This window comes from Thunnus albacares, chromosome 22 (genome assembly GCF_914725855.1).
Source record: "Thunnus albacares chromosome 22, fThuAlb1.1, whole genome shotgun sequence".
Classification (NCBI taxonomy): domain Eukaryota; kingdom Metazoa; phylum Chordata; class Actinopteri; order Scombriformes; family Scombridae; genus Thunnus; species Thunnus albacares.
The window spans coordinates 25,648,796-25,703,120 of NC_058127.1; the positions used below are offsets into that span (position 1 = coordinate 25,648,796).

Here is a 54,325-nt window from a genome sequence, read left to right on the forward strand (position 1 = left end):
TGTGATTTAAGCATGCATTACAAACACTACATTCCTTTCAATGTTTTTACTTCCAACCGGCATGATCTCTGTGACTAGCAGCGTATCCAGGTATATGTGTCATTTTTATGGAGGGTTTTTGAGCTGCAGGCTGTCTGTGCAGCTCAGGTGGGGTCTGTGTCTTCCATCGCACAGCACACAGCCCTGTAACGTTATCCACTTTTATCTTCTTAAAGGCTCATATTTTCGGTTAAGCAGCTTGTAAAAATTTACTCCCTGGGTTCTTTACCCTGTTGGTAGTGCATTCCACCACACAGCAGCTTTTATTTCTCTGTTGTCTGCTAACAGACAGTAGTGACAGGGAGGTACCTAAACACAACACAAAGTCAATGGAGAGCGATGAATTGCTTTTTCCCTCTCGGATGGGCAGGACTCAACTGTGCTCTAAGCTACTGAGTCTTAAAATCTCATTAAGGGAGCAATAACTTGACCACTAGCACACTTATTAGAGGGCCTGAATTTGAAGATTGAGACCATAATGACTCATTGAAAAAACATTACTGACTTAGTATTTCCAGAGAAGTTGACGCTATTTGAATGGGAGGCCGTTGAAGCCAACATTAGCATTGCATCTTAAGGTACTTCTGCATTGGCCTCGGCCTCAAGTCATGGTAGTTGCCGCTTGAGGATATATTTTTCTTATTGTCAACAAATCTCAAGTGCAGAGTGAAACCAACAATAAATATCTCCTACTTATGAACTTACTAAGAATTGTTTGTGTATCTAAGTCTGATATATCTTATTCCTCTGTGCAGTAGAGCTTAAAAACACATCAATGAGTCAACTGGGTTACATGCTCCTTCAACACACACAACCACACACCGTCCTGCTGCCAGAAATACTCAGTAGAGCACCAAATGTGAATCTGCCACTGAAAATAGTCCCCCACAAATGCACTATTGCCTCCTGTTTGACTGACATTTGTTAAAAACTTCAGTAACCAGATGTTTTAGGAAATTAGAGCCTTTTCTTAACAATGAAACTATATATTTGTCAGCTGCTTTCAAATGTTAAGTCCTCAGAAGGAACCAATGTCCAAATACAATCTTCCTTCTTATCAGAAGAGTGCAATAAATACATTCACATCACAGTAAATCCAGATCTTTCTCAGCGATGTCTTCTCTCCATCTCACTTGATCCTCCTCCTCCTCCTCCTCCTCCACCGCTGGCTGCCTTTTTCACCTGAGGCGAATAACTCAGAGTGTCAACATAATCACAACTCAAACACCACGTGTCACTTTCTGCTGCACAGTGGAAATCATCACTGCTTCCCCCACAGTGAACACTGCTGCTGGCATTTTAACATTACAGTCACATTAGGCCGTGTACTATTGGTTTAGTACATCAAAGCTAATTCACTTTTACACAGTGGTTCTATAAGCAGATTTACTGTAACTTTACATGAGTATTGCATCAGCCTTCTTTGTTGGACTGCTTTAGATGCTGTTAACACATACTTCATACTTTCATGATATACCGCATATCATAATGTTTTATTGCGTTTTCAAGGGACACATACAAATTTACCCAAAACTACAAATCTAAATACAATTGTAATTTCTTAAAGAACATAACAAATTGGTTGTAATAGCTACTAGAGGAGGTAAAGAAAAAAGGATTGGACAGTAACAATTGAAATAAAATGTAAACTATAAGACTGGTGAGATGTGCTTGTTAATGTTTAGTTCGGTCAGAAACACATCAAGAATTCAACCATTTATAGCAAATAGTTACACAGTTATATTTGGCTGAAAAGGCTCTGCTGTTTGAGGGAGCTCTCAAAGAATCAGAGCACTGACAAGGATTCTGCTTGGAGCTAATCCCCCCCAAAATAAAATGATGTTTGCTCTCTGCTTTATAAGAATTAGCAGTAAAACCCCCAAAACAACAGTGATTCACCATCCTGAATCTATGCAACATGTCGCAATTTACTCTGAATGTTAGCAAAGCCCCTCTCATCTCTGATGTCACTCAATAACATTGATTACTCTCAGACAAACATTCTACAAGATACATCTAGTATCTTGATGCAAGGGAAATATTATACAACTAAATAGACTATGTAGAGAAACACATGTTTCTCTTGTGCGAGCAAGGCATCCTCTTTTCTCAAAGCTAGCCAAATTAGCAATGAGTTTAGCAATAGATTCCATTATGATACAAACAGTTATGAACCAAGTTGAGTAAAGTATTCTCTAGCGGTCAGCTCAGCACACATGAGCTAATAGAAACCCCTGAAACAATGTCAAACCACCAGGGGAAATAAGCCTGAAGCCCATACAGGGGGATACGAATTATCATTTGGCAGCAAGGCTAGCACACATGCCAGACAACATCACTTGAAATAAGCTCAACTGCTGCGTGAACTTTTGATTGAACTTCTGAATTTTTTTTATTCATATTGTAAATGAATACACAGAGATTCTGCAGTACTGAGCAGCCAGCAGCACAACCCTTGCAAGCATGTGGCAGCTATAAGTGCCAATAATTCATCTCCATCACTAATTGAATGTAGCAGCGTAGCTAAACTGAGCACATAACCAACAACAAAGCATCATAGCTAGTCACAGCCATGTCATAGCTATGATGACAGTGAGGAGTGCCAAATCAAACACTGTCGTTGAAGTCAGCAAGTTAACATACAGTTAAGAAAATAAACTAAGAACTAAACAACAGAAAATTTAAGGTTTGAGTTTGATTTCTGGTTGTTTTAGTTTGGAATTTCTGTCTCTGTGTGTGTGTTAGGCCTGGACACATGGTTATAGGTGCTATTTTTTATTTCTCTTTCTCACTTCAGCTTCAGTCATAGCAGTGCAACATTTAATGCTCCACCCACTGTTTATCTCTTTTATCCATGTCCTCCTGATTGATTGTTTCTCAGATGTTCATTTTTATAGATGACTGTTATCAAGCTCTGGATTACAGAGCTTTAGCTTTCGTTTTTGGTTTCTAAACCCAACTTGAAAAAGGCTGCATCTTTGCAATTTTAATAAAGATTAAAAGCAGGGAATTTAATTTTTATAAATTGTATAATATATGTTAATGTGTTATGTTGTTATGTATTATATTAATATATTACTATATGTTGCATTAGTTTTTTATTATGAATAGAACAACATGTACAATACCAGTCAAAAGTTTGGACACATCTTCCCATTCACTTGAATGAGAAAGTGAAGTGTGTCCAAACTTTTGACTGGTGCTGTACATGCAACATATTTCCAACTAAAACTGAGCGATATAATCAGAGAATAGAAAAAGATGGAAAAAATAAATAAATAAGATCAAACTAGGTTAAACTAAAATAATATCTAATGTGCATATACCATATTTAACAAAAACAATATAGATTTACATTACCTTCTTGTTTTTAACATACTGAGGTGCCATATTCAAGTAGTACTTTGCAAAATTCTATTTATTTTTCCATATGTTGAATTTCTTCATTAACAAAAAACAAATCAAAACCAAGAAAAGTGTATTTATACTTTAGTTGAATCACTGGGTCAGTTTTTCTCCTTATAAAAGGCTCCATCCAGACTGTTTTGTGTGAATACAAGGAAAGAACAGATGGTAAGCAGGTTTTTTTCTCTAATCCACAGAAACAACAAAGACATTCACTGTCCAGTCAAAATCACTCCAACACATGTTTCTCTGGATAAACACTATGCAGTTCAAAATTCCTAGACACATATTATTACTTACTTTATTGCCAAGATATGTTATTTATTACCTTATCTCATGTCATTTCAATTCTCCATAAAAGTATGCCCGAAACCATTTCCCTGGGGGAAGAGATATATATCATATTTCTGATACATGAATGATTTTTATTTTTGTGTCACACCACTTCAATGGTCCGTCCCACATGGGATTAGAAGGCACATAGTAATAGGCCTACCAGATGCAGACTTAAGACACCACACCTCAGACAGAGACCCTTACCTTTTGAGCAGACTGAACTTCCAATAATTTTGTGTACTAAATTCACTTTTGATTAATGAGTTTGACCATATATACGTATTTGTCTTTCAGTGTCTGGGTTTTAGAACATGGTTGTTATTGATTGTCATCAATTAACTTTCATAACTTGAATAAATTTTCCCCTTTGTTCTCTTAAATTGTCTTATAAATGTAAGTCTTAACCTTTTAAATGCTTATCTTGCTTTCTCCTCTTTGCCTACATGTTATCCGGTTGTGTCTGTAGTTTAGATAATTCCAAAAATATCTTTTTTGTCATCATTTCAAGTATTTTTTATTTATTTATTTTATTTATTTTTTGTTTTAGCTTTTTTTTATATGAAATTAATTAATTGAGATTTGTTTATAAAGTATTATTATGTGGTATCAGCATGATGTATTATCATCGCCATTCAATTTCATTCACTAATGATCGGTTCAAAGTTCACGATGAATGTGAAACTGCGCATGCGTATATTATCATGGTGGCACTGGCTGTACCAGCTGGGGAAGTTGTGAAATTTAACATAGTAAAGTTTTAATAATAGACATGGGTTGTTAACCCTGGAATTTGTATAGGTGTTAAACTCTCCACAGAGAAACAGGAGGGAGATCATGACCGCTAACGAGGATCAAGAGGTATGAATGAATAATGATGCAGTAGGAGGCTAGCTGCTGTTAGCTGCTAACTAGCGTGACTGCTGTAACTCTGCTGAGCTCAGCTGACGGCTTTCCTGTCCCTTACACAGCAAAACAAGTCAACATGGCAGCTTTTATTCAGTGTGCAAGAGGTCTGTCTAGCTAATAAAGCACTCAGACCAGAGTGTCAAACGTATTTCTAGCTGCTGTTAAACCCTAAAACATGCCGTTCATTACGGAGTAAACGTCACGCCAAACTCCGTTCAAAAGTCAACCAAATGAATGTGTTTTTTACTTATATAGAGGGATGGGGCCGCATAAACCGTAACTCAAGACATTATCGGAATACAAGACGTCCATTAATTAATTCGGTGTATAAGTGAACATCGATTGGCAACGATTCAGTCAATAATATCGTTATTTTTCCTCGTAGTCATCCACTAAGATTAGACTCACGTCAGTCAGTCGTATCAAGCGGCTTTAGCAAGTTGAGTTAAATTTAGTATAGGTCAAGGCTGCCCCGTGGATTATATGTATGCCGAATTTAAGAACTACTCAAAAGTCCTCACTTTCCAGAAATGGTTCTGACTCATGTCTCTTAATTACTTAACATTTCCAAGTTTAATGTGCCTTATTTGTGAATGACGTTTGGCGACCGGAAGGTGTCAGGACAAGATGCTGCTTGTATCTCACTAACCTCCAGTCACTGCTGATCCTCTGCTGTCATGTTTATCAGATGGAGTTGGAGGCTCTGCGTTCCATCTACGAGGGCGATGAGTGTTTCAAAGAACTCAGTCCAGTTTCATTTCAGTTTCGGGTTAGTACTGGAAAGGAAAGGGAGATGCTGTTTCACTTATACTTTAAGACCTTGATCAAACTGGTAGGTTTGGTGCAAGGAACTTGTCTTAACTTCTTCTTGAATATTAAACAACAGATAGGAGACCTGGAGGACTCCAAAGCGTTCATCCTGGACTTCTCGTGGCCAGAGACTTACCCCGAGACAGCCCCACAAGTCACCCTTGATGCCTTTTTTAACAACAGGATGTAAGTTGCAATCACAGTGCTATACTCCAGATAATAACCACCTTGTGTTAATTTACATTTGAAGCACTGATGGTAGATTAGAAGATGACTGCTCAAACTGAAACCACTTCTAAACTGTACTGTACAACTATAAAAAAGAGTTTACAGATATAGTTTTAAGCAGTGTCAATACTGTCATCTGCTGTCACCCCAATGCATTCAAATGTAGGAAATTTGGTTTAAAGCCACTATGTATGGATATTTATATGTGAGTATATCTTTTTTCTTTCAAAATATTTTGATAGGCTACGTTTTAGTTTGTTGAAAAAATTAGGCAATCAAGGTGAAAATGAATGATTTGAGAAATTCTGAGGTCATCAGTCCCCCAAAACAAGCTCCACCCCCTTAGAAAAGTTTGACCAGACACCAAAAAGAAGGTTTTTAGAATATGTTTGACTATTTAGATATTGTATTTAACTGTTTATTTAGATTTCTGTGAACTGTATTTCTCAACATGAAATTCTGGGGAAAAATTAACTGAATTCTGAACTTATCTATGGGTGAAAAAGCTATCAAATTGAAATATAAAGAGTCTTTAAATACTTGACGCAGCCTCTAAAATACCCAACACGTGTATGTTCTCAAATTGTAAAAAAAAATTGCTGTCTGCCTGTCTCTTTTTTGACCACTTGGAATTTTTTCTCAAATTATAGACTTTAGCCTGAATGTCTACAAATCTTTTCCTTGAGTGTGTGAGCACAGTATGATACAGTTGTTGTATTTATTTTTCTTTCTGTTAATTTAATGGCAGCTCTTCAGAGACCAAGCAGCTGATCCTGTCTAAGCTGGAGGAGCAGGTGGAGGCTAACCTAGGCACTGCGATGATGTACACCCTGTTTGAGTGGGCAAAAGAGAATCAGGAAACCCTGATGGAGAACCACAAGCCTGTAGTGACAGCCGTGGTCAGTACATTTCACCACTCTGACTGTATTTTTTTTTACCATTTTTGGTATGAAGCACTGACTGCTGTGGTGTTTCTTTACTATAACATCCTCTCCTGACCCTTGATGCTCTTTATAATCTTAATGATCAACTCAAAAGCTTGAGGCGAGGCTAAGGGCAGAACTTGTTATGTAGACCTTGTCATGGTTATTTCTTGCTGTTGCAGACTTTGACATCCAACAGTGAGGTCATGACCACTCCCTCTACAGCCAAGAAGAAGGAGAAGAAGGAGCAGCTAACTAAAGCTCAGAAGAGGAGGATCATCAACAGAACAGGTATGTCTGTCCATTCTAGTGAAAGTGCCGTGAGGAGTCATTAAACCCAGCAGGAATTACTCGCCAGCTTCTGATATAAATCCTCAAACTCCACAATTTATGTCATCATAAAAAAATTAAGAATTTCATAAATATCAGAAGCACACGATACTTCTGTGTACTTCTAAGTGGAATTTTGGCCAGGCATCACTAGGTAACACTAATACCACATTAGGAAGAGATAACATTGTGTGGGGTGGTGGCTCACCGTCAGCCTGGTGTGGGCAGATCACTGGGTTTTAGCGGTCCCTGGTCGGCCCTCTGCCAACATGCTGCTCAGAATGTGATAGAAACATGAGGATATAAAAGAGATTTATGAAAGTCAAATAGATTTCATGGAGCAGAAGCTTGTGGCTGTCACTTTTTTCCTGTTTTTTTCCAAAGTATCAGTTTGTTCTTGGAGCAGCTGATAACATAATCAAGATATGTTAATGACTGTGAAGTTCGGTTTTCATACTCATTATCTGAAAAACGCAGCAGTAAAGTAGACGGTATTTGTAGTTAAAAGGTTGAAATAAGCAAAGACAGTGTTTGAAAATTTTGGATCCAATCCAAAACTTGCATCGACCAGAAAGGGACCCATGAATGATTAGATCTGATTCATGATGAATCACCAATTAACAAGCAGCTGAGGTTTTGCTGCACTTCACAGTTCACACTGTCCTTTGAAGATGATGATGCACCATGTGATCAGAGTGAGGGCCAGATTTACTAAGAAAATAATGTTGCGCATATGTGCACAACGGTTTTCATTGAAGATGTGTCTGCAATCTGTGTGTTCAGCAGATTAATAAAGCTGAATTCAAGATGAATAAAAACACACTAAGACAGCAGCTCATTACACAGTCTGCCCTCCAGGGGTGGGGGGAAAAAAAAATTGATTCTTAGATGCATCGTGATGCAGACGTGGACAATTCTGCATCGATTCTAAATGGTAGTTTATAATGTGATGTTGATGGAACGAAAAAGTGGAACTCAACTGTGAAGGCATTGCACCACCCAGACAGTCTACAAGAGCGCACACACTAGAGTTCATCTTCACAAACAGCAGCAGTTGCAAGCATGTTTTGATATAATAACCAAATAATTATCTATAATGTGAAGTATGTAGTATTGCGAACTTTCTACGCCGTCACTCAGAGACTAAAGCAGCTCCAGCAGTAACAAACGAGACCAGCTGACCAACACAAACTGCAACATTAAACAACTCAAACCATCTCTGAGGTGAAGAAAATAACTCAGTGCTCAGTCTGTTTCATCTCAAAAACCCTGCAGCCACTCAGCATCTTGGACAACAATGTCTCTCCCCGGAGCTAATAGCACATCAGAGAGGCTGCTCTCCACTGCTGGAGACATGACGTTAATAACAACACAGCAGAGCACTCCACCTGCCCCTCACATACAGGCAGGAGACTGGAAGATACTTTCAAGTTAATACATTAATTAATTAATGCAGGTAACTTTTTATAATAAAAAGGCTGCGGACCATTTATCTTATCTGCCAGTTATGTTTCACATTGTATTTCAGTGGACTAAGGACATCACTCTGTCACCACCTCTGTCATATTTACACCAGTTTAAATTAGAGCTGTGACAATTTTTTGACTAATTGATAAACAGGTAATGAATCAGCAACTATTTTGATAATCAATTAATCAGTTTTCAAGCAAAAATGCCAAAAATTCACAGGTTCCAGCTTCTTAAACGTGAAGATCTGCTGATTTACTTTGACAAATATGACAATAAACTCCATGTCTTTGGGTTTTTGGATGGTTGATCGGACAAAACAAGACATTTGAATACATTTCATTGAACTGTGGGAGATTATAATTTAGCATTTTTCATTATTTTCTGACAATTCATAGAATAAATGATTAATCTAGAAAATAATACAGATTAATCAATTATAAAAAATAATCATTAAACACATTACATTAAATCCATCCATTTAAACTATAACAATGTTTCTGTCCCAATTTATAGGTTACAACCTAATATAATTTTTAGGTTTGTCTTAAAATGAAATTATATGTTGCATTAAAATTTACCATAAAGTCTGAAGTTAAGTTAAGTTATGATCACAGATTAGCTTCAACGTCAGTAGTGATTCTATGATGTGGACAGATGACAGTATGATTTCTGTTTACAGATCACAAAGGGGAACTGCCAAGAGGTTGGAACTGGGTTGACGTTATCAAAGTAGGTGCATTTTACCTTTCCTCCACAAGATGGTGCACCTAATCATCTTTTTAACGATGAGCCAGCAGTGATGTTCATCATTAACCTTTCAATGTTCTTTTCTTTTTTCTCCCTCGTCATCGCTGTGTGATGTGACCATCTAGCATGTAAGTGAAAACCACCTGAATCACACTTGATACAAAACCTTTAATATATAACCACCTGTAATTGTTTCCTGCTGTTTTTCTGTTACAGCTCAGTAAAACAGGAGGAAAAGATGACGACTAGGCCTGTGGGCAGCGACCTTGTGCTACTTTCTACAAGAACATGCAGTGACGCGTGAACTAACTGCAGCCTGTTGATGCTGCTGCTCCTGTCCTGATGCCTTCACATCCAACCTCACCAACATGTCACACTCAGTATGGCTGCTTCTACCTAGACAATCAAAGCAGGCCGCTGGGTAATAGTGGAGTTCAGGACACGCACACACTTCCAGCTAAACTGTGTTTTTGAGCTGGGAATCCACAAGAATTGAGTGTTTTTTCTGTATGTGTTTGTGATGTTTGTGGAAAGCAGCAAGGTGAACACAGCCTCCAGGTTCTGTTCATCGTACAAAGTCAGCACTCAGATATTCTGCTCCATCCTCCACCAGGGAGGACGTACCTGCTGTCACTGCCACGTTTTGAGTCTCTGAGATTAGGCCCAGCTGCCAGGCGCTGGAGACATAAATGTTGGATTGTGGTTATAAATGGATGTGTCAAATAAGCATCCTGCTGTTACTCGCAGGTATCATGTGACTTTGTGAAAATAGAGAAATTTTAATAACACAAAATGTTACTCCATTCACCAATTTCTTATTTTGACAAGTTTTTTTTCTTCCCTATGAACTGAGAAACGTAAAAATTTTATATTTAAATAAAACCATATTTGGTCTACTGCTGGTCTAAGAATGTGATTTACCATGCATTTGATCAACTGTGTGAGTTCAGTCTAACAGAGTGCTTGATGGCAGTTTACTGTGTGGACATAATCAGACATTGGACCAAAAAATGACTCACTATCCCCCTACTAACTTTTTCTACAGTTGTCAACCAAATCTTGCAGTCTTCTTCAGCTACCTCAATGGCAACAGAGAAAACCCCACTCACCGAGGAAGACTGCAAGATTTGATTGAAATCTGTGGAAAAGCTAGTAAGAGAACTTTGAGACTTTTTTGTGTCACTTGACTGTTTCATGCTCAAGCACTGAAGTGTGTAATCAGTTCCTTTATTTATATATAGTAGTTCTTCTAGGCCACATTAAGGTTCAGCCTACTGGTTCTGCTCCAACTTTCAAGTTACCAGAATGTACCTGAGTCAGGGAGGAAGTCAGGATACTTTGCCTTAAAAAATAAAACTCCCAACACTTGATACTTTGGCAAAGTGTGCAAACTCAAAACAATTAAACTTCATGTGGTTTATCTCTGAGGCTTCACAACAGATCCAACAACAACCTTTCAGATGAAATGGTGGCTTTCACAGTGGATGTTTACACCTTAAGATGGTACCAGAGATTGTTACAATATGACTGCAGTGTTAAAATTCGGGTAGCTCACATGAAGTCAGAATTACTCAAATGTTCTCATTGTGGAATATATAGCTTATTGAAAAAAACTACTGTTGCCTACAGTTAAAATGTAATGGCTTTACTAGTTGTGTTTCTGTACTGATCATGTGTAAATAATTTTATTTAAAGAGATATTCTGGTGATTTAGTATTGCACTTCCATAAATATCAAGGAACAATGGTCAAAAGTGAAGGAGCAGATGCTGAGATTTCTGTCCTTTAAGCCCTAACTGAGACATCCCTGATGACATCATCAGGGTAATTTTGTCAGACATGACGAACCTCCTCCGTAACCACAGAAGACATTATACAACTGTTTTCACAGGCTGAGTAGTACCAGATATAAAAAGTACACTGACTTTGATGTTTAAAGTGCCTTTTAAATTCTGCTCAATTCCAACTGGACAAGCTAAATACTGAATGTGAACAATAATACTAGATGATAGGGCATTCCTGGAATAGGCTACCTACTGTATATATTGATAACCTTCATATGATACTTCATCAGGTGTGAGAAGGTAAGGCTAATATGCTAACATATGCTATAAAATTGATGTAAAATGGAACTGAAAATTCAGTTCCATTTTAATTATTCCTTATAGATTTTTTCATCCTGTTATTGGTTTATTTTGAAAAGCGCGAACGGAAGTACAGTATTTCATCCCCTGTAGCTTGACAGGTGGATGTCGGTCGGTCGGAGGTGACAGAATGTGGACCTACTACAGAAACGGTCTTTTCCCCAAAAAGAAGAAGAAAGTAAGTGATGCAAAAGACATACTGTATAATTTTAATGGTCAGTGATGACTACCACTGACTTGTTATTCGTTTAAAAACATTTTTTAATCATGAGTCTGTTGTTAGACACTCCATTATTTTAGAATATTGATAATAATTCTAGTGATATCAGTCACTGTAGGCTGGTGGAGAAAATCTTTCAGCATAATACGCTCATATGTACTGTTGTAGCTTTTTATCAGTCCTCATACAAATATTTGGGTTTTATATTTGTATTTCTCTACACACACTAGTGCCACATTAGTCATGACCATGCAATGTTCAGTCAATGGCAGAGCCCAGTTTGTACTTAATAGATATTGTATAATATTTTAACTTCATGTCTTGCAGGAGGGCAAAGAGGTCTTAACACTTCCAGCCATAAACAACGGGGCAACTTCACTATGTCAGGTGATCTATGTACAAATATTACAGTTATTGTTTTTACTGTAGGAGCTTTGACTGTAGGAAACAAAGAGTTCTTGAGAGAGAGAGAGCAGAATGGCTCCATACCTCAACAATTTAGTTTTTAAATACTGCACAGCCTCTACAAACTCAACCTGCCAACGTCTAATATATTCTGTATTCTCCCTCAGGGTTAAATATTTAAGGAGTTACTGTACAGTCAATAATCCTGACATATTGTTTGAAGGATCTGGTCCCTGAATAGCACTGTCTGTCCATCTGTCCATTTCAAAACTTCTGGCCAGATTGCCATTAAATTAACTACATGGATCCAAAAGAATGCACCTTTATTATACAAGAAACATAAATATAAATGGGGATATCTCCATAGAATTTTTTTTTTTACCATATTCATACTCCCTTCAGGATGTACCATTTCCTTTTTGGACACAATGTAAGCTGTCTAGTTTCTTCTTTTTCTTTCTTGTGCAACCTTCAGGACAAAATGTCAGCACATAACATCAAAGACAAATGGGCAGATTTATACTAAATTTACTATGGATATTCATGGTCCTAAGTTGTTCTATTTTTTTAGCCATGCTAGCAGGCTGGCAATGTCAGCTGGTTGTTTGATTGGTGGATCACCAATTTGGTCCAGATTGAAATATCTGGACCTGGAAAATTCGTTGATCTCTTGGTTTTACGTTTTGCCCCCAAGAGATTGACATTTTTGGTACTGTGTCAAAATATCCCATAATATGCTTACTGCTGGGTAGCCATGATATTTAGTCCTGACATTCATGGTCAGGAATGTATAAACTGCAACATCTCTGGTTCAAATCTGTCCGGGTACTTTTGTTGTTATTCCCCATTTGTCTTCCCTGTCGTCTCTATACTGTTGCCTAACTTAAAAACACATAAAATGCCTTCCCCAAAAATCCCCAAAAATCTGAAAACTTGAAGTCATTGTGAGTATTCCATCTGAATTTATTTCACCGCTGTGACACATCCACTGATCATGGTGATTCTATTCCAATGAAATAAATTTCACTATCATAAATACTAGTGTCACTGGGCAAAATCTTTGTTGTTTGTTCTGACCAACAGTTTCTTATTGTAAGGCGATGTACATTGCATGTAAAGTTGAACAGTTTTAAATGCAGGTGTCACTGGGCCTTTAGTCTTGTTATTAATTATTAGGTGTTATTACTATGAATGTTACAGATTGAGGTGTGAAAATGCACATTAGCACCTGAAATAAATGAATAAATGTTTTTTTTTCCCTGATGATTTTATTCTGTAGACAAACAAGAAGGGTTATGACAGCAAAGTGAATGAGAAGGCAGAGTCCAATATTACAGATCCCCTCAGAGTAAGTGCTACAGACAACGCTGAGCACCAAATGTTTGCAAATTTACTTTACTATTCATTTATTACTGAAACAATCCCAAATTTGATTTTTACCACTGGATGATCCCATATGTCTTTCAGTATATGGTACAGCTGCATCAAACATGCAAAACCCCAGATAACCCATTCTTAGAGGACAGAACAACGAAGATACTGCGCTATGGCCATTGTTTCAAGGTATGTTGAAGTATAAAGATATAACTTTGTCATTTAAACGGCATAATGCTTTACTTAAATTACCTGCCAAATATTCATTTTGCTAACAGGTCAAGACTGTCAAGGTCTTACTAGATCTACATGAATATGGGAGAAAAACTGAGGACTCGCCAAAGTTACTAAGGAGCATGGAGGCACTTGTGGGAGGAGATGAGGAAGAAGAAAGCAAGGGAAAGGACAATGATTGTATTAATAAGGAGGACAGAGAGACAGATAGTGGGTTAGCTAACTCAAACAAGGATGATTTAGACAAAACAAGTGAGGACAACAGACTACCAATCCCATACATGTTGTGTGATCCAATGACCAGTGAGCTTCAAAGAAAGGAGGAGCCTCCATTTCCTCTCAAAGAGAAGAGATTCATGGTCTACATATGTGGTGGATACAAAGGTAAGAATTGAAAATCTGATCATTCATGTTTAGTCCATGGAAAATACTGTACTTATTTTTGATTGACTGGCCATTGTTCGAGTCACCTCAAATTTGGTTCCATTCAACATTTTAACCACAGTTTGCAAATTAGATTACACTGCAGGTAGTCATAGCAACAATACTAATGGAGGACCAATACCATAGAGGAAGAACTTTGATGAATTTGTTGTAGTGCCATTGAGAGGCAAACACTTGGAAAACATTGATGTCATTAGTATGTTGTTGGTTTGACACTTTCATACTGTTGTGTGCGCTTTGGTCCAGACTGAAATTTCTGGACAACTACTGGATGTGTTACCATGAAATTATTTACAGAAATTCATGGTTCCCAGAGGAAGAAGGCTTTTGGTGATCCCCTGCTTCTTCCTGTAGCACCTCCAGCAGGTTGAAATTTTTTGGATCACAATGAAATGCCTCAACAACCATTTGATGGAGTGCCATGAAATTCAGTACAGATATTCATGTTCCCCTCAGGATGAAATAACTTTGGGAATCCCCTGACTTTTCATTTGGCACCATCATCAAAACAAAATGTCAATTTGTTCAATACATTGGCTTATGACCAATCAACAATGACCAATGACATTCCCATCAGCCTCAGTTGTACTTTGTGTTCTATATTAATTAGCACATTCGCATGCTAACACTAAGATGGCTAAGGTGCAGCAATGGTAAACATTACTTGCCTAACATCAGCATGTTTTCACTATGAGCATGTTAGCATGCTGACATTAGTATATTGGTGAATGCACTGCTGTGTCTACACACAGCCTCATAGAGCTGCAAATGTTGCTGTTAACTCTTGAATTAGTCTATCAATTTTTTACAGAGCAAAATTATTCACTCTTGATATAGAAGGAAGCCGTAACATTTTTGTACGTTGTGTATGTGTGTGATTCAGACACAGTTGCAGAGAGAAGTGCACTCATGGATAATGTGTATCCCAAGCTGTATCTCTACTGTAAGCAGAGAGGCTATGACTTCAGGATGGTTGACCTCCGCAGGGGTGTTGAAAACCCTGTCGCTGAACACCACGACACTGTAGAGCTGCATGTGGAGAATCTGAAGCAATGTCAGGGAACCCAGGGTCCAAACTTTGTTGTAAGATGTCATCCTATTGTATTATTCAACAGTATAATGGTGCAGAGTCACAACAATCAGCATATTTGTATATGTAGGATGATGAATTCATGTGTGATTTGCTGTTTTGTTGGTCAGTTGTTTGTAGGACAGAAATACGAGGTCCGAAGCCTTCCCCCCACCATTACCAGGGAGGCCTTTGAAGCCTTAGTGAGAGTTGTGGAAGAAGACAGACAGCAGATGTCCAAGAACAAACCAGTGGAAGACTTTCTTGCCTCAGGCTCCCAGTCCAGCATCACTACAGACAGCAGCACTGGCAGTTTTATCCAGGAATCCATTTACAGGACTTATTTGAATTTTGGAGAACAGGCAACAAATTCAGGACTGCTGAGCCAGAGTTCCCACAACTCGTTTTCAGACTTAAAGGAGGCCAGACTCAGCCCTGTCGCAGCAAGGAGCCTGGGGGATTTGGACAAAGACCTGACATTACTCGAAATGTGGTACAAGCTTGATGAGAATTGTCTTCCTCCGGTCTACCGCTTACTTCCCATCAGGTAAAAACAAACTCTCTGGTCACACATGAAATTATGACATGAGATCATTTTAGCAATTAAAATTGTGGAAATAAAATAGATGTATTGGACAAATTGAAATTTTTATCTGATAATGATGCTAAATGAAAAGCCAAAAGATCGCCAAAGTTATTACTACTACTGTTTGGAACAAAGTGGTTGACCAACTGAATGACCAACCAGCCGACAGACAGAAATTGCCATTCCTAGAACAATGCTGTTAGCATGGCTAAAACTACGAACAAGATTGAAAGCAGCTACATGTAGCAACCCTTTGAAGCTGTGCTATTCCCTGCACACTAAAATATGAAAGTGTCAAACCAACAACATACTTGTGATTTTGGTGTCCCCCTTACCTCTAAATGGCTCTACAGAACAGGTCAAGGGATCACTAAATTCACCAAAGTTCTTCCTTTGGGAATTGTTAATGTGCACAACAAATGTCATGGCAGCCTTTTACATCATGTAATATCCTGTATGTTAGGGTTTGGTGCAAGGATAGAGGAAAGGTGATGGGATCACCAATATCAAAAAGGTTCATCCTCTGAGGATCATGAATAATCAGAGAAAATTTCAAAGCCATCCATCCATAAGCTTTATTTTATACAAAGCTCATACAGGTGGTGCTAGAGGAAAGCTCAAGTACTGTGTTGAATGAATGGACGCATGAACAGAGGTCAAGGGGTCACAACGATTTAATAGGGTTCAACCTCTGGAAAATGTGTCTAACAGCCCCATTCATTATCTTTGGTGACTTTTACAGCACTCACCATCCCAACATATTGAGCATGGACCGACAGCACAGGAGGCAGGCTATGAAGGACTGGAGCACTACCTGCCAGAGACTGTGGGGAGTTCTGCAATGCTGCGTGGTCAAGGCACTGGGGCAAGAAGAGGCCTCACTTTTACTCAGGACAGGTAAGGTTGGGAAACATTCTGTTTTTTATTCTTGTCCTCTGTTTTATGTATGTTGGCAAGGTGGTTCTATCTAGGGATCACAGGAAAATTCCCTGATTTAATTGGCTTTGCTCAAGCCTGCATTGTTTAGCTTATTTGAATGGGTTGGTTTTCCTCCTTCATAAGATTCATTTGGGCAGATTTGTACACAATCATACTCTAGAATGGACCAAAACAACCACACCAAAACCCAACAGTTAAAGGTCTCAGTATGCTTCAAACAGAGGTTGTACAAAATGGGCACAAAACAATAACTGCCAGTATTATCTTTTTTTCTTAGTTCTTGACTGGGAGGTAGAGACAGCTCTGCAGTATGTAAATGAGGCTCCACCAGAGGAACATTGCCACTGCTATAAGAGAGTCATCCCAGATCTTCACTACAACCTAAAGAACCAACATGCCACTCTGTACGCCGATCTCCTGAAGGGAGGAGCTCAACTCGATCCAGTACTCAGCACAGCCCACCAGTCTTTCATGGACCGCCTCCATGAAAAGGTATATTCAGTGTAAGGAAAACCAAAAACATACTCCCTAATGTGGAACTCTGGGTGTATTCAGTTTTAAAACGATATACACAAGACAACATACAAATATTTGCACACATTCAGGCTAAGTGCTAGTGATTTTAATGGAGAGCAAGTCTTAAAAACATAATTACATACAGTATAGTAATTGAAATGCTGTTGAAACAGATTATTTGTAACTGAGACATCAAACAAAGGGTTCGCTTTATTTATTACCTCAGTTAGTGCTTGCTGGGACTGGACGAATACAGGCTTTTTGTTGAAACTGGTTATTGGCCATACGAAGATATGCAACTTTGATGGAATGTTACTATTAAAGGGTGTCAGTCTGTAATAACTATGATGAAACTAAAGAGCTGCTATTTAATGTGTGTGCTTTTAAGTCAGACTGTAATCATAATTACTTTTCCCTTTTTGCAGTCAAGGATCATGTCAAAGTGATTTTTAAATGTTTATTTATTATTGAAAAGAAGGAAGTATCTTGTCTAATGTATCTTTGGAGACACGTCAGAAATGCTCTTATGTCCAAGGCTCTAAGGGTGTGTGCCAGAATAGGGGTTTGATTGACAGCTGAGTCAGCAGGGGCACAGACACACATTGTAAACAAACTTGTGCTGCTGACTGAAGCTTACATATCAAGGACAGACGGTGTTTTGTTAGCAGTGGTGTTGAAAGAGAAGAAAAAAAGGACCCCCTCAATTAAGCATCTAAATGGACCATTCATGACATTTGCAAAAACATTTTTATGCTCTTCAATGTGCTACAGCTGACTAGCTAATTAGGTCTCTAGCCTGCAAACTGAGCTTAGCAGTGCACTTTTCCCCTGGTGGATGTTTGTTTGGCAGCTTGTTAAGCAAACCAACAGAGCACCAGGTGTGCTTTTGTAGATTTACTCCTCTTGTCTCTTAGTTCCAAGCTTATGTACTGTACATTTTATTCATTTATGTATACATCATCAAGCTGCGCCACACCAACATCTATGAGCGTAATGTAGGCTGGGGACGGAAAGGTCTGAACCCCAAACACAACCGATCTCACCAGTTCTACACAGAGCGCATCTCCTCTCATGTTCAACGGACCGTCATCAACTCCCTCAAAAAGTACAACACACACACTTACAGAAACACTTTATAAAGGATTAAACATCTCTGCCCTGTATGAGTTGACTACAGCTGCTGTTCATGCCTTGTCTATTCCAGAGTCATGAAGGTCACCAAAGCCCCAGGCCCTTTTAACATGGTGAGGAAAGAAGCTGCCAGAGTGCAGATACAGGAGGAGATACAGCGTCATGTTAACTATGGACGCCACCTGTGAGTCCTTTCCCATTACCATCACGGTGACAACCTCATCTAGGTAGACAAGAATGCTGTCTTTTTACATCAAAATATTTCCTAGTGTAGCTTGAAGTAGTTACAAATAGCTCTTTTGAAGCCACAATGTGTAGAATTGTTATGTGACTTAATTTTTTGTTTGTGGAAAAATGACACAGTGCTGGCATAAGGAATGAAAACAGGAGGCATTTTTGTCACTAACAATGGAGGATGCCCAAGTCAGAAATTTTAAAATGAAGTAAATTTACTGAGCCTCTTTTAACAGAATATTATTAATGCCTGGTCACAGCAGAAAGTAGCACAACAAAGTTCATCCACAAAACAGTTGGTTTAAGAAGCTTTCTAACGTAGCGACTACTCATCGAAGTACTGTGACCCAAGAACATGCTAACTCTAGTCAGCCCCTGTCCTGGATAGTTGGCGTAATAACTGTCAGCTAGCAAGCTAGATAGCTTAGATGCTAACAAGACAATAAGTTGACACAGTTATGTATTTGTCATGTTTATGTAACTGTCAGGGAAAACCATGTCTGTTTGGTGCAGTAGTTTATACTCCAGCAGAGCATGGTTATATAAAAATGGAAGGTGCACCACACCTGAGGCTATGATAGCTTCCATGCTAGGTCAGTTGTGCAAATTTCAGGTCAAAGCAAAAACTTTGCACTGATTTACTTTGTCCATTCCATTAAAATGAAGTTGAATGAAAGTTTGCTGTATTATATGTTAGTGTGCCCAGGCTTTTAGTATTCTTGTCAAAAGAATGAGAGGACAGAGAGTAAACTTACAGAGTAAACTACAACTATTTGAATGTAGTTCTTACATGCCAAAGTTCCAGTGAGATTTCCCTCCATCCCTCAGAGGGAAGGGCTGTACTTTGAGGCAGTTTTTCCTAGCTGATGTGAAGAGGGCAGTGGAGCAGTCAGCAACCAGATGCATCCTCCTGCTGGGACCACCAGGCTGGGGAAAGAGTACCACCATGGCTGCAGTAGCACAGCTAGCACCCTCCTGGCTACCTGGGTGAGACGCTGGCAGAGGAAAGGATTAGGTGGTAGCATAAAAATATTATTATTTTGGTTTTTGGTGTTCAACATACACATTTTCAAACATGGATTGATAGAAATTAAATGTACAGATATAGATAACATATATTAAAGTGCAAACAAACTAAGATATATTCAACCTTGGTTGAACCTCAGTTTTTTTTTATGTCTCATTGGTTCAGATCAGTGAATGTGTTAGTGTATTTCATTGGCCTCACCGGAGAGAGCAGGAACATTCGTCTTGTCCTGCAGAGTCTCTGTGTTCAGCTGGCTGAAGCCTATTGTCCCCACACACAGCTGTCAGAGGTACTGGACCATCTCTAGTATCCACAGCTTCATCACACCTTACAGGTTGTGCTGTTTGTTAATGTTGCTGTCATCCATGTGCCCACATTACTGTACACCATTTAACATTCCATTTTTCATGTACACAGTTGAAATGACACTTGACATTGTAATGCATTTCCAGTGTGCATATACTGCACCTACATTATTCTAAACATGTGAAAACTAGCTGGAAGCGAGTTTTAAGCTTCACATCTGTTTTGCCTGTGATACTGTAATATACTACCAAGTAATATGCTAAGCTAATGAAATTAATCAAAAAATTAATTCATTCATTTGCTGTAGTGCCATAGTACCCATACTGCATTTTGATTTTATTCTTCAGGGTGTCCCTCAGATGATTAATGAGTTCCACTCTTTGTTGAGCCTGGTGGGAGCAGAGAGACCCCTGGTGGTCCTGCTGGACGGGTTAGATGAGCTGTCAGAGGAGTGTGGTCCAGACCTCTCCTGGATCTCAACCCCTCTACCTCCAAATGTCCACTTCATCCTTTCTGCAACCACTGACTCCCCCTGCTCTCACACTCTGCAGGTCAGTGGAGCTGAGTTAAACTTGATGACATTTTATGTTGAGAATTGAGAAGCTATGGTAACTCAGCCACTGTTATCATTGTAAACTGCACCTGCCGTGCTAGAATGTAAAGTTGTCGAGGGGAGCAAGACTAAGTGAAGACTCAATTAATTATGTGATCTACTTTTTTCTCTCACCCTCCCCAGCAGTCAACCCGTACCATCGTCCTGTCCCTTCCTCCACTCAGTCTTGATGATATCATGCCAGCATTAGAGGCCAAACTGCGGGCTGACCAGCGGCGTCTGCAGGAACAGCAGTGGCAGCTGCTGGTCCAGGCCTGTCTCTCCTGTCCCTGCCCTCTGTACCTGGAAGCAGCGTACTCTGAGAGCCTGCTCTGGACCTCCTTCTCCCCTCAGGTCAACCTCAGCCTTCCAGCCAGCCTGAAGGGCCTCTACCTTGGCCTCCTGGCTCGCCTGGAGAGAAACCTGGGGAGGCAACTGGTGAGACGGGCTGCATCTCTGATCTCCATTTCACGTTGGGGTGTCACTCAAGAGGTGGGGAAAACTACATTTAATTACAATCTGCACCTGATCTTTTTCCAAAGTTTACAATATTACAGTGCATCAGTGCTGGATTACACTCAACAGAGCAATATGTGCCTGATCATCAGTCCCATTAATATGCAGTGTGCCACAAGGCTCAATTCTTGGTCCAATCTTGTTTTCTATGTGCCCCTTGGCCACATTATATCTCTTATCTTCGTTATGCTGATGACACACAGCTCTATCTCTCCTCTAATTATAATAACTCTATTAAGCTAGACAGTTTAAAACTGCCTCAGTGCTATATAAGAACAGAAATTATTTTTATTGATCCAGATACTGTTCAGTTCCTCAGATTTAATTGAACCACTTACCCAGAATGTCAATCCTATATATGTTCTATATAAGTTCTATATATAAAGTTTGCTTGCTTGATAATACACTATATCTAACCTACTTTAATCTACTTTTTTGCATTACATTGACAGTTTTTTAAAAGTGATGTCTAATATTCATTCAACAGTATTTGAAAAAATAGAAGGATGGCATTTTAAAGTGTAATTCAGATTTTTTACAACTTGGATCTTAGTTTTTTTAGTTTTGTCACACGATCAGACAGTTTGTGAACAAAGGTTAGTCAAACTAGAAAATGAAGGTAAAATTATTACCCAAACTTTTCATGGTCATCATCCATCACAGTGTCCAGACTACTGGTAGTTATGCACACACTTTTCCTGTGCAATGAGGGATTAAGATACAATCAGACTAATCCCCAGAGAGGAAATTCGCATGTTACAGCAGTGCAAGAAACAGTCTAGTGAGGCAGGAAACAAATAATAACAAATAAATACAACAAAATAAGAAGTCAAGTAAATGATATTCAATCTACATACATTATAAACATTACAATACTTAGGCTATATACAAGACCTGACTTGTGCTTTGTAAAAAGATGGGCAAAATATGTGCAGAAGTATTACTTACATTTGACATTAACTGATTTCGATAGTCTGTTAATTATATGTAGAAAATATGTTTTCTTGTTCACACTGCTCGTGTTTCTTGCCCTGCTGGACTTTATTATGGCGATCTAACTCTCACCAAGTGTATTGTTCATATAACTGATGGAAATTGTTGACAAAATTATAAAAATATGAGCCACAGTTTAATAAACTTGAATCATCCTTCAAGCAACAATCCTGCTTTTTCAGTTACAATATTTGGTCACTATCAATTTAATGCAACTTGTCATTTTATCCAACCAATGTGCAACTAGCTTCTAACTTAGACTTCTATGTGAAAAGGATCAAATTGAGATTCTTATTCAATCCACGTTTATGTTCGTCATCAGGAATTACTCAACCTACTGGCCAAAGATGGGAAGGTGCTCCAGGAAGTGACCTCAACTCACCCCTCCTCCTCCTCCAGCCAACCCAGGGTTCCTTATGTCTTGTGGGCTCGACTGAAACGTGACCTTGGCCATCACCTAACTGAGGTCAGGACAGATGGGACGTGGGTGTACCGCTGGACGCATTCTGAGCTGAGCCGTGTGTGCATAGATCTTTATTTAAATACAAGTGACTCTCGCGTGGCAGTGCACGCCGACTATGCTGACTACTACCGGGAAAAGTCACAGTACGCACACATATTTCAGCCACTGGCATGGACACTGGATGATAAAGAGGACGGAGGACAAAAGGCTAAAAGTTACAGATTCAATTTGAGGAAACTCAATGGGTTACCTTACCACCTGGTCCACTCAGGCCAAATCTTGCCCTTCCTGTCTGAGTGCATTTTCAACTATGAGTTCCTGCTACATAAGGCCTGGGGTTTGTCTATCCTGGACATAGAGGAGGACCTGAAGAAGGCTGTGCTGCCAGACAAGTAGGGACTATCAGAAGAAAAACAGAGTGCTTTCCTGTTGTCTTACACTGCATGTAATATTCATGATATATGATAACCTGTAGGTTTTCATAGTAGACAACAACGATGAAGAAGTGGATACAAAAGAGCTTTCTTGTTCTTGCAGGGTAGCACAGTTGTCTCAGAGCAAGAAGATGTTGGCTTTGAATTTTGGCTTTGGTTCTATTTAATGTTCTTGAGTGCAAAAGTTTACCCAGCGCTTTCCAGTTTCCACAGTCCAAGCACAAGTGAAGTGAGGGGTTAGGGTTCAAAGAACTAACATCCCAGGGTGCATCAGACAAAACATGTCCTTTGTCTTTTCCTAACCGCGTTTCTTTGACCTTGATGGAAAATATAATGGAGTCAAGGAAAGATTTAAGAGAACTGAAAAGATGTTTAGAGATTTAGAGATGGGATACGCCTTCCCACCAATGGTTGCACACTATTCCACTGACCGATAATTGGTAATGCACAAAGAAATAGCAAATCAAAACATCAGCTTTTCATATATTTTATGAGAAATGAAATGCATCCAAGACATTTGTTAGACCTCAATGACATACGCATTGAGCCTCTTGCAGGACAAATTTTCTATCTTTATCCTAAACCTCACTTACTTTTTTCATATGGTTTGCTCATACTAGTTTTTCCAAGTTGCATTCAGAAAACCCTCTGAACTGCACAAACTTGTGTTAAATTACTTAATTCAACTTGATAAATGTTATCTGTTCATGGGTAAATATGCATAAAATGAGATTATTAGCATATTTGATGCCCCCAGATTGCTACATAAACGTCTCAATAAAATTGGCAGCCATGATGCAACTTAGCTTAAAAAAAACTTTTAAATCGCTAATACATGCCACTTAAGAACAAATCTGCAAGTCTTACTGGTGATTCTTGCATAAGGCCCAAAAATGTTTTGGTCACAAACACTAGGTGTGAAAATAAGTGCGTTTGCTTACAGGAAATCTCATCAAGGTACTTTTTAACATCAGCATGACTTGCTGGTTCTCACCGATTCTTCATTAAGTTATAAGTCATGAAAATAAAAAAACAGGCAGTTGACCTTTGCAATCCTGCATTGCTGAGCAGAATGACTTTACTGGTGTAGTTCTCGTTCTGACCTATACTTCAGATCAGGACTCTTTGCATCAGTCTTACTTCTCTCCTTCTGCATCTTGTCAACCTTCAGCTAGTCTATCTTTGCAAATAAATGAAATAAAAATAAATAAATCTTCACTCATTAGGGTGCTGGTGGATGTGGAGGTGCTGTCGGGGGCTCTGGAAATGTCCAAAGCAGTGCTGCAGGAGGATCCCTGTCAGCTGGCCTCCCAGCTCATGGGTCGATTGGGACAAATGGTTATTGAGGACCATCCCATTGCTAAAGGTATCGTTTGACAGTCCAACTTTGATCAAATTATGGATAGTCTACTTCACAGCAACTTTTTTCCTAAGGTTTTTGTATCAGCCTACGGTAACTCTGGAGTGTGTATAGTTCTAAATTATTTTGAAATATTTGCTGCATCATCTGCTAATCTCTAAGCTGTGTGTCTGACCTAGGTGACCCGCTTAAGTTTAGCTACCTCCATGCTCTACTGGCTCAGTGTGCCCAGTCCTCCCTGCCTGTGCTGCTGCCCTCCTCCACCTGCCTGCTGCCCCCAGGAGGCCTCCAACATACCATGCTGGCAGGTAACCCATCAAACATATATCGCTTCACAGAGTTGAATGAATACACTTAAAGTATGTGCATGTTAGTGTTAATGTGACTGCGTGCTATGACTGTATATAATGAAATAATCAAATTGAAAAATGGTGTATTTACCTAGGTCACCTGACCAGTGTGACTGCCCTGGGAGGGGGCCAGAGAGGACCTTTGGGTGTCACCAGTGAATCAGATGGAAGGCTGAGGTTTTGGGAACTGGAGCAGAGACGTATCATCAGGACTCTGGATGCGGTGGGGGGAGTTGTGGGAGATTCCCTCACCCTCGGGCTGGATGATAGGATGCTTATAATCCGCATGGGACCAAGTCTGCAGGTTGGACTTCAGCAAAATTTTATTTTACTTCATGGTTTACTTTAAGAGGAACTATTTCTCTGCCTTATCTAAATGAAGCTTGGAAGTACAGTGTTATATTAAGATACAGGATTGACAACTAGGCTGTGAAAAAAATCACAATTATTTGGATATACTGTACATCACTCTGGGAGTGGTCAAAAAAAAGAAAAAAAGTTTTTTTGAGGGGAACTGTCAGGTTAAAGACCCATTCATTCAGTATATTAAAGATATATGTTTTTCAGGTGAGAGAGGTGGAATCTGGCCGAGTTGTGTATTCAGAGAGTGACTCAGTTGACGTTCCCATTGTTACGACAACTTGTGAAGGACAGCTGTTGGTGGTGTTCTACGATGGAGTTCAACTTGTCAAGGTACTGATAAAAGTGGCACTCATCACTATTTTTCTATTAACAATGGATCATATGGCTATGTGAAATAAGAAAGGAGTCACTTATAGTTATGACCTTGCAGGAAATTAGCACCAAATCAGCAGTTCCTTGTTTTGAACAGCAGGCAACTGTTTTCAATATAAAAGCTCTGATAAATCTACTGTACACTACCTGCCCACCACCAAACTGCAGACAGACAAAGTTAGAAACTAGCAGCTGGGTTGGACTTGAAGTAGATTCATCAGGTGGCCAGAAACATGACCCTTTAATGAATGCTAATATTGCTGTGACTGCTGGATCGAGTAAATAGACTATTTTTTGTTGAGCTTGTTCAAATTATGCAGGTATGCAGAGTCCTGCATTCAGAATTCTACTTTAAGTATTAGCAGTAGCACCTTAAACCCCCAGTACTAAACATTATTTCCATTTTCAGAAATACACACAATACCTGCCCAGCAAACAGCAGACTAAGTTAGCTACTAGCTAGCTTTTGAACATCTCAGGAGTTGAAACACGAAGGCTAATGTTGTTCTGTGTCTGCTGGAAGTGTGAATAAGCAACTGTTTGCTAGCACAGTCACAATAATGTTTCTCTTTTGTTTATATAGACTATTTTATTTGTCTTGGGTTCCTTTAATCACTGCTAATGAATTGCAATACACTTATTAGACTATTTTACTTAACCTTTGTATTAAATCTATGCACTATAATCTACCTGATGAGTTAGACTAATGCAATGAAATAGGTGTATCGCTCCTTTAAACAAACTGTCACTAATATCCAGTGTTAAATACTTCTAGTGAAAGAAATAACCAAACATCACACTGGAAGTAGTTGTCAAAATAATGAACTTCTCTTATTTACTTTGGCAAATTTCCCATATAAACAATTACATAATAGTCTCTTTCAATTACTGGAGTTATGGCAATAACTCTCTCCAAATGTAAACAATATACTCAAAGTGAAATTAAGATTTCCTCTGATTTAAATTTATATCAAAATTTGTAGGTCCACATTCACCAAGCACACACGCACACAAGCCGGCAGGTATTTAAAATAAAATAAAACCTGAACGGAGAGGCCCAAAACTATTTGGCCACTCACTCAAAGAGCAACAAAATAAAATGTGGTACCTTGGTCATGAAGTCTGACTCCAATCAGCAGTTTACACCAGCCCTCGGTCTCCGGGAAGGAACAGAATACACGCTGAAGTCCAAAGATGGCGGGTCCGGCCCATGTAGTGAAAAGTCTGTCTGAGCGTTGACTTAGTAGCTCATGGCACTGTCCGATAAATCCTCAGGGCTTCCACGTCGGAAACGATGAACTAAAGCCTTTAGCATAAACTGAGTTAGCTACACAGTGGCTTCAAGTCCATTCACTGTGCAAATGAATGCTAATAAATCACTCGTGTGTTAGTTATAGTGGCTATGAGTCCATTCACTTTGCTAATGAATGCTAACAAATACACGTTCGGCTAATGAGCTAATAAACAAACAAACTTGAACAACTGTACAACAAACTTCGAGTAGAAGTGTCTCCACCTGCTCGCAGAAAATATGTAGCATGAGTATCCTAGCATAGACTGTCGGGTAGATAATCTCAGACACCAGCTACACATTTGTTTGTAAACACTGCGCATACATCGCTACTCAGTCCAACAAGTTACATGATTTCACTCACACTCTACTTCCTCTCTCTTCTCATACACCTGTGTGATCCATAGATGTATTATAAGAGCTGGATACCGGACTAAAAATGGCGCCCATGCAGTCCTATAGGAGTTGCTCGCCTGGCGCATACGCCAAAAAAAGTTTCTAGCTTCCAGGTTTGCTTCCGCGTTGTGCGGCCCACTGAATATGCGCAGTAGTGTTTCCCCCGCTGGCCCCGCCCGCGAGCTTCCGCTCGGCCCATAGACTTTACGTTGTGATGACGTCACGGATTTTGAAATCGCTTTTCTCGGCTCGAGGAAAGTTTAACATAAAACCTCCATGGATCAAAAGTTCATAATAGAAAGAGTTATAATTGACGTTGTTTGCAGTTCAAAGCGTCCTGTCAACAGTTTTACAGGCGTCTCTTTTACAATGGTGGTCTATGGGGAAAATCCTTTTTGGGCCGCAGGGGGATTTTTCGCTGCAATACCGCGAGTGGCCACAGGGAAAAATTTGCTGCAAGGCTGAGCAGCGGCGCCCTATCCAGCTCTTCTTATACATCCATGATGTGATCCCACCCACTTCAACCAATGAATGACCAGCATTAAACTCACTCTGGAATACTACTTCCTTTTACTACCATGAACTCTTCAAATAAAATTAATATTTATAACAATACATCTGCATATTTTTAAACTTATTTATTCCACTGAACCTTTTAATCTTTTAGGAAATAGCTTTTTTTAAAACCATATTTATGATGTCTCTTTTAACCTTAATTAACTTTTTCTTAACATAAACTTTATTACAATATATGGTACTTTTTAAACTGGCTACATTTAGAAAGAGTCTTGGTTGAAAAGTTACAACTCAATTTGACCATTGACCATGCTCATTAAACTTATTAAAAGGTGTCTCTTGTGTATATAGGTTTTTGACCTGACCACTTCCTGCTCTCTGCTGCACTGTGTTGACATTTCCTTGGAGCGTGAGGCGATCCACAAAGACCGCTCCATTCTCCTATCCAACACCTCCATCAAAGACTATGTCCTCTTCGCCTACAGGTTGATATATTTGTTCATCACTGACAGTATGTGAATTTGACAATAGTGTTTTTTCTTTCTCTAACTTTTAATTAGAAACTACTGACATTAAATAAATTAAGGATGACATAGCACAACAGTGTTTCATTTGTTGAACTCAGTTGAAATAGTCAATACTAAAACTGTATACTAATGTCATTTTCTTAACGGGCTCCTGATCCAGTCCATTAAAAGATATAGCTTTTTCTTATTGTCAATAAATCTCATGTGCACAGCCAAACCAACAATTAACTCATCCTACTTACAAGTATAGTATTAAGTGTGCATCCAAAGCCTGATAGGTCTTATTCCACTGTGCTGTACTGCACCATTAGAAGTTAATTAGTGGAATCTCTTGCCTTCTTAATGCGTTTGAGACCACCAGTTATGCTGAGGTAATGTTGGTATATAGCAAATAGCCCTATTCCACTGTTATAGTAATAACAGCATATTATGGCAACAACTGCTCAGCTAACTAAAGAGAAACAACAATCCATCATTACTTTAAGACATGAAAATCAGTCAGTTTGGAAAATTTCAAGAACTTTGAAAGTTTCTTCAAGTGCAGTCGCAAAAACCATCAAATGCTTTGATGAAACTGGCTCTCATGAGGACCACCCCAGGAAAGGAAGACCAAGAGTCACCTCTGCTGCAGAGGAGAAGTTCATTAGAGTTACAAGCCTCTCAAATCACCAATTAAGGCACCTCAGATTAGAGCCCACATCAATGCATCCCAGAGTTCCAGTAGCAGACACATCTTAACATTATTTGTTCAGAGGACACCGCGTGAATCAGGCCTTCATGCTTGAATTGCTGCAAAGAAACCACTACTGAGGGAGACCAATAAGAAGAAGAGAATTGCTTGGGCCAAAGAACACAAGGAATGGACATTAGACCAGACCCAAATCTTTACTTTTGTCTGATGAGTCCAAATTTGCAATTTTTGGTTCCAACCGCTGTGTCTTTGTGAGACGTGATGGAATGCTGCATCAGATGACCTGGCCTCCATAATCACCCAACATAAACCCAGTTGAAATGGTTTGGGATGAGCTGGACTGCAGAGTTAAGGAAAAGCAGCAAACTGTGCATATATGTGGGAACTCCTTCAAGACTGTTGGAAAAGCATTCCAGGTGACTACCTCATGAAGCTGGTTGAGAGAATGCCAAGAGTGTGCAAAGCTGCAATCAAAGCAAACAATGGCTACTTCAAGGAATCTAAAATATGAAACATTTTGGTTTAACACTTTTTTGTTTACTACATGATTCCATATGTGTTATTTCATAGTTTTGATGTCTCTCAGTATTGTTCTATACTATTGTTCTATGTAGAAAATAGTAGAAATACAGAAAAACCCTTGAATGAGTAGGAATGTCCAAGCTTCTGACTGGTGCTGTACATGAGGGGGGGAAATTTTTAGTAACACTTTTCAATATAATACACTACAGTACACCATCAGCCATACAACCTCAATAATAAACATAAAGTAGAATTATCACCTTTCTGACAACTGTCAACAAAAACTGAAAATATATAAGCTTTGTAAAAGTAGAATTTATGGCAAAGCTGTTGTCTTGGATTGCATTAGATTAAACAGGTGTTCCTAATAAGGTGCTCGCTGAGTGTATATAAGTCTTACTGGATCCCTCTTTACACAGCCAGCATGTTCAGATTTCAGTTGGTCACCATGAATGTCGAATGATGGTGATCTCAGCAGCATCACATTCATAATGCATGAGCCACAAGTGTCACTGCGAGTGACCTTGTTCTTAAATAATATCACATATCCCTTTGATAACAAGCTGTGAAACCAGGCTTGTTAACAAAGGGTATCCAGACAAATTTCACCACTGGCTTTGAAAACAGTTGTGAATTATTAAGACTGGCTACCTCTCATGTGCCTCACCAGTGTAATGTAGTACAGAGGTGATTCCTTTATGCCTTACCTCCTGTCACATAATGAAATAATAAAGGATACTGAAGCTGATGCTCCAGGGATGTCAGCAAGATGATAAAGGCTTTTTTCTTTATTCTGTCACCATCTAATTAAAGCCAAATAGAAAACAGTGATGCGATGCTTTCAGAGTAATTAACACAGTCATACCTTCACACCTGACAGGTGGAGGTATCAGATAAACAACAAAGTAGGTCACAGGTGGTTGCTCGTAATATGAGATGGCAGGCATGGGAATAATATAGTAAGCCTCAAGAGCATTAACTAATTTACAGTTCGCTCAGTTAAAAGTGTCAAATGAAAGTCCTTATAAGCGTGATAAAGCCTTCATCTTCAAACTTACAGGCAGAGAAAGTGCTTTGTAGCAAATGTTCCTTTCTGAGGTGACTTGAAGGAAAATTCTAGTATTTTTCAACCTGGGTCTTGTTGTCATAATTGTAGCTGTTCTGACTATGTGTCATGTTAACCTAGCTTTTACCACCTCCATTGTAGAGAATCAGCAAACACAGTTTGGTTAAAAAAGCCTCTTAAAGATTTATAAATAAACTTCAGTTTTATATGGAAAGTATTATCCTGTATTAGCATTTGTTGCTAACTGCATGGGTAACTTTCCTTGTTGCATAGAATAGAGTAATTCAAACCCTTTTTTAAGAATCTTCAGCATTTATACTTGTAAACAACAAAATGAAATATACCTAAAAGGACATTTGTGATCCAAATGTCAACACATGGGTCAACCAACTACCAAAGTTTAGAAGCACAGTATTGGAGCCTGCTAAGACCCAGAACTAAGTGACAGTTATTTTAAAGCCACACTTAAACTTTTTAAAGAATAAATAACATAATCTTCCTTTAACAAATGAAAATTTTAGTTAATAACATTACTGCTTAGTAATTTAATTTTTCACACGTTTCTCTATAACTTGGCTAATGTTAGCTAATGATAGCAAACTTTAAATGAGATATTCTTGTGCAACATTACTGATCACTTTGCTGCCTTTACTTACTCTTCAGCTAAAGATACAGCACATAGAGTCAGTAGACAACAACTAAGTTATTCATGTTTTCTGACACAAGTTTGTTTATATGTATAAACAACAGTGAGCTTTTGAACTGGATCTATAAATATTAAATTTAACAAGACTGCTAAATGCTAAAGCTAAGTTACCTCTTGTTTTAGCTAATTGTTACATGTTCCTCTTTGTGTTTGAGGTCTGGTGGTGAGGCGGCAGTATTCAGTGCCAGAGAGGGCATTGTGCTGTGTGTCCTGTCTGCTCAGCATGGTGCTGCCTCTATCCAAGCTGTGGAGATGACTGAAGACTACCTGCTGCTTTTCTGCAGGTATGGTGACAATGGAGAAAGTACTGCAGAGTGGATATGGACAACACTAATGAATCTATAAAGATTAGCCACTTTCTGCAAACTGAAAAACAATTTAAAGGGTCATCTCACTCAAATTATTAAGAGAGAATAAAACATATTTTCTCATTTACCCCTAGTTGTATCTAGTTAGTTATAGTTTGGGTTTTATTTTGGTTTTGAGAAACAGTCAAGGTGAATGGAATAGAATTTTTCCTTTAATATGCCTGGAGATCTCTGCACTCATTCTCCTCTTACCACCCACTTACTTTTTATTTTCTCTGTGCCAGGTATCCGTACAAGAGAGGCAGTGAAATCATCCACATCGAGCTCTTCAGCACTGTCTCCTTCCAGTACCTGCGGTCTATACTTGGCTGCACCCAGGACTGCATTTCCCAGGTCACTGTCAACCGGGGGGGAACTCACATCATAGCCTTTTGTCCGTCCATTCACACCGGCATCACTGAGTTGGTCACCTGGAACCTGGAGACAGAGGACCACAAACACATCACACGCTTCCCCGCAGTGCTGACCAAAGGTTTCTCTTATGCAATAACAAACATTGCTGAACCCAACTCATTATACCAGTGTTTTCTTGAATTTTGAAATCCAGGTCAAGAATTGTGAATGAGACAAAATCCCTTCTTTTTATGACATGTTCCTCTGCCTTCAGGCCTGTGTTTTGACCTGCGCTTTTGCCTGGGGATCTGCAGTGGAGAGAAATACCTTCACCTGTGGGATCTGACTTCCAGAATCAATGACCAGAGTCTTACCTATAACATCCACAAACCCAGGAGTGATGGCACACAGGAGGTCATCCCTATGGGGAAAACCATGCGGTAGGTACTGACAGGTGACTGTGACAGTAGAGGCTTTGTGTTTTCATCTCATAACACTAGTAGTTTCATGTTGCATGTTGATGGATGTGATCTACTTGCAATGCATTTGGAATAACCATTAGACTGATATATCACTCACAATAATCTGGCCTTGTTCAGGTATCAGTCCATAAACTGAACTGATTCCACACAGTTTGATCAGACAGTACACACACACTGTATATGCATGATGATGATGGTTGTTATTATAATTATCATTATTAATGGAATGTCTTAGATGGAAGAGTTTACTGTCCAGCGTTTATAACCCAGACCCACATTTTAATTTACTGGTGACAGAATTGACCAGGTTAATAATAAGATGATAGTTGATTATATACAAATTAACACAGCATTTCTAATTCTTAGTTTCTTGATATATCAGTCATCATGTTATTAACATTATCTCAATATTTTGTTCAGGACCTCATGATGCTACATAGCTTCTTTATATCTGCTCCAAAATCTGCCATGAAAGTAGTCATATTTGGAAATGTGAAGTAATGGTATCAGGATCATCATTATCCATCAAAACCCAGACAGTCTGAGCTACCATACAGTCCAGGTTTGTATTGCGGTATAGTCCTCCTTTGATGGAGACTGGCTCCCTCTGCTGGCAGGTATGCTGTGTGCCGCTCCATCAGAGCCGGGACTGTCTCTGTGTGGAACTTGGTCAGACGGCGTTTCATCGGCCGACCGGTCCGAGTGGAGCACGGCCTCTACAGCAGCACTGATGTGGTGCTCGCTCATGACTTCAAACTGTACATCTTTACAGACAGAAGCTCAGCCAGTTCCACTGACAACCCTTCATGTCAATTTCAGGTCAGACACTCCTACAGTAGCTGTTGATTTTTTAATATTCATCCAGTTAATTTATGTACATGTGCATAGTGAGTTTGACTGTTTTTTTACTTTACCCTCATGTACATCTTAACATTAAGAGACAGAATTTGTGTTTTACAAATAACCCACAACTTCTCTCTCATTCTTGACCTTGCAAAAAATTCTTAACTAACTTTTTCAAGAGCTTTCTATCGCATCTGAGTTATAATGGCAATAGATCAGTTATGGTCACAAGAGCTAAGTGTGGAACTTCCAAAACCCCTAAGGAAGCCCAAAACATTATTTCAGCTTTATTAAAGTTGCACTGCTAAATAGTAGCCCCTTCTGGCTCTTCAAAATAAAAAGTGACAGAGTGCACCAGATCTTTTACATGTAGCACCTTTAACAATTTCGGTTTTCTTAAAAAATCTCTATTAATAAATACTGACATTTTAAAATATCACTGTAAAAACAGAATATTGGTGACCACTGTTATCCTAAACAAAGTCCAACTTTATTTGGCAAGATGTGGAATTAAGAGACAAATTTCCTAGGTCAAGGCTGGATCACATAGAGAGCAAAGCAACCCAGTGCCCAAGGATCCCCAGGCCCCCCAGGAGCCCAGGCCCTTCAAAAGTCCCCGATTCCATGTCAGTTGGTTTGTAGTCATTTAATGTAGTGTTAGTTAAAAACAGATTTTTGTTGTTAATACTGAGCTTACATACTGCATTTAAAACAGACATGTTTTATCACTGCATCTCTACACAAAATATAATGATTTCTTGTGTTGTGTGCAACACTGATCACCACCCACACCCTGCAAATGTACAATTCAGTGCTCACAAGTCAAATAAGCTATTTCTTTAGTTCCTTAGCAAATTAATGGAAGGCATTAAGTTCTGTAATATATGCTGGAAGAGAGATTTTCTTATGTGGCTTGAAAAGAAAAGGCAAAAAAAAAAAGATTGAACAAACATTCCTTATGATGCTGCAAGTTGTCAAATTTGCAATTTTGAAAATAAAAACAAAAATTATAATGAAACTTTACAATTAGTATGTGCCAATTTTTGTTCAAATTTTGTGAATAGTCTGGATCATCCTTAACCATCAAATTTCTTTTAGACTTTTCAGTTTCCTAGTTTTTATACACATTTAAAAGCTACCCTATTCAATATTTTTATACTGAAAATAGATCAAATGACCATGTAATGTGAAAGGTGTCACTGTCAGCAATAAAACCACAGAGAATTACCTCCTCTGAGTTTTTAGCTTCTTTCAGCTCATTGTTTTGGTTTTCCAGCCCACAGCTTTACTGTTTTGTTTCAGTCTCACGGCTCTCATCAACATCTTTTCCAGCAGCAGCTGTTTTCAGTGAAAAGGCTTTGATAAAATTAACAAAAAGGAGAGTAAATATTGGACTTGGCTGGACACCATCACAATTCCAAATGAGTGTTAATGCTCTTGTCTGTTGGATGTGTAAAAAAGAAACTCTTTGTTGCCATATCAACTTTATAAGGAGATAATATGTCAGATGTTGTGTTTACAGCTTGTTCCACTGCCATAAAGTCAATGTAAGTTAATATATTCTCTTGGCTTAGTTGTGAATCACTTGGAGTTACCATACTGCCCCGTCATTACTCTTGTGTCCGACCTCACAGACTCTTCTGGTGTATGATTTGATTAAGCGGAGCTACGTGAGAAGACAGACTGGGATCACAGTCATTTCCTGTCCTCAGCATGAATACCGTCTTCTGCAGGATGGACGGACCCTACTGGGCCTGTCAGAGAGAAGGTGAGAACTAATGTGTGAAATACAGGGAGTGTGCAAAGTCTGCAATGATAGGAATAGAAAATGACTGCACTTATTGAGCCAAACTCTGATTATCTAAATATATGTTGTGTTTGAAGAATTGTTTTATGATTTTTGATGTTCACAAAAACTGTTTTGGATGAATGTTACAAAGGTGTCTTGTTGGACCTGGACTGCAGTTAGAAGTATAGTTTGTCATCAAATATTAGATGAATGTGCAGTACATTTAAAAAAATCATTAATGAACTACTTTGGAAATGGATGGCAATTCTATTACAGAAATACAGCATCAGGAACATCAATAACATATTGCTTAGACCCACACAGAAAAAGGGGAAAATCAAGATGAAAAGATGTTTTCTGGTCTCCAAAGGGTACATGAGTTCAAATTGCACTCATGACATAAATTATAATAAATAATATGTTTAATTTGTACCACACCTTTCATTCATAGTGAAACACAAAAGCCATCATGCCATTTCCTACTCCTTTTTAGTTTGAGGTTCCATAGATTTCAGACCCCCTGCCTACACCACTGTAATGCCATTTGTTTCTCATGCAGAGTTCATTTATATTCATGCTCACATAAACTCCATTTTAAAAAAAATGAACGTGTCAAAGATGTTTACAATGTTAATCTTACTCTGTATTGATAATATCGTCCTTCAAAGAGCCATCTCAGCAGATCCCTGGTTGGATTTCTCTCTATTGGATGTTGTTGCAGAGATCATCTGATTCTGTGGGATTTGGATTGTGGTTCCATCAAACATCAGATCAAACTGTCCAGCAGAGAGTCACTCCTGTGCAGCAGCACTATCCAACCCCAGCAGCCTCATGTGACACCAAGCAGAGAGACAAGATGTGAGCTGCCTGATCCCGACTGCATTTAGTCATCATCATGCTTTTCCATATTCACTACCAGATTCTTCAACATTAACATTTTACTGTAGGTGTTTAGCTGCAGCACTTATCCAATCCAGAGTGCAATATTAGAATTAACATCAGTTCCTAGATCACATTCATAGCAAGTAACTACTGTCTTAATAGTATTCCTACCATTAGTGATCACATAAGATTGAGCCAAAGAAACACAAAACTGCGTAGGAGACAAACTTTTTGCAGAGGGTGTTTTTCTAGCAAAATACTTATTTACATGATGCTCAGTGGTAAAAAAAAAAAAAAAAAAAACATTTCATTTTTTGCCCCTTTAAACTTTGCACTTACATAATACCATTTTTACTATTACCTGTAAATCAAAATTCTATCATCTATTGTCCTTAAAACCACTTTGTGTAGATTTATTTGTTAGTATAGCATCTTTCAAATTATCTATCTATCTATCTATGTATCTATCCATCTATCTATCTATCTATCTATGTATCTATCTATCTAAATTCCCAGAGATATTAGGACATGACAGCGTGATGTGCTGTCTACTTGAGTGTCTTACTTGATATACCACTGGGTAATTTTCAAATACTAAACACATTGGCTTTAAAGAGGTGCAAAATGTTCTCACTTTGGAGGGGTTTCTTCATATTGACTTAAAGTCTACTTAAAGTGTTAAATGTCTGGCTAGATTATAACACCTGTCTGGAAAGGTCATACTATATCACCTTGTAGTTCTAAGTAACTTGGAGTTGTCTTGCCTTGTCACAGTGATGCCGTGGGATATTCGAACAGAGAGCCAGTCTGCAAAGAAGAGGAGGCTGGAGAGAGAGGCACAGAAGGAGAAAGAGGAGAAGATGAGGCTGGACAGAGAGAAAAACAACTCTATAGACCAGTACCTCCTCAGTGAAGATGAACAGGTACACAGCAAAAAAGCAATTCACCAACAGGACAGAATATGGAGTATAAGCAGGGATGTAATGTAGAAACCAATCTAAATCCTGCAGAACATACATTACCATGATTTTAGGCTGAACATTGAACACACAAAACATGCTCAAATATTTTTCAATATGAAATTATCAGCTGTGTACTGTATACTGTAAGTCTATTTTTTTCTTGATGCATTATTGGCTTCTTTTACACTAAGTTTTATGACATTACCAGTAATTGTCTTACTGACTTTCAAATACATTTCACACCTTTATTTTTTAGGTGGTGGTGTGCTCCTATTTTGCCCACCACCTCAATGTGTTCAGCATGGTGTCCCAGGAACATCTTCACACTCTTGAGGATAACATGTCACTGCTGAGCCTCCACACTGCAGCTCTTACTCACACCGGCAGTCACCTGGTACTGAATAGCTACAACCAAGACCAGCACACCTCCTACATCACTCTGTGGGACCTGCACAAAGGAACGGTGGGTAGTAATCCTTTGTTCCAATTTACTTGAACTAGAACTGTGCTCTTCAAATTGTTCAAGTTTGTTTATTGGATTCTTTAAAATAATTATTCCTTGCATTTGTCAGTTTTTTATCATCAAGATAGGAAATCTGCAATTTATCTATGGATGATTTGTGATGTAATATTAAACTAAGTTTTATCTGAATTCTTGTAGGTGAAGAAGAGACTGAGGAATGAGCCTGGTGTTTGCTGCGTAGCTATCACAGACAGTGCCAGCAGGGTTGTTTTTGGGGTCACAGGAAGCAACACGTAAAATTATTTCGCCTAGTTTTCACATGATCAGTATTAAAGACTTTAAAAGAATAGTTTGACTTTTTGGGAAATACACTAATTCACTTTTTTGCAAATATAGCAATGTGAAGATAGATACCACCCTAATAATAAATCTAATAAATTGCAGCAGCAACAGCATTATATAGATAAGTTGGAAAAGTACTTACCCATGCAATATTACAATATGTTACATATGGATAATAAATTAAACTATAATACAATGTTAAGAAACATGTTTTCATACATACCTCTAATTTTTCTCAGAATCCCAGGAGATTTGATGACCTTATTGCAGACAAAACCTACCGGTGCTCTCCAAGGGAGTTTATCATCAGTCAGGATACCAAAAACACATGTTGAACAGCAGCAGAACAGTGTGAAGCACCAGTTCCATGTGCTTTTGGTCAAGTTTCAGTTTTTCTGAGATTTTCCTTTTCCTCAGCGTCAGACCACTTGTCATGGTCAGTCTCCTGAATTCCTTCAAAGATCAAACTGATACGCCGAGACTGATTCTCCAAGTAATCAACTTTACCATTCATGTTGTTATGACTTGAGCTGACTGTTGTGATGTCATTGTTCAGCTCTTTACATAGAATTGACAAGTTGTCAGAAAGTGATTATACGTCTGGGGGTATTGTAGACTTGATTTGAGGTCACAAAGCTCCTTTAATACTCCATCTAGTCTTTTGTTGAAGGAGTCCATAAGCATCTGGACAAAGTCTTTGTAGGTACTCTCCTGTTGTTTGAATAAGTGCTTGTAAGAGAACTTCTGTTTTTCTAGGTCATGGACCTGTGCAGTGGTGATTAAGTCCTCATCACTTTTTTGAAGTTAAAGTTAAAGTTTATTTATTAAAGTGCAAAATCACAAAAAAGCCTTTAATGACATGACTTCACTCTTGCTATGAGAGGAAGTAGTCCTTATAAAGCAGAAGCTGGGATTTAGCCTTGGTATTTAGACTGATCCAGTAGTTACGAATCCAACATCTTTGGAATAGGATTTACACACAATAGGATCAAATATATTGCTGTTACCCCAGATTATCAGTCTATGGAAGATATTACAGATAATTTCGTTGATTTCAGGTGGATTGTCTCAAACCCAAACTTTCAGGAAAGCATGGTGGCAGCCATCTTGGATGGAATCACTCAGGTTGCAGTGCTTAACACGCTATATTCCATTTGTTTAATCCATACACAAAAGGAACTACATTTCTTGGCAAACAGCGGCCATGCACACTGACTTTCAGGAGTATCTGCTTGTTGCCTCCCCATCAAACTACAATTTGTTTTTACATTTCTTTTTTTTTTACTTTGGACAGAGCCAGGCTAGCTGTTTCCTCCTGTTTCCAGTCTTTATGCTAAGCTAAGCTAACCACGTCCTGACTCCAGCTCTGTACTGAACACATAGATATGAGATTGATATCATCTTCTCATCTCACTCTTGGCAAGTAAGCAAATATATGTATTTCCCAATATGTCAAACCTTTCTCCATCAAACCATTCATTTTCACTTTTATAGGTGAATATAGGTATGATGTCTTTTTGTATAAGTACAAAAAGACATCATACAACCACCCAAGCACTGTCCTGTTTGCTGCTGTAGGCACTCTTTTATCGTGACACTTTGCAAGCTCTGTTGCATGAAATAGCAAATAAAACACAACTGAAGTATGGAAAACACTATTTAAAGGACCAGTGTGTAGAATTTAGTGGCATCTAGTGGAACGGACTTGACAGAAATGGAGTATAATATTCGCAAGTATCACCACACATATAATCTCATTTGATATATGCTATACTATGTATAACATGTTTGAATGTTAAAATGCTTCTTACATTTATAATGATTAGTGTTGTCCATGTTTGCTCTGACAGCATGAAAGTGTGGGACCCCTTCAAGAGAAACTATAAGAGCATCTGTGGCTATGGGAACCTGACAATAGACATCTCCAGTAAGCTGTACATGACAGAGGGAGGAACCAAAGCCATTCTACTGTCAGGTAGGAGCCAGATTGGAAGTTATTTAAAGCTCCTAAACAGGCATTGAAGAATTTATTAGGGTTTCACATGTATTCACACTCTGGTGCAGAAAACCTGCTGTTTCAGCAAGACTCTTTGACATTCAGGTGACATATTACAGCATGTTTGTCACTTTCAAATAAGTGTAATCAATGCAGTCCCAGATGGAGTTTGATTAAATGAGGCTGATACCCACAGCTATTTTTAAGGAAGCTTCCACCAGCACATTTATGTTCTGAGATTAATATTTGACCACATTAAAGAGTTAGTTCACTCAAATTAAAGAAAATCTACACAGCTGAAGTTATCCTGGGTTCTGTTTGTAATTCAGGTGAATTGACCCTTTAATGCAAAAAAATACCAATAAATATTCTGTGTTTTCTCTGTGATTCAACGTACTGTATGTTTATTTTGTTACTGGCCGAGTCTGCCTCTTCCACAGGGGATTCAAATTGCAATCATTTGTGTTTGGGGTTTTTTTTGTTTTGTTTTTTTAACCAATATTGCAATTGAGATTGAAATTGCTATCACTTCTATCCAATCCCAGGCCTTTATTTGTAGTCTACATAGTGTTAAATTAGATGCATTTGTACCAAGCATAATCACAAATTTCCGTGTTTCTAAATTAATAGAATCTGATAGAAAAAAAATACAGTTGATTATTGTTTCCCAGAGTTCAAATCTACTGTACTATATGTCATTCAAAAGTAGCCTTATATTTATTAGCAACAGCGAGCATAACACACGGAGCTCAGAAATTTTAGTGTGAAACAATTATATGATTTGATTAAAAGCTTAAAAGGAGATTCCCACAATTCTGTGCCAGCTGTCTGTTGTTTACACTTGACAACTACCAGGCTGTTGCTGCTAGAAACATGGCTAAAATTAACATTTTTACATCACCCAGATCATTTATCTACAGCAAAACCCATCACTCAGTTATTGTTTTTGAAAAGCAAAAAGACACAGTCCACAATGTATTTTTTCAAAAGTCAGTTATTTTGAGCAGTGTCTCATCTTTGAACACATAAATACCACAGACACTAGCATGCTGAGAGCATTATTGATGCTGTGTTCATATAGAATGGATGGCAGAGATGGGAAAGATTCCCATGTTAATGACTTGCGAGCGTTCACATCATTAAGATGGTTGTATGATAACTGGTTTAGTCATGTGAGGATTAAAATACTGTACATTGACAATATACCATTATATTCATTAAATTTGGGTTTAATCACATTGAACTTCGGACTTTGGCTGATGTGAGGTGTACATGTTTGTTTGGTTTCAGGCATTTATGTATTATTAGGCACCAAATCTTATATATCAGAGCTTTCAGAAAAATCTGGGTTTCCCAGTCATAATTATGACTTGGATGTTGACGTATTTACATGTCAGAAACACATAATTACGATAACTCCGATATGACAAGACCATGGGATGACCAGATACCAGCCAGGAGTAATGCGTTTGTCCCTTCACCAACTCACAGAGTTGTCAGTTATCTACAGCAGATTAGATCTGCCAACAACATGTCATTAAAGCTGTGAAATCAAAGATTGGTGAAGAAAAACCTTTCTTCTCCTACAGCTTGTTAAGACACTGTTATTTATATCAGTTAAAATCAGGGGTCATGTGATTTGAAAATCACTCTTTCAAATTGCAATTGCAATGGAAAATCGTTCAGCTATACTCAGTGTATGCTCGGTGTAACTCCTACTGACTCACCACTGACTCCCAGAACAATGAAGGACTCTTTTAAACTTTTACTTTTTATTTGACTTAATGGCTCAAATTGTGATAATATAAGCGTCATTTCAGATTGTTTGCAACACCAAAAAATTAATTATTTGTGGTTTTACAGCAGTTTCTGCTGTAATGATGGTTATTTGGGGGGTCCTTTTGGGCCAGTGTATGTAATGTGACCTGCAATTCCATCTGTGGCCACTGCACAAAAATCACCTCACAGCCCAGCGCTATTCCTTGGGTCTTGCAAAGAAGCCAGTCAAGTGGTGTTTGCTGCCTCCAGTGGTCAATACAAGTGTCATTTCAAATGTAACTCTCAGTAATCATAGTTGTTGTCAATTCAACCAGGACTGAGATCTTAAAAACTATAGATCTATGTATAAAGACTATGTGTCTTAAAGACGTACCACCCCAAAAATGTGTTTACTAGCAAATCAAACTAAGGTGCATCTATCCAGTACAAAACTATTTATGTTACTACTTTAGGAAATATACAGTATTTTTTTTCACCATTGTAATATCTGGCAGAGCAGTATCTCTCCATGTGAAACAATGATTTTCTTATGTTGCTATAATCATGCAGGACAGTTAAGCCTTTGGGACCTGGAGGCATGCAGTGTCCTGTCTGTTCTTTCCTTGGATGCACACGTCTGCTGCATGAAGCTGCTTCGTGGGTGCAAGGTTTCCGTTCTGCTTGGCCTCAGCCACAGTCACGCCCTCGTCACCGTCAGGGCAACATCCAAAACTGTCACCACAGCAACTCCAGTGTCCACAGAGGGAGACTTGTTTGGAGAGTCCAGCAGCAGCGAGGAAGAAGAGGAGGACTCATAGGGCACATGCTGCACCTCCTGGTCATATTATGAACAGACATCAGAGAATGTAGAGCATGCTACATGATAGAACATAAACTAAAACCTAAACATCCCCGAGTAATTTTGCAGTGCATGTTGGGTGTAATTATTACATTTACATATATTTCTTTTTTATATATTTTGGATACAAACTGTAAACTGCTAACAGAGTTGTGCAGGCATTTCTTCCAGGTTATTGCCAGGTTATTTTCTGGCAACCATACCAGAAAGAGAAAATGTTTAAATGGACAGCTGGATAGTACAATTTAGACTGGGGAAGACCAAATCCACCCTCACTCTTACCTTTACTTAAATACTCCCTAAAAATTCTAGGTACTTTACCAGACCAAATTAGAGATGACACAACAGAGTCTAGCTTCTTGAAGTAAGACTGAGGGATGCTCACTGGAACTGACTGAAAAATGTATAAAAACATAGACCCTTGGCAATGCTACCATTTTGATGGCATTAATGTGTCCCACCATTAAGATAGGCAAGGTGTTCCAAAAAATGTATATTTTTCTCCAATTGTTTCATTTTCTTATCCCAATAGCTGGCCCAGTTTTCTTGTAGCTATAATACCCAAACTTGTGAATTTATCTAAGACAATCTTAAATGGGATTGTCTTCAGGAATGCCGTGTCTACCAGTCATGATAAAGGCATTAGTTCAGCCTTTATCCAATTTATCCTATACCCTGAGAATGAGTCAAATTTGTTTATAGATATAGCTTTAGGATCCGAAATTAATAAAATTACATCATAGGCATAGACTGAGATCTTATGTGAAGTACCCTGATGTGTTATTAGATGTAACTCAGGACTTAAGTGTATATGTGAAGCCAGGCGTTCTAGCACTCAAGCAAAGATAAACGGTGAAATCAATTTCTATAAACAGCTATCTGCATATGAATGCAGAATCTTTAGGCAACAGGACAAGATTGTAGTCCAAGTAGTATTGACCAGTCACATTTGAGCAGGCTTTGGTTGCATGCAAGTAAACAGTCCGTGTGGAGAGCAAAAGAGGACAGAATGCATTGGCCGAAGTGCAGTCTCAGAACCCATCGACTATTGTCTGATGAAGATTTGGCTTTTTATTAGCTTTTTTCTTAATTTATCTGCATTCATATGCATATATCTGTTTATAGAGATTAGCCGAAACGATGTCTGGACCGTCTCAAGTTGCTAATCAGACTGTAAACAACAACCTGGCACACAGAAGGGGAAGTCTTGGCCCATATATCCGTTATCTGGATATCCACTTGCTACACGGAACCCCCGAAATACTGAGCCTTGCCACCAGAGGCTAAATCATCAGCCGGATAGCTGATGGGCGTGTACCTCTATATATTCAAAAGGGATTTGATATATTTTGGTTTGCAACAACAGAAGCTGTGGGGCACTTTATAAATAAACCTTATCCAATTAATAAGTGATTAACTGAAACCAAATTTAGCTAAGACGGACAGCATAAAAGGCGGTTCAATTTGGTCAAAAGCCTTTTCGGTATCAGGGGAAATTACAACTGAGTCTTCCATGCTATAGGCATGACTGTACATAATATTGAACAGTCTTCTCATGTTGAAATATATATGTTGATTGAGAACAAACCCAGTCTGATCTGGGTGTATAATTTTAGAAATGTGACTTTTGAGACGGTTTTGTTGAGTAATTTTGTTTCAACTGGAAGGAGAGAGACATGTCTATACATACATGAATTTTAATAAATGTCAACAGATGGTTTCTTCACTGTGCCGATAGTGTGCAGACACCAATTTAACTGGATCTGAGGGAACAATACTTAGTCATATACAGCAATAAATTTTGTTATAGGCCATTTAGGAAGTTAGCTACTCCATGATTCACTGGCTACAGCACAAAGACATATTTTTTATATCAGTAGACTGAATATTGAATCACCTTTCAGTATAATGCAGTACAGTTCAACAGAACAATAAATTAAGGATCGGCCTAGCAAACAACCTGATAAACCATAAAGTTGAGTCAACAGCATAGTTTTATCAAAAGCAAAACATTATAACCTTCATGAGGGTAGGATTTATTGCGGTTGTTGCAACAAACAAGTAAATGTACATGGGAAATGATTAAACTCAAAGCATTACTTGGAGGCAACTTAGAGACTTTTGGACAATGTAATGTGAAGCCTACTACAATTCAGTTTCTTAGGCTCATAGCCAATATGCAGTTATGAAGCTCCAAAATTCATGAATGACATGCTTAATCATTTCTGTATAATCACCTCTCAAGCCTAAAAACTCAAATGCTTATGGAATTAATAGAAACCTAGCTGGGGAACTTATTGGTTGACATTGGTGAGAACAACTATTGTCTACCTGAGTTTAAATCATTACTATGTACATTACTAGGGGTTCATTGGAGTGCCCTATGGGATTTAATGCTGGTAAGAGCTGTGCTAACAGGAATGAAATTGTGGGGAGTGAAAGTATCCTTGGCCTACTGTATTCTTTCATACTAAAAAACAAAATTGGTGGATGCATGAAAGATGAAGAGAAAGCTCCTTACTAGGGATAAACGGTAAAGTTTGTTCTATTGGTGGTGTCATGCAGAAGAAATGTTCATATTGTTACCTAAATCAAAGTAGTCAGTAGCCAGTTAAGGACGGTTCAGACTGTCGCTCTAAATTGACTCTATGTGACTAAATTAATCAGTCTAAGCTGTATGATGATTGAGCTAACATTAGCATGCTAACATTCACATTTGCCTCCTGGTAACTGAAGGACTAAACAATAACATGCTAACTGGTGTAACATTGTGTGAACCGTATAACATTTAACAGGGTAATATGCTAATGTTAGCATGACAATATGACTATTAGTGTTTACATCACATTAGCATTAATATTTTAGTACAGCATGGGAATTCAGTCATTGGTGTCCTGTCCTGTCATAAACCGAAGTGGTGGACAAGTGGAACCTTTGACTTGATATATATATTATGGTGGTGGAATGTAACAAAGTACGTTTACTCTAGTACTGTACTTTTACAATACAATTTTGAGGTAGCCTTGTTGTACTTTGAGTATTTCTATTTGATGCTACTTTATACTTCTATTCCACTCCATTTATTTGACAGCTTTAATAACTAGTTACTTTTCAGGTTAAAATTTTAAATAAAATAAGTTTATAAATTATACTGCATCGTTAAGATTAAACCAGTAATTCCCAACCTTTTTGTTTTGTGAGCTCTTCTATGAAATTAGTGTTCATGTTTCAGATGTCTGAGTTGTTAGCAGTTCCACCAAAGACACATATTGCCTCTAAGTGTCTCACATGGTGTACTTTATTAAACATATTTAATATATCAGTCACAGTTGTAGAATTTCTACAAAACCAGTACTTCTACTTTCAATATTTTAAGTTAATCTAGCTGATAATACTTCTGTGCTTTAACAAGGTTTTTAAATGCAGGACTTTTACTTGTATTGGCGTATTTTTACATTGTGGTATTGCTACTTTTACTTAAGTATGGGATCTGACTACTTCTTCCACCACTGTACATTACACAATACCAGTCAAAAGTTTAGACACACCTTCCCATTCACTTCAAACTGTGTCTCAAGTATGTATGTTAAGTCTGAATCACCAAATCCCTCGTATAGGGACTGAGAATGTCTGTGACACCTTCATGGCGATCTATCAAAACATTATGGAGATATTTCATTCTGGACTGAAAGTATTAAACCAACATTTTAGCAGAGCTAAAAAAAAGAACACTGATGTTTGTTGGTAAAGAATCTTTGCTAATATTTATTAATAGGCTAATGAATTAATTAGGTTGTATGGTTTGTTGGCTAAATCTTGGCTAATGGCAGACTTGAATAGAAACTTTGTTGTAGCAAGAGTCACAGGCCTTCAGAGCTTAAAACAGTTGAGAGTGAAGAAGAGAAAACCGAATAGTAACTGAGTGACTATACTTTGTTTTAATGAATATAAAAAGAAATATACACAATAGTGAACCAGTGAAAACATTAAGTCCACAAACACAAAGTCCAGTGCCCCATCAATAATCATCTCCTCAATTAAATATCAATCTCTTACAAACATTGTACATGTGAACGGATATTCTCTACAAGCCATTATTGTATAGAGACAGACACTGATTTCAAATAATTCAGAACAATTCAGAAGTTTGAAAATGAAATGAAGGAAAAACGGCTTGTTTTGGCCAAAACAAGAAAATAATGACCATTAGCAGGAATACCTTATTCTTTTAATAGGGCCTTGTCCAGAATGAAAAGTGACAGTAAACCAAAAGATGCTTTCATTTGTTGTCATAAGTCAAAAAGAAAAATCTCACAAAAAGCAAATAACTTCATGAGGATGGCAGCTTCAGGCTGATGATTCTTGCAGCAGCTGGACTCCCTAGAGACTACAGTACAGTTATAGCCAGTGGGAACAATCAGTGATGTAACAGCACAAGTTCAATCACAACTTGTCCTTGATTAATAATAAACGCTGCTACTAATGTTCGATTGTGCTCTTACAACATCACGTGTACTGTTATCATCTACATCTTATAGTCTTAACCCTCAGGCTGAATGAATACATCTTCCAGATGAGCAAGGGGTGACTGAAGACAGGTCACTACCTGGACCGGCGGTCTTTTCTGTTCTTGTCTAGGCTTTTGTCCATGGTCTTTTCATTGTCCCCTCTGCATTTGGGGCAGTACCACTTGCCCTTGGGCTTGTAGGTCAGCCCCACACAGGAAAAGTGGAACCACTCGATGGGGCACTGGTCATTGTCGCAGCCGATCATCTCACCATAAGACACTTGCTCGCAGAGACAGTAGGTGGGCTCATTGGGGTCGATTGCAAAGTCGACTGGTGAGGCGTCTCGTTCCTGTTTGGCCTTGCGCTTCTTCTTCTTCGCAGATTTGGATTTCTTCTCTCGGGGCGGAGGTAGGGAGAGTTCCTCCACAGGGTCGTCTACTAGAGAGCCGTTGGCTGATGGGTGGCTGGAGTCACGACTCTCGCTGTTGCGTTGGCGTCGTGGGCGGCGGGCTGAGGTGCGTTCAGGAGCTGGGGACTCTTGGACGTTGGAGCGCCGCTCTGTAGTGAGCCGCTCAGACTCGCCGGGTTCCTGGAGGCACAGGGAGTGGGAGTCCATTTGGCGGGAGCGATTCTCCACCAGCTCCGTCATCTGGGTCACCACGTGGATCTTCTCGTCGCCCAGCTCCTGGCTGATAATGAGTGCCCGCTGCAGCTGGATCTGCAGGCGCTTTCTCTGAGCTGCATCTTGCTCACCTTTGTACTTCTCAAATACTTCATCCACCTCCTTCAGCACCTCTGCAAGTAGGATACAAAGACAAGGAGAGGTTTCCACAAATTAATGAAAGTGCGGTGGATGATTGGAGGTTTTTTTTGTTTGTTTTGTTTTATTCATTTGATTTAAACCTGGAGTGTGGAACTTCTGTCTCCCTCTTCTGGCAGTGAGAGTAAATAGTTAAATTGTCAAGTTAGCAAAGGGCTAAATCGGAAGTTAGCTAGCTCAGCCAGCAGAGGAATGTAACGGACATTCATTTATATGTAAAAGTCCCGCACTCCAGCTTTAAGGCTTGTACGTTGATCATGAGTTTATATCACAAGTTTACCAGGGTCAAAGATAGCCAGTGGGCAATTAAAAGCTAACAGAATACAACATATTAAAACAAAGGGAGACTGTATGGTTTGTTGGTTGTGTCAACAGCTTTGGTGTCGCTTTTAAAGTAATAGCTCAACATTTTTGAAAACCTGCTTATTCACTTTTTTTCTGAGAATGAGATGAGCTGCAATCCAGATGTGGTTAGCCTAGCTTAGCATAAAGACCAAGCAGGAAGTGACTTAAACCTTCATTCCAGCAGAGGGCGACTCTTTTGGTTCCAAAAAGAAGTCCAATTGTATGAAAGTCTATGAGAAAATGACCCTACTGCTCACTTGATTTATCACCCCAGTAAACACTTTCCTAATGAGTTTATGGTCTCAATCACTTGTTTCAAGTTTTCGTTAATAAAGCATGATGTTCATTTTGTAAATGATAAAAACTGGAAGCAGGGGGAAACCGCTAGCCAGGCTCTGTCCAAAGTTCAAAAATACACCTACCAACACCTCTAAAGCTCATTAACACATTGTGCCATTTTTGCTTAATTTCTACACAAACAGAAATGTAAAAATGACAGTTTGGTTTTAGGAGGTTTACACTCTGGAACTATTTTTTGGTGAACAGCCAAAGCACTATGAGGCGCTGCACAGACGTAGTGGGCGTATAGATACACTGTTGTATGTCAAATAATTCCATCGCGCAACCCCCCTGCTTCTACTCTTTATGCTAAGCTAGGCCTAACCATGTTCATCTTCTTAACACACAGACACAGGAGTGGTATCAATCCTCTCATCTCACTCTCCGAAAGAAAGCAAATAAACTCATTTTTCAAAAAGGTGAACTACTCATTGAATGCGTTTATTCATGTGAACGCTGCTTAAGGTAATAACAGCAACATAAGACTAGTTCAGCTGTTGAAATAGTTGTTGAACATAACAGCCATAGATGTATTCTAATTTTATTTTGAACATTAAATTGTAATAATCATTCAACCAAACTGCTGATACTGAATCTTTTAAACAGCATGGTCGTGATAAGAATGAATATATTTAACAGCTTAATCCTTAACAGGCCAAACCAAAGACAGACTATATTCCAAAGTTTTTATGAATATGCCTTAAATTTGGTTCACAGTTATTTACAACCACCACATGCATCTGATCAAAGATGACGGAAACACTTATAGTCTGTTCATATCTTTAATTCTGATCACTGGAACCAAGTGTGGTCTTGATTAAAGTAAGATTTTAAATGAGAAATAAGATTCCTATTGGTAATTCTTGTAAAACTAAAAAAAAATGAATGAAAGTCTTGTAAGATGTTTGAAATATATATAAGATCCAATAGAAAAAACAGATTTCCATTAGGACTGAGAAAATCCTACAAGAACCAAACTTTTTTTTCTAATAAAGGGGATAAAAAGTCTTATAAGATGTTAAGAATGTATAGGAATCCTAAGGGATTTTATTGGATCTAGCAGAAAAAAAACAGATTTCCAATAGGACTGAGAAAATCCTAAAAACTTTTTCCTATGGAATTCCTATAGGATTTTTAAAAAATTGTGGGTATCCTTAAGGATTCTATTGGAAAAGATGAAAGTCTTGTAGGACTTTTTGACTAGGGATTATATTCATACTTTTATTTAAAAGCCGGGTTGAATTCCATTTAAATCTTCCCTCAAGTCAAGTGTAGACAACTTCAACTGAAGTGAAACTGAAGTTAGACATGTTGTTTGCAGCAGTTACAGCCTGGAGGAGGAGGGCTGAACCGCAGTGAGTTCCTGCCTCCAGGAAATGACGGCAGTAATATTGAAGGGGGTTGCCTAGAAGAGGAGCTCTCCGGCTCTGCAGTTCACACTCGAGGAGAACAGTGGTTAAGCAGTCGTACAATCTCGCTTAAAAACAATTTAAGGCGAAAACATCGTTAACTCTGTCAGTGTGTGTCATATTATCTGTCGACGTTGTCGTTGAACGTATTGGTAACGAAGGCTGGTTTAGCCGCTGCTCACCCTGCGTCAACATAAAGCAACAATGAGGATTGTTTTCCTGTACTGTGGGCTTTTGTTAACAAACGCCAGCATGCTCAAGTGTCATTAATAATGGAGATATCAGCAATATATTGCATCTATCTGTTTCACAAACAAGGCGAAAATGAACTGTTAACCAGCATTCTTTCGTATGCAGAATGAAACACCAGCTTTCATTGAAAAAACGACGGTGTGTAGTAACCATAGTCTTCAGGCAAACGTTCACACCTCAATCAACACGATTTATGATATTTACAAATATTTATGCTGCGTTCTTGCGTTCGGCATCCATTCAATACAACAAGCAGTGTTTATTTTAAATACATTTCTCAGTTTGTTCATTGTTTTTCCTGGTTTTCCCATAATAATAAGCCGCGGAAACACCGTGGTGGGCGGCAGCATGTACCAATTGAAAAAGTTGAGATTTTATTATTACACAGTGCTATTTTTTGCATTACATTGATGCCGAATTTGCTATTGGACACAGCGTATTCAGAGCATATCTTGGACAAAGTTATTCAGTATATGTGCGTGTGCCGAGAGAAAGAAATATCAAATTTCAAGATTTTCGAGTTGAGTTTGGTGCCACACACAAAACAGGACGGAGTGTGTCCGGGTTATGCTAACTGACGGACGGCTGACTTGTTTATTGAACACATGGCTCATCAGTGTAATTATCCACATTTCAGCGGGTCACATTACTGTTTATCGAAGTAGATACGAGCAAGGGGCGCTCGGTTTTTATAAAATGGGAAGACAAGGCTGGCGCCTGCTCCACCATTTCAGCACGCCCTCTCAGACACCGCTAATGTTTGCCACATTACAACACACAGATGGAATTAAAGATTAAAAAGATGTAAATACAATACCTTGATACTTTGCATCAATTTCCCGAAGCAAAGAAACATTTCTTTGTATGTCCAAAGGCAGGGACTCCACACATTCCAGATAATCCTCCACATAGTTGACCAGTTGTTGCGACTTGTCGGCATTTGGATAGTGATGGCCTAACATCGTCTCTACGATGCATAGAGGCACTAAAACAACACGGAGGAAATGTGAGAAATATACTGTTAAAATCAATTGCTTAGCGACTTTGCAGCTTGTAGGGCAGTTCACTTCAAACAAAACTCAATCTACTGCGCATGCGGGAGTATTTTCCTTTTATGGTATTGTACAGTTTCCTCTCGTTCGTCGTCATCGAGGGCGGGACCAGTTGGTTTTTGAGCATCAGGATTGGCAGAGAGTTACCTCATTATCATAACATTTTCCCGGGAAATTAAACCGATGGGGAAACCGAAAACACAGTGCTGCCATAGTTTAGACGGAGACCATTTGACCTTGTTTTTATTAAATATTAGAGCAGTGCATCAGCAAAACTTAAAAACTTCAAAAGTTGTTTTTTTTTTTTTACCATACTAACTTGAGGTTTATTCACATAGTTTAAGAAATGATATAAATCTTTATAATCTATAAAAATGTTTGTGTTTCATAATCAGACTCTAAACCTGTTTTACAGCAATGTTTACATATATTATTAAGGCAAAGAAAGTTTATTTGTATAGCACATTTCAACAACAAGGTAATTCAAAAAGCAACACAAGACAACATAAAAAGACATTGAAATACAATTAAAAATGGTTAAAAAAAAAAAAAAAAAGCTAGACAGAATAAGAGATAAAACAGGAGAATGAAAATTACAGTGCAGTGTAAGATATTAATCAAAAGCCTCAACTTTGATCCAATAAAAGACAGCAGCAAACAGTAAAGTCTTCAGCTTTGATGCATAAACTCTTCACATCAATACATAATAACTGTTCCAATTCTCTATTTTAAAGTGTTGGCTGCCATCATGATTATGTTTTGAACACAGAATGAACCTTGAAATAAAAATATGATAATAAGAACGTCCCCATTTGTCTTAAGCAGGCTTTTGGATATAAATTTCTCTAAACTCAAATTAAGACAACCCTGTGACATCATCTGGTTAGTTTATCAGACTTAACAAAGCTGCCAGCTTCACAGGCTGTGGTTGCTGAGGTGAATATGGTAACTTACTTCTATTAATAAATCAAATTAATGTAAAACATTGTTAGTTTTCATTGTTCCAATTAGTCCTCAAAAGGTTTAAATACATATATATGTTATGGATATCATAGTGACATTTGAAATTTGGCTTTAATGGATCTGCAGTAAATACTGCAACAACTAAACCACAAGACAAAAGAAAGCAACAAAGAATGAAACTAAAAGGACACGTATTTGACTAAATTCAAAGAACTCCTAAAGCAGCTGCTGTACATTTGGTCACGAGGTTTAGGTGAGAACACACCTGACTGTGTGATAGTCAGTTTCCTTCTTTAGGTCACATATAGTCATAAAACATGAAGTCTGCCAATATAGTCAGTATTCTGGTTATTGATTAATTCTTTTCTGTGTACTGTTACTAATATAACACCAGTGTTATCAGAAATATTATTATTGCTACAACTGTAACTATTACTGATGCTACAACTACTGCAAAATCTACCACTATTACTACTACTAAGCCTACTATTACCAGTACAGTGGTACTATTACTACTATGACTATAACTACTACTACCACTGCTATAACCACTAATACTACTACTAAGCTAACTACTACTAGTACTATAGTACTATTACTATTACGACTGTACTACTACCACTACTGCTATAACTACTACTACTATCACAACTATTACTACCATTAATATTACCATTAATAGTAATACTATTACTAATACTGTTACAACTACTAAAATCACTAATACTACCACTATTACTACAATCAAAATTACAATTAGGCTACTACTACTCCCTCTAGGCCTATTAGTACTGTTTCTATTAGTATTCTAATGCCTCATGAGAGTTAACTAAGACAGAATTATGCTGTGTCAGTGAGCCGGCTTTCGTTATTGCATTTTGTTAAAAGTCTGTGTTCTTACGCAATATAAAGAGGAGCTAGAGGTTACTGTCCTCAGTAAAAATGTAAGTTGAGATAGTTGAGGTTTGAACATAATGTAGTACTAAATCACAGAGAATCACAGAGAATCGAATGTATGAACGGGCACAGTTCAGACCGCGTGAATCCAGCTTGGTACAGGTTTCGTTTCAATATGGTGGAAAATAGCATTGAACCTTTTGTCCAGTTTTAGGCAGATCGTTGCTTCACATCGGTTTCGTTTCCGTAGCAATGATACCAATCAGTAAAGTCAATAGAATCGCTTGCACTATCAACACTAGCGCTTCCGGTTACTGCTTTCAAAATATAATTACAATTGAAAAGTGCTGCTGTGTCCCTTAGAATGACATGACTGTTTATTTCAGTTTATATTAATGCTTTTTTACTCTCATGCACCACATCGGTTACCTTTAATGTAGTCTGTTCTCATCCTCCTACTCGTCTAACGCTGCTCATAAGTTAAAATTCCCATTTGGCCATAAAATCTAAAAGTCACGTTTGAAATAGAAAGATGTGAAATCCAAATGTTTTTGATGACCATATGAGCCAGCGCTGACCATGGTCAAAATTTCAAATTTTACATAAGAAAGATGATATCAAAATGAATACAAATCATGCTCCTTAAAGGATTAATGCCTACCTTATCAAACACTCAATGATCTGTACTCCATAACAAAGTGGGCCTGTCCTTTGCATTGCTTGAGTGAAGTCATATTGACGATAAAATGACTGAATCTGTCAGTTGCATACAATTTTTTTGTCAAATATGATAGTATTTTGCATCTAATACATTAAGTCTCAACATAATTTTTCAATAAAGCATTATTTCTTCTTTACACTCCAGTTATGTTGAAAAAAAAATCCATTATGTTATGTGTCAAACTGACTCACACTGTTTGAATACCCTCACAAACAGGCAAATAATCAATTGACATCAATAAAAATGTCATTATAGTTTGTCAAATGATACAAAAAAAAAAGAAATCATTCGATATATACATTATTTTTAACAACTATTACTTTTTCCTTTCATACAAACACATTACATTCTCACAATTCTTATATTGACATGTCACAGGGTTGCTCACTTTCTTTATTAGTCCCATATTTTCTTATATTTTGTAAAGGCAAGTCCACTCACACTCACTATAGATATGATGTCATCATGTTTATCAATCCCCTCACTTTTTTTCATCATCCTCCACATGATGAGCACAATCTAAATGTTTGCTAACTGTACATGTATTTCCTGCTCTGTACACACATGCTGTTGGTTTCACTGTCTTGTTGAGTAATTATGCTCCTGCAGAGATACAAGTTATATGTCTATGCAAATCTAAAAACAGCAGGGTGTTATGGGTAACTATAGGTCACAGAGGCTAACAGAGGAGCCGATACACACACCTCCCTACACTCGACAGCAGGTTATGCCGACCTGAGTGTCAACCAATCTGATTGGTTGAGCCAACCAGTCAATAGAATAAAACCAACAATATACATCAAAGACACATTTTTATTTTGTGTCTGTGCAACTATTTACCTACATGAAAGCCTCCGGATCAAATTGACCCGCAGACACAAATTCAGTAAAGAAAGAAATAAAAAAGAAATTAAAAAAAAAAAAAAGAAATGAGGAAAAGTCAAAGAATTTCAGGCAGGAAA

The 54,325-nt window shown here is 38.3% G+C and overlaps 4 protein-coding genes and 1 long non-coding RNA gene across 6 annotated transcripts; 3 read left to right on the forward strand and 2 right to left on the reverse strand.

Moving 5' to 3' along the window:
* The first annotated feature begins 4,450 nt into the window (after nucleotides 1–4,450).
* On the forward strand, nucleotides 4,451–10,090 carry rwdd (RWD domain containing 4). Its single transcript, XM_044341271.1, has 8 exons — nucleotides 4,451–4,638; nucleotides 5,375–5,455; nucleotides 5,573–5,682; nucleotides 6,473–6,623; nucleotides 6,830–6,938; nucleotides 9,127–9,176; nucleotides 9,320–9,322; nucleotides 9,411–10,090. Exons 1-8 carry the CDS (start codon nucleotides 4,615–4,617, stop codon nucleotides 9,441–9,443), a joined length of 561 nt encoding a protein of 186 aa, XP_044197206.1. The 5' UTR covers nucleotides 4,451–4,614; the 3' UTR covers nucleotides 9,444–10,090.
* A 3,645-nt stretch (nucleotides 10,091–13,735) lies between these two features.
* LOC122973607 lies at nucleotides 13,736–19,811 on the reverse strand. 2 transcript variants are annotated; one of them, XR_006400095.1, is made up of 3 exons: nucleotides 19,718–19,811; nucleotides 19,280–19,484; nucleotides 13,736–15,535 (listed from the first exon to the last, which is right to left on the reverse strand). It is a non-coding gene; the product is annotated as an uncharacterized LOC122973607 (long non-coding RNA). The 2 variants fall into 2 exon arrangements; XR_006400094.1 differs by lacking the exon at nucleotides 13,736–15,535 and having other exon boundaries at nucleotides 16,326–19,484.
* A 361-nt stretch (nucleotides 19,812–20,172) lies between these two features.
* Nucleotides 20,173–23,551, forward strand: LOC122973597 (NACHT domain- and WD repeat-containing protein 1). Its single transcript, XM_044341262.1, has 3 exons — nucleotides 20,173–20,373; nucleotides 20,559–20,906; nucleotides 22,246–23,551. Exons 1-3 carry the CDS (start codon nucleotides 20,182–20,184, stop codon nucleotides 22,780–22,782), a joined length of 1,077 nt encoding a protein of 358 aa, XP_044197197.1. The 5' UTR covers nucleotides 20,173–20,181; the 3' UTR covers nucleotides 22,783–23,551.
* A 1,199-nt stretch (nucleotides 23,552–24,750) lies between these two features.
* On the forward strand, nucleotides 24,751–42,109 carry si:ch211-212k18.6. Its single transcript, XM_044341237.1, has 14 exons — nucleotides 24,751–24,834; nucleotides 25,098–25,223; nucleotides 27,820–27,953; nucleotides 31,136–31,264; nucleotides 31,573–31,820; nucleotides 31,956–32,121; nucleotides 32,781–32,982; nucleotides 34,641–34,774; nucleotides 35,517–35,653; nucleotides 36,452–36,600; nucleotides 36,896–37,102; nucleotides 37,301–37,395; nucleotides 39,295–39,419; nucleotides 41,769–42,109. Exons 1-14 carry the CDS (start codon nucleotides 24,802–24,804, stop codon nucleotides 42,014–42,016), a joined length of 2,133 nt encoding a protein of 710 aa, XP_044197172.1. The 5' UTR covers nucleotides 24,751–24,801; the 3' UTR covers nucleotides 42,017–42,109.
* Nucleotides 42,110–45,976: 3,867 nt separating this feature from the next.
* Nucleotides 45,977–50,828, reverse strand: ing2 (inhibitor of growth family, member 2). The gene is made up of 2 exons (XM_044341265.1): nucleotides 50,548–50,828; nucleotides 45,977–47,360 (listed from the first exon to the last, which is right to left on the reverse strand). Exons 1-2 carry the CDS (start codon nucleotides 50,690–50,692, stop codon nucleotides 46,660–46,662), a joined length of 846 nt encoding a protein of 281 aa, XP_044197200.1. The 5' UTR covers nucleotides 50,693–50,828; the 3' UTR covers nucleotides 45,977–46,659.
* Between the last annotated feature and the right edge of the window lie 3,497 nt (nucleotides 50,829–54,325).

Bases quoted from the DNA above. Each gene is read 5' to 3' on its own strand.
- rwdd (XM_044341271.1), top strand. From the start codon at position 4,615: ATGACCGCTAACGAGGATCAAGAG. The intron at 5,683-6,472 runs GTAAGTTGCAAT...ATTTAATGGCAG, and splicing joins GCCTTTTTTAACAACAGGAT to CTCTTCAGAGACCAAGCAGC. The intron at 6,624-6,829 runs GTCAGTACATTT...TTGCTGTTGCAG, and splicing joins AGCCTGTAGTGACAGCCGTG to ACTTTGACATCCAACAGTGA.
- si:ch211-212k18.6 (XM_044341237.1), top strand. From the start codon at position 24,802: ATGCTTATAATCCGCATGGGACCAAGTCTGCAG. The intron at 32,122-32,780 runs GTAGGTACTGAC...CTCTGCTGGCAG, and splicing joins CCTATGGGGAAAACCATGCG to GTATGCTGTGTGCCGCTCCA. The intron at 35,654-36,451 runs GTGAGCTGCCTG...GCCTTGTCACAG, and splicing joins ACCAAGCAGAGAGACAAGAT to TGATGCCGTGGGATATTCGA.
- LOC122973597 (XM_044341262.1), top strand. From the start codon at position 20,182: ATGATTAATGAGTTCCACTCTTTGTTGAGCCTGGTGGGAGCAGAGAGA. The intron at 20,374-20,558 runs GTCAGTGGAGCT...CACCCTCCCCAG, and splicing joins CCTGCTCTCACACTCTGCAG to CAGTCAACCCGTACCATCGT. The intron at 20,907-22,245 runs GTGGGGAAAACT...GTTCGTCATCAG, and splicing joins GTTGGGGTGTCACTCAAGAG to GAATTACTCAACCTACTGGC.
- ing2 (XM_044341265.1), bottom strand. From the start codon at position 50,692: ATGTTAGGCCATCACTATCCAAATGCCGACAAGTCGCAACAACTGGTC. The intron at 47,361-50,547 runs GTATTGTATTTA...TCCTACTTGCAG, and splicing joins AATTGATGCAAAGTATCAAG to AGGTGCTGAAGGAGGTGGAT.